General features: G+C 38.3%; 1 protein-coding gene across 1 annotated transcript; it reads left to right on the plus strand.

The window, feature by feature from the left end:
- The first annotated feature begins 11,919 nt into the window (after positions 1-11,919).
- Positions 11,920-51,084, plus strand: LOC150034294 (uncharacterized). The gene is made up of 3 exons (XM_090316388.1): positions 11,920-12,107; positions 50,248-50,746; positions 50,791-51,084. The coding sequence occupies exons 1-3, from the start codon at positions 11,920-11,922 to the stop codon at positions 51,082-51,084; spliced, it is 981 nt and encodes a 326-aa protein (XP_090172514.1).
- The last annotated feature ends 21,005 nt before the right edge of the window (positions 51,085-72,089 follow it).

A 72,089-nucleotide genomic window follows, 5' to 3' on the forward strand; every position in this document is an offset into this window, starting at 1 on the left:
AAAAAAATAATAATAAGCAAAATAAATAAAAAAAAAGAAGAGAAAATAAAATATGTAATAAGGGTGATGACTATATCAATTTTGACCACTCCATTTTAATAACATTGCCACTTTGAGCTTAGATAACCTCATTCCAGATCTTTTGAGCCAGAGTTGGGAAAAAAAAACTGAGGGTTCATAAGGCTATTCCAGGTTTGCTCATGTTCAAAATAGATAACTTTGTGCTTATACATGTATGACAAAACTTGAAACGAATTTCCAAATTTTTTCTGAAATGGTTGAATGCTTTTTTATTCCTAAGTCGATTGTATGTATGATTATAGTTTACTGTTGAAGCCTTAGTAGGGAACATTGTAACTTTTTGAACTGATTATTTTTGTATGATTGCTTGTTCTACCTTGCTCGAGGACGATCAGGAGCTATGTTGGGGGTATTTGATAGCACCGAAAATGGGTTATCTCCCCCTCCTTAATTCAGGATCGTTAGGCTATTTAATGTGTTTAATTGATATTTTTATAGGTCTCGAGTGTACAAGAGCTTGAATAAGGCATTTGGTGCAAAAAGACGATAAAACAGCTAAGTTCGGAGCTAAATTGCATAAAAAGGGAAAGGTTGAGAAATTACCATTATGCCCTTAGTTGGAGCATTACGACGCTCAAAGGAGCATTGTGCAATGCTAAAAGGCAGTAGCGTTAAATTTTCATGAAGATAGGGCAGCATTGCAATGCTACAAATATCAGACGAAGGCACGCACATTATCTATCGTAGGGTTGCAATGCTACGTGTAGCATTGCAACACTGCAACCCTACTTTTTATTGTGTTTCAATTTAAAACGTTAGGTTATCATGCCGTTCTTCAAATTTTTCCCTTGTTTTCTTCTCCTCTCTACTGAGAACACTAATTCCTTACCATTTTTATCATCTTGGAGCTTGATTATTGTCATTTTGAAGGATGATTAATGGCTAAGGTAAGTATTCTAGCTTGGGTTTGATTGCTTTCCCTCTTAGCTTAGTTGTGGGCTTTTTCTTGATAAAACATTGTTCAAACTCTTTTGTTTATGGGTTTTAATATTATTTTATTGAAATGATTGACTATTTCTTGCTATTTCTTGACAACCAATGCGTGAATGTTGCTTTTCCATGCTCTTAATTTATCATTGATTTAGGTAATAAATTAATTAGAGGCAAAGGGTTAGTTTAAGATGCTCGTTGTGAGTCGACCATTAGTGAGTAATGCTTTAATCAACCTTTAATTAAAACTGTAATGAATAAATTAATTAGATGATAGAAATTAGTTTATTCATCCAGCTTAATCCCCAAAATTTAATGCGATTAGATCATTTAAGTTAGTATGGATTCATCTAATTTAATTGAGTTAATTAGGACATTTAGTATGGATTCATCTAATTTAATTGAGCTAATTAGGACATTAGCATGATTGATTAGGCTTCTAATGAATTTAGCTAGCTTAAATAAGAGAATGGCAATCTAGAGTTCAATGATCGATTAAACTAACTGGGGAAGCACGACATCAAACCCAAGCTATATCTTTTCATCATTAATTTTCATAGATATTTCTTTCTTGCCATTGTTCCCATGTTTAATCCCGTTCATTTATTTTATGTTTTTTCTTTTAAATTTCAGAATTCCAAACCAAATCCCCCCCCCCCATTTCGGTTACATCCTATAAGTTTCAAAGTTAATAAATCTAAATCGACTCTGTGTGTGTTCGACTTCGTACTTCTCTTTGCTACCTGTTTAGTAGAGCAAAGCATGGAAAATTAATTTGGTGCGATACAACCTAGCACTTACCAAAAGCATGCTTTAATGAAGAAGGGAAACTAAGAGAGAATAATTTCTTACCTTTCAAGATTCCCAAGTTTCTAGAAAGATCCTCTCGGTTTTCTAATCAATGTCTGCTCAATCGATCTTAAACACGAATGTCTCTTGAATAGTTCTTTAACACTACCACAAGAATAACCTTGTTATTCTCTAAGATTTTAGTAGAAGAATAGGTGGTATCCAACTATTAGAAGATGAAGAGGTAGAGAGATATCTTTGAAGAGAGTAGAGGAGATTTTCTTTCGGCGGCTAGGTTAAAATTCATTAAATGAATTCTTGCCCTAAAAAGGGACATAAGGTAGAATTTATATGGATAAGGGTGAACCCCTTCTCAAAATTTTTCCTTATTTACCCTTATACTTAATTAATTAAATAACGTTTATTTAATTAATTAGTATATTAATTAAATAACCATCTATAAATTAAATCCAATTTAATGTATGTATTTAATTAACGTAAGTAAATACCGTATGTTTATGTGGGCTAGTACCTACTGACTATTCCCACTACATAACAAATGTTTGGCCTAGTGCAGAGCACATCATATATTAAGTTGCCCACAGCTGAGGCATAAGGAATACGTCTCATATCCTCAACTTCTTGAGGTGTCTTAGGACACTTTTTTTTAGACAAGTGAACCTCATGCCTGAAAGGTAACAAACCATTCTTAGAGTCTACATCGAATATGGAGTCAACATTTTATCGATATAAGTTGTTTGAGACAAAGCTAGCATTTTGTTCTTGCGATCCCTAATGATTTGGATCACATGTACATATTACACCTCTCCTAAATCTTTCATTTGGAATTCAACTGCCGATAATTCTTAATTTCAATAAGGTACCATACATCATTCCCAATGAGTAGGATATCCTCCATATAAGAAAGTTACTTAATCGTTGATGATTTTCTCGTAGATACAGGGTTTATCAACGTTTTGATCAAAACAAAAGGATGTGATCGTTATACCAAATCTAATGTTCAAGGATCCGGTTGCTTGTTTCAACCCATAAATGGATCGATTTATCTTGCAAAATTTTTGCTCCTGACCTTGGGCTATGAACCCCTCAGGCTGAGACATAAATATGTTCTCTTCAAATTATCCATTTAGAAAAGCAGTCTTGACATCCATTTTCCATATCTCATAATCATAATATGTGGCTATGGATAAGAGAATTCTTATAGACTTAAGTATAGCAACAGGGAAAAAGTTTCCTCATAGTCAACCCTTCTTTGGGTATAACTCTTTGCTACAAGTCTAGCTTTGAAGGTTTGTACCTTTCCAACTACATCTCTCTTTCTTTCATAGATCCATTTACACCCTATGGGTTTGACCCCTTCAGGAGGATCTATAAGCTCCCATATTTAATTGGAGTACATATACTCCATTTTAAGGTCCATGAATTTGACCCATTGGACATTGTCTACGTCATTCTATAGCCTCTTTATAAGACAATGGATCCTCAACACCATCATCTGATATGACAACCGGAGTTTCAGTTAAACCCAAGTAATAGTCAGGTTGTATCATAGCCCTTCCACTACTTCGAGGCACTTGATTGAGAAGGACTAGACTAACATGAAGTGATGGCTTCTTCATTAACTCTTGATGAAGGACCAGCTGCATCAACAACGCCTGTTGATTCTTCAGTAGCTTCACTTAATACTATTTTACAACGTGGTTTACGATCTCTCATGTGATCTTCCTCCAAAAATTTAGTGTTTGTCGATACAAACACCTTATTTTCTTGAGGATCATAAAACAAACCACCTTTCGTTTTCTTAGGGTAATCAACAAATTGGCATAACCTTGTATAAGGTTTCAACTGCTTAGGATTTGTCACTAACACATGTGTAGGATCCCCAGATAATGAAGTAACATAAACTCGGTTTATGCCCCTTCCATAACTTAAAAGTTGTTTCAGAAAAATTTGAAGGAACATTATTCAAGATGTGAACTGCCGTATCTATTACATATCCCTAAAATGAGTTAGGCAATTGAGCATAGCTCATTATAGAATGAACCATATCTAATAAGGTTCTATTTCTCGTTTCCAATACACCATTCTATTGAGATATACCAGATGCTGAAAGTTGGGATTAAATTCCATGTTCTATCATATAGTCCTGGAATTCTAAATTCATGCACTCTCTACCCCGATCAGATCGAAGTGTTTTGATCATTTTGCCTACTAGATTTTCAACTTCAGACTTATACTCTTTGAACTTTTTAAAGGCTTTGAACTCATGTTCCATTAGATATAAGTAACCATACCTTGAATAATCATCTATGAAAGAAATGAAGTGTTTGTACCCTTGTCTAGCATTTACATTCATTAGACCACAAAGATCCGAATGTATGAACTCTAAGGGCTCTTTAGGTCTATAACATTTTCCACTAAAAGGTCTTTTAGTCATTTTTCCTTCAAGACAGGATTCACACGAAGGTAATTATTCATCTTCTAACTTTCTTAGAAGCCCATTCTTTACCAATCTCCCAATCCTATCAAGATTTATGTGACCTAATCTGAAATGCCAAAGATACGTATCATTGTTACTTGGAGAAATTTTTCGCCTTTTTGTTTGAGTATTTGTAGTTTTAAACATCTCATGATTTAAAAGTGCTCTTGATTTAGTTGGTCTTACCACATATAAGTTGCCTTCTAGTTTAGCTAAACAGATAGTCACACCATTTTTCATAATAAACGCTTCATTAGAAGAAAAAGAAATGGAGTACGATTGTTCAATTAAATGAGAAATAGAAATAAGGTTCCTCATCATTTTATGAACAATGTATAAGTTTTCTAAAAACAAAAATCTATTTCTAAAAAAAAACTTAGTAGCTCCCACTGCACGAGCTGAAATAACGTCTCCTATTCCAATCTTGAGCGTCATTTCACTCTCTTCAAGCTGATGGAAGGAACTAATTCCCTGTAAAGAAGAACAAACATGATTAGTGGCTCCCAAATCAAGTATCCAGACATTATGGTCATTTTTCACTAAACAGGTTTCTAGAACTAGTAAATCATATTTACCTTCATTCTCTTTCTTCTTTTTGGCGAGGTACTTGGGGCAATTGCATTTCTATTTACCATCCACATTGCAATGAAAGCACTTGTACTTGTCGGCAACCTTGGCCTTGCCCTTGTGAAAATGGGTAGAAACGCACGTTATTACAATGCAAAGATGTAAAACAATGTAGGATTGCGACGGTAAAAATATGTAAAATCGTGTCCAAAAGCATTAAGTTGAGAACATTGCTATTGCATGCACCTACGCATTAAAGCAGCTAATTTACGTATTTTGTGTAGGAAAATGCATTGGCGCAAGGCAGAATTGCGATCCAAGGAATTTAGAGTCCGAGCACATTAGAAGATTGCAACCGCAAACCTATGCGATTGTATGTGTTCGCGAAGATTTGCTCAAGAAGTTGGCCGCATAGAGACGACGCATCAAGGTGAAAGCTTAATAAATCATAAAGCCGTTAACGACACACTGTAGCAAGTACACTCAACTTTTCGATGACAATTAATTGGCACATCAGATAGAGATTTAATGACATCCCATCATTGCAATCATTTGAGAGAAAAGCTCTTTGATAACGGGCCAAAATGCACGTTATTACAGTGCTAAGTTATTAAACAATGAAGGTTTGCGTTTGATAAAATATGTTAGATTGCGTCCAAAAAGCATTAAGCTCATAACATTGCGGTCGCATGCGTTCATCACATAAGAACTGTTAACTTTGATATTTTTATGCAGAATATGAACGCAGGGTAGAAAGCGTGATCACAAGAAATCAATGGTCGAGCGCAACATTACCGCAAGGCTTTGTGGTGATTTGTGCTCGCAAACATCTGCTCAAGAAGGATTGCCCCATAGAGACGGTGCAACTTGGTGGGCGCATCTGGGTGAAAAGCATAATTAATCACGATGGGATAGAAAGATGATGACGATCGAATCCGAATTAAGTTGACAAGCTGCTAACGATAACAAGTACACTCAGCTTTTCGGTGACAAATATACGGCGCATCAGTCAGAGAATTAAAGTCATCCCATCGTTGCAATCATAAGAGGGAAGTCGCTTTTCACCCCAAAGCTCTATAAATACTGAAGACATTCTTCAGAAAAGGGGTTCACCTGCTCACAAGTTCACAAGTCTTGTTCATAGTTTAGCTCTATTCTTAGATTTTCTTTTACCTTAACGCGGAAGCAAGAGAGGGAGGTTGTGCCGATAGATCATTCTGGTAAGCTTGGGAGAGCGTCGGAAGCTTCAAGATCAGAGAGAGGGCCAGCTCCTACGGAAGCAGGAATATCTTTTGAACTGAATAGAGATTGCCAGTGTAAAAGCCTCAGTCAGCAAGGGATTGCTACCAGGCTCTCTACCTTTATCTCCCATTGTTATTTTGTATTCAACCTCATTTATAAAAATGGAAATTACTTCTCTATATCTGTTCACTCTCTGTTATTTATGCATGAGTAGCTAAATCTGTTGAATGGGTTGAGAAGCACTTAGCTAGCTTAACTAGGGACATTCATTCTATGCGATTATCTTGTATTATGTATGCTTCATTCATCCATTAGAGATATTCAGGAGGGTAGTCTAAGGATAGAATCTAGGCTTGTAAAAGTCAGGTTAGAATCTAAGCTCGGGAGTGTCGGATTAGAATGCATAATTAAGAGATAGTAGATTAGGAATAAGCATTTTCGCTATTAACGCATCGCATGCATCCTAGAGATAGGATATGATTGTGTGCGGTCACCTTGCCTTTGTGTGCATCTTGCATCATCGCATAGGAAAAGAGTAGAGACTTAGGAATAAGCTCTATAGAGACTGTGGCATTCGACTCATGCATCATAGACTTAGGAGCACCCCATTTGTATTGGAAAATGACTTGCTATGCATGGGTGTAGCATGATCGCATAGTCTGACGCATTCTTATGTAACGCTAGCTAAAGATCTTCTCAACCCATTTATCCGCATACTCAGTGCATCTATCGTATAATCACACTTATCTCAAATCCGACGCATTTGTTTATTTTATTACCGCAAACAACATTCCCAACAACTACTTGATTTATTTGGTTACCGCAAAGTCTTCTAAGAAATTACCACCGCATATTGATTTTCCATGTCCCTGAGTTCGACCCTGGACTTACCAGGAAAGTCAGTAGGGGTTTACACTTGGATTCCACTGAGAAAATTTGAGTGCTCAATGCATTTTCATCATCGTATTTCATCCATAATTCCACCTCTTAAAATAATGCATCACTCTTCACCCTGAAGCTCTATAAATATGGAAGGCCACCTTTGTTAAAAGAGTTCGACTCTAGTTTAGCTGTTCAGAATTTGGGAGTTTTTCGCCATATACATAGATAGTCGTAGTCTGTACTTTTCATACATAGAAGGCGGAGGAGAGTGAAGAGAGAAGACATCGAAAGATCATCCTGATTAGCTCGGAAGAGTGCCGGGAAGCATTGAGAACAGAGAGAGTTCCGACTCTTGCGGAAGCAAGAACATTCTTTTAGGCAGAGTAGAGAAAAACACAGTGTAAAAGCCTAGGGAAGAAAGACATTGCCACCAGGCTCTCTATCTCTATTTTCCATTGTCATTCAGTATTCCGATCTTATTTATAAAATGGAATTTGCATCTCTACATCTGTTCGCTCTCTTTACATTATGCATGAGTAACTAAACTGTCGAATGGGTTGAGAAGCACTTAACTAGCATAACCTGAGGTCTTCACTTTATGCGATCATCTTGTTTTTTGTATGCATCATTCATCCTTTAGAGATGCTTGAGACGGTGGTCTAAGGATAGAATCTAGGCTTGGGAAAGTCAGATTAGAATCTAGACTCGGGAGAGTCAGATTAGAACCGCATAAGCAAGAGATAGAAACATAGAAATAAGTTATGTTTGCTATTAACACATCGCATGCACCCTGGATATAGGATATGATAGTATACGATCACCTGTATATGTGTGCATCATTCATCATCGCATAGAAAAGAATAGAGACTTAGGAATAAGTCCTATAGACATCATCGTGTACATTGCATGCGTCTTAGAATTAGGAGCTATGGCATTTGCATTGGAAGATGAATCACTGTTGTGTGTGTATAGCATGATCCCATAGCTTGAACGCAATCTCAGGAAGTGCTAGCTAAATCCCTTCTCAACTCGTTCCTCGCATACTCATTGTAACTTTCGCTGTATTAACTCTTTTCTCAATTCCGCTGCATGAGATATATATTTTAAACAAACATACCAACCAACTCATTATTTTATTTGTCACCGCAAAGGAATCAGAAATCACCGTCGTATACTATCTTCATAGTCCTTATGTTCTACCCTAGGCTTACCAAGCAACCTAGTAGGATTTATACATGGATTTTGTTATGAAAACTTGCATGCGCAACGTATACATCACCATCACAATATACACCAGTATTTCATCATATTCACAACTGATAACTTGAAGAAACAAAAGTTATTTATGTTGCTTTATTTAGATATTGAGGCCAAAAGAGAGAAAATATGCGTCGATTGTATGAAAATTAGCTAAGAAATACAATAATTATAAATTATTGCAAATACACCCACTAAGACCATTAAGATGGTAGAAAAGGATATTTCAAGTCTGTTTTGCAGGAAACCAAGTCACCGCTTGCGATCAAGGCTCAGAGATAAACTGAACAACGCATCTCCGTCGCATTACGCTCGTCAAATCAATACTGAAGAGACGATCAATGCAATGACTGCGCAATGCGACAATCGATCCAGAGTTGAACTTCAACCGCATGCAGTAATGAAAACAACATCGCATGCGGACACATGATCAAAAGATGAAAATGAGCAACGCAAATGCGGAGGATTGTGACATGTGTACATCTAACCATTGTGCATATTCGACGGACTGATTGCATAACAGAAGGAATATTTATTCCACCATTTTCAGACTTTCCATAACAATAAAGTGGGGACCACACAAGTCAGAGAGTCAAAGCCTTCAGCCTATTAATACTCTCAAAGAATTCACTGAAAGATATACTTGATACGAGGGTATAATTGATACGAGGCTATTGAGAGAGAGCTGATCTGAGTGCTGATCGGAGGAAATCTAGGAAGAGAAGAGACAAGGCCGAGAGGTGAGTCTCAGTGCAATTCTGCCAAATCCCCGCCGAGAAGTTCTGTACTTAGATCCCTTCTACCAGTTGAGAAAGCCGGAGAGGGAAGCTCATCCTTCCATTCACTCTATAGACGCCGACAAGCGATTCTCCATTCCAGATCTGTGCCAAGACATTGGCGCTTATTTGTATTTGTTTCTAACTCTCATTCATCAATCATGTTTCATCTTCTTAATCTCTTCATTCACAACCATGTATCAGACCCTAAATAGTATTATTGAATGTCTTGATCATTTCCATTTCCAGTTCTCTATCTATTTCTGTTCCTCCATAAATCATTTTCTCCATGATGTTTTCTTAATCACTTGGTCATTAATATGAATTAAACTAGTAACTTAATCTGTGCTAAAGAAATAAAGATGTTTAGCTAAAGCATGCTAGACGACATCTTCACCTGTGAGAGCAGAAGTGAAGATGCCATTTTGATCTGTCGAGAGAAGGTTAGAAGAATGCGTTAACTAAAGCAAGAAGTACTTCCAGAAATGGAAGCAACCTTGCATTCATTATGTTCGTCCCTGTTTCGCCACAGAGATGCGAGAACGCGGCCGATCACCGAGAGGTGTACGCCAAGGGAAAAGCAGAACCGTACTTATATCTTTAATGCAATTAAGAAACTTGCGCTGTTTATATTAATTATCCTTTCTCTTTTTGTTTCACACATAAGCCTTGCCACCGCATAACACGATCTTTGTATAATCTTCACAGTCAGTCTCAACCTCGGTATCTTGTATCATGAAACCTGTATCTTGTATCATCTTAGTTAGGTTTATTTTATCGCACTTTTTTTTTTTACTGCAATTTACTTTATTACCACATTTTTATCGCTTATCTTTACTTTATTGCACAATTTACTTTATTGCATGTACAAACAACACCTTTTTATAAATTGAAAAACCCCTGGTCGCATATATCACAAATATAACGCAATCAACCTAAAACAATCACTGTGTTCGACCTTGGATCACACCGAGAAACTTGCGGTGGAATTATACTTGGTTCCAACGCAAGGAAACTTGTGACAACGTATAGTATACTACAAGATTCTCATTTATAACGCATATCTAGAAGTAGTATCACATAAAAAAAATAAAGTCATCATTCATCCATGCGTTGTATGGCATAAGATTAGAATACATTGTATCTCGCATCCTTGCTTGCATCATTGTATTGTTTATGATGATAAAGACTTAAAATATGCCTTGTCAACAACGCATCAAGTTTTTGGCACCGTTGTCGGGGACTATGGCAGTACATATTGTGCTAAAAGTAACTTTTTGATTATCTTTGCAGACTTTCCATCTCTGTGCCCTGCCTCTCCTTTGGTAAAGGAAGAAGCGGGCGTCGTATGAGCGAAGGAAAAGTTCTGGAGCCCAACTATGACCCAGAGATTAAAAGAACTTTTCGAAGAAGAAGAAGAAACAGTCGCCAACAACAACAAGAGAGAAATCCCATCATGGCGGAGCAACCGGAAGACAGAGCACCCAATGCAAATAATATCATGGTGAACCCCATCCTTTTGGTGAACGATCGCGATAGGTCCATCCGGGACTATGTGTCACCCAACCTTTATGATTTCTGACCAGGAATCATGAGGCTAGCCTTGGACGGATCGAGGTTCGAGATGAAACCGATGATGCTACAGATGATTCAAACTATCGGACAGTTTGGTGGTAGGTGTGGCGAGTATCCGCACGCTCACCTCTGGAGTTTTATTGAAATCTGCAATACGTTTGTGTTCCCAAACATCTCCGCTGAGAAGGTTTGACTAACGTTGTTCCCATTTTCATTGTGTGACCAAGCACAGAAATGGGCTTATTCTCTCGAACCAGGGGAGATTACATCGTGGGAACAGGTAGTGGAAAAGTTCATGAAGAAGTACCTCCCCCCGACAGAGAATGCCAGAAGGAGGAAGTTGATTACTAATTTTGAACAAGATATCGACGAATCGCTCATTGACGTCCGGGCGACTTTTAAGACACTGGTGCGAGATTGTCCGTACAACGGCTTACCAGATTGTCTCCAGATGGAAATTTTCTACCACGGTTTAAACTCTGCATTGTACACGACTGCCAATGCGGCAGCAGCTGGAGGTCTACTCGACAAAACTTATGGCGAGGCTAAGAATATACTTGATCGCATTTCAAAGAATCATGAAGACTGGAGAGAAAGCAATCAACGACTGAGAATTAAAGACAGTGACGCAAGCAAGAGGACCATTAAATCCCTACAAAACCAAATGAATGTGATGATGAATTTAATACAAGGAATCACCATCAGCAGCCCAGGAATGCATAGGGGACAAGTCAATGCAATGGATCAAACGAGTGGAAGTTGTGCCACTTACGGAGAAGGCCATCTAATGGAAGAGTGTTTGAGGAACCCACAGTCTGTTTATTTCGTGAAGAATAATCCTTTTTCCAATACTTACAACCCTGGTGGAGAAACCACCGTAACTTTGCGTGGAAAAATCAACAACAAAATTTTCAACCAATGGCGCAAAAAAAAGGGCCACCAAGATTATTCCCACAAACAAACGGTCAAACAAAAAATCAAGCTAGTAGTTCGTAGGCGCTGCAATCTTCATCTCTGGAGAGCTTACTGAAGAAGTATATTGAAAAGAATGAAATAGTACACCAGAATCAAGCGACGTCTATCCGCAATCTTGAAGGACAGATTGCGAGCAAACTCAAAAGTAGACTGTAAGAGGCACTGCTGAGTTCAATAGAGCTCTCGCGCAACCCAGGAAGTACGGGAAAGGAGCAATGTCAAGTTGTGACCTTGCGAAGCGAAAAGACAGTGGCGGAGGAGAATAAGAAGCGAAGCCGGACTACTTCAGTTGTGATGGAACCACAGACCCCGTTGACTCAAGAGGAGCCAGAAGAATAGGAGGCGATGGAACCAGAAATTGCGTCCACTTCGAAGCCGATAGAACAGGGAACCATGAAAATACAGCTGCCACCATTCCTTCAGAGACTTAAGAAGAAGAAAAATGATGAAATGCAATATCATTTATTCATGAACATGCTGAAAGAATTACATATCAACATCCCTTTCACTGAAGCGATTGAACAAATGCCAAAGTATGCGAAGTTTTTGAAGGACTTGGTGACGAAGAAAACAAGCACAGGTAAGTTCGCAATGGTGGAATGGACGCAAAGTTCAAAAACCATAATTCCACCGAAAATGCGCGACCCTGAAAGTTTCACAATACCCTACTTGATCAGCGGGTTATACATTGGTCAAGCGCTTTGCGATCTCGAGTCCAGTCTCAATTTAATTCCACTTTCAATTTTTAAGTAGTTGAATGTGAGGCAGCGGGTGCCCACGATAGTGACTCTCCAGCTAGCTGACAGATCCCTTGTGCATCCAGAAGGAAAGGTGAAAGATGTCCTGGTCTCGATTGACAAATTTATATTATCGGCAGACTTCATCATCCTTGATTATGAAGCGAACAAGGATATACCCATCATCTTGGGATGACCATTTTTATCCACTGGTGATGCTTATTTTTATAAAGTGATATTATGGATGATATGCATTGATGAAATGGCATTGAGCACTCAAGTTTCCTCAGCGGAATCCAAGTGTAAATTCCACTAAGTTTCCTGGTAAGTCCAGGGTCGAACTCAGGGATTTGTGAAAGCAGGTTGCGTTGGTAATTTTTAGGAAAACTTTACGGTAACCGATAACTCAATTAATTGTTGATTTGTTGTTGATTATGTTAATGAAAAATAAACAAATGCGGCAAATTTGAGAAAATTCAGTTGTGTGATAGATACACTGAGTATGCGGATGAACGGGTTGAGAAGATCTTTAGCTAGCGTTACTTGGAAATGAGTCAGACTATGCGATCATGCTACAACCATGCACAACAAGTCATTTTCCAATGCAAATGTGATGCTCCTAAGTCTAGGACGCATGTGTTGAATGCAAAAGTGTCCATAGAGCTTATCCCTAAGTCTCTACTCTTGTCCTATGCGATGATGCAAAATGCATAAAGGCAAGGTGACCGCATACAATCATATCCTATCTCTACGATTCATGCGATGCGTTGATAACAAATAGTGCTTATTCCTAAGCTCCTATTTCTTGATTATGCATTCTAATCTGACTCTCTCAAGCCTAGATTCTAACCTGACTTTCCCAAGCCTAGATCCTGTCCTTAGACTACCCTCTCGAGTATCTCTAATGGACGAATGAAGCATACATAATACAAGATAATCGCATAGAGTGAAGATTCCTTAGTTGTGCTAGCTAAATGTTTCTCAACCCATTCAGCTGATTTAACTACTCATGCATAAATAACAGAAAGTGAACATAAATAAAGAAGTAGATTCCATTTCGATAAATGAGTGGAGTACAAAATAACAATGGAAGTTAAAGGTGGAGAGCTCGGTAGCAATTCCTTGTTGACCGAAGCTTTTACACTATAAATCTCTATTCGGTTCCAAAGATGATCCTGCTTCCACAGGCGTCGGCCCTTTCTCTGTCCTTGAAGCTTCCGATGCTCTCCCAAGCTTACCGGAACGATCTATCGACACAACCTCTTCTCTCGTGTCCGCCTTAAAATAAAAGAAAATCTAAGAACAAGGCTAAACTATGAACAGACTTCTAAACTAGTGAAATGGTGAACCCCTTTTCTGAAGATTGCCTTTGGTATTTATAGAACATCCAGGGTGAACGGTGGCTTCTCTCTCATGATTGCACAGATGGGACGACTTTAATTCCCCTGATTGATGCACCAAATATTTGTCATCGAAAAGCTGAATGTACTTGTATCGTTAGCGGCTATCAATTTAATTCGGATTCGACTGTCATCAGCTTTCTGTCCCATCGCGATTATTAGCCTTTCACCCAGATGCACCCACCATGTTGTGCTAACCAAGTCGCGGCAATCCTTCTCGGGTGAATATTTGTGAACACAATCACTGCAAAGCCTTGTGGTAATGCTGCGCTCGACCAATGATTTTCTATGATTGCAATTTTCGCCTTGTGTCAACGTATATTCTGCACAAAAATACAAAAATCAACTGCTCTAATGCGATGGATGCATGCGACCGCAATATTATGAATCCGATGCTTTTTGGACGCAATTTAACATGTTTTATCAACGCAATCCAACATTGTTTAAGAACTTAGCACTATGATAACAGGCATTTCTGCCCGTTATCATCTGGTCACATTCAGATTGATGTGCACAAGAGAGAGATCACACTGAGTATGAATGGACAGAAGATCAAGTTTGATATTATCAGAGCCATGAAATATCTAGAAGAAGAAGACCTCATTGAGCCCGATGACGAAGCTAGTTTGTATGAAGAAAAAGAGTCTGAAGAGGAAGATGAAAGAGAGGATGCGGCCACATCCATAGTAACCTACAATGTGATCGGAGAAACAACAACCAAAGAAGAAAAGCTGATGATGAATGACGAGAGAAAAACAAAAAACCCATCCTTGGAACAACCACCGATAGTAGAGTTGAAACCCTTTCCAAACCACTTGAAGTATGCTTTTTTGGGGCAAAATGAAATGCTACCAGTAATAATTTCCTCTGCACTTCAAGAAGATCAAGAAAATGTGTTGCCGAGCATCTTGAAAAAGTACATAAAAGTAACAGGATGGACGCTAGCGAACATTAAAGGAAGCAGCCTCGCATATTGCATGCACATGATGCGTCTCGAGGACAATAAAAAAGGATCGATCGAACATTAACGCAAACTCAACCCTGCAATGAAGAAGGTCATGAAGAAGAAGATAATCAAATGGTTGGATGCAGTGATTATCTATCCAATCGTCGACAGTACGTGGGTCAGCCCCGTCCAATGTGTGCCAAAGAAAGGAGGGATGACGGTAGTCCCAAATGCAAATAATGAACATATACCGATGAAGACCATCATTGGCTGGCGGATCTGCATGGACTACCGCAACTGAATGCGGCGACAAAGAAGGATCATTTCCCCTTGCATTTTATTGACCAGATTCTAGACCGCCTAGCAGAAAATCATTACTACTACTTCTTTGATGGATATGCCAGCTACAACCAAATCATGATTGCTTCTGAAGATCAAGAGAAAACCACATTCACCTGCTCCTATGGAACATTTGCATTTCGACGCATGCCGTTTGGCCTATGCAATGTGCCGAGCACATTCCAGAGGTGTATGGTGGCCATCTTTTATGAGTATCTTGAAGATTCTGTAGAAATTTTCATGGACGACTTCTCGGTGTTTGGGCAAACATACGAAGTCTGTCTCAATAATCTAGAGAAAATACTAAGGAGATCGAAAGAGACGGCTGAACTAGGAGAAATGCCACTTAATGGTGAAGGAAGGTATTGTGTTCAGGCACAAAGTTGCCAAGGACGGACTGGAGGTGGATAAGGCGAAGATTGAGGCGATTGAAAAGCTCCCACTTCCAGCGAACGTGAAGGCTGTCAAGAGCTTCTTAGGACATGTAGGCTTTTATGACATTTTGTGAAGGACTTTTCAAAGATTGCGCGACCATTGAGTGCATTGCTGGAGGCAGAAAGAACGTTTGACTTCGATGACCAATGCCTCAATGCATTCAAGATACTGAAGAACTCATTAATAACCGCACCCGTGTTGATCACATCGGACTGGACACAACCCTTTGAACTAATGTGCGACGCAAGTAGATATTCGATGGGGGCGGTGCTAGTACAAAAGAAGGAAACAATGCTACACCCCATTGCATATGCAAGTAGACCTTGAACCCTGCCCAAACAAATTACACTACCATAAAAAAAGAACTGCTTGCGGTGATCTTTGCACTGGAGAAATTCAGAGTTACTTGCTGGGATCCAAGGTGATCGTTCACACTGACCACTCGGCGATCAAATATTTGATGACAAAGAAAGATGGAAAGTTGAGATTGATTCGATGGGTTCTCCTCCTCCAAGAATTTAACATGGAAATCATTGATCGCAAGGGGACAGAGAACCAGGTTTCGAACCATTTATCAAGATTAGAAAATCTAGAAATTGACCGCAACCAGCCGGAGGTGAACACAACATTCCCAGATGAGTAACTGTTTAAAATTGAAGAGTTACCATGGTATGCAGACGTGGTCAATTTCCTGGGAACTACACAACCCACTAAAAGAGGCGGCTCAGACATGAATGTAAATCATATTATTGGGACGAGCCAAATCTTTACAAGAAGGTATCAGACCAGATTTTGTGCCTATGTGTACTAGATGCTGCTCACCAATGCATACTATCGCAATGCTATGACTTGCTGATAACTTGTAGAAATACAAGTTATTTATGCTGTTTTATTTAGATATTGCGGCAAAAAGAGAGGAAAGTTGCGTCGATGGTATAAGAATTAGCTGAGAAATATGAAAATTATGAAATGTTGTAAACACATACACTAACACAATTGCGATGGCGAAATAGAATGTTTCGGTCTTTGTTTTGCAGGAAATAGGTCACCGCATGCGTTAATGGCTCGAAGACAAAATGTACAACACATCTACATCGCATGCGCCCATCGATAAAAAACGAAGAGATGATCAAAGCAATGATGGCACATGTGACTATCAATCAAGAGCTTTAGAGATCAACGCATTTCAACTGCATGCGGTAATAAAAAAACAACACCGCATGCAGCAATCGATCGAAGATGTGAAGAGCAACACATTCACGGATGATTCTGACAAGTGTACAGCTTTTGGTTGTGCAATTCTGACGAATTGATCATGGAGCAGAAAGGAATTTTCCATTACGCCATTGCAGGAATTACCATAATTATACAGTGGGGACCACAAATTCAAAGAGCCAAGGTCTTGTCTATAAATAGCTTCCTCAAATTCGCTGAAAGATATATTGATACGGGGAGAGAGAGGCTGGTCTAAAGAGACTTTACAAAGTAAATGTGGGAGAACTACGACACAAGGCTGAAAAGTGAGTCTCTGAGCAAAGAATTCTTCCGATTCTCGAAGCTGAAGCTCTGTGCAAAAGGTCAATTCTACCAGGAAAGCAAGCCTAAGAGGGAAGCTTTCCTCTCCACCACATTCATACGCCGGCAAGCACAAGTCTCCGATCGGGATCTGTGTCAAGACATTAACACTCTTTCTGTATTTGTTTTTATTCTCTAATTCATCTTCTGTGTTCATCTTCTTTAATCCCTCATTCACAAACATGTATAAAACGCTTAATTTTAGAATTAAATGTTATCATCGTCATCATTATCATCTCTCTGTCTCTCTCCATACATTTATCATCCATTTTTTCCATGATGTGTTCTTAATCCCCGGGGTAAAAAGTGAGAATTAAGCGAGTGAATCAATTCATGTCAAGGAATCAATTAAGTTTAGCTAAAGCATGCACGATGGCATCTTCACCTGTGAGAGCAGAAGTGAAGATGTTATTCCGCCTATCGAGAGAAGGTTGGAAGAATGCGTTAACTAAAGCGAGAAGTATTTCCAGAGATAGAAACAACCTTGATTTCATCATGTTCATCTCTGTTTCAATATAGACGTATGGGAACGCGGCCGATCACTGAAAGGTGTACGCCAAGGGAAAGCAGAACCTTAGTTGTGTCTTTAACACGATTGACGAACTTGCGATGTTTTTACTCTTTACTCTTTCTCTTTCTGCCTCATTCATAAGACTTGCCAACGAATCCATCGATTCTTTTGTACAACTTCACAACCAGTCCTCGACCCCAGTATCATGTATCATAGTAGTTTAGGAATTTACTTTATCAACGCATTTTTACGTCAACGCAATTTATATTTCTATACAAACAAAAATTCTTTATTCATTATTATAACCGATCGCATGTATCACATTTAACAACAACAATCCCCATGTTCGACCTTGGATCATTCTGAGAAACTTGCGTTGGAATTATACTTGGTTTCATCACAAGGAAACTTGTGACACGCACTACTTCATTGTATACTACGAGCATATCACTATCAATCCATACACTTAGAACGTAGTATCGTATAAAATATCTTTATCGCAAAGCACTTGAGCACATATAGAGCATCATTCATTCATTCATTAGCGCAATAGATAAAGATAGATTCAAATCTTTAGTCAATAAGTTTATGGCAACATGAGCTTGTATTACATTCATCCATCAATAGTGTGTATAAGCGATACAAAACATAACACAGCATAACATCATATACATTCGTATCCTTACAAGTTTATGGCGTCGTTGTCGGGGATTGTAACGGTTAGTATTGAATACTTTTGTGATATTTTGTAGGACAGATCTCTGTTGTACTGTCTGTTTATCGTGAAGAGCAGGCTGACGGTTTATGAGTATTGGAATTGATCCAGAATTCGAAGCTGACCCAGAGATCGAGCGTACTTTTCGCGCGAGGGCATACCAGAACAGAATTTGGCGAAGAAGAGTAAACATGGCAAACAACAATGAGAGGCCCGAAGGAAATCAAGGGGCGAATCGGCCAGCGCAAGACTTGCCATATGGAGGACATTTTGGAGGCCAACGCACAGCAGCAAAGGTGTTACAAAGTGGATATTTTTGGCCAACTTTATTCAAGGACGCAAGAGACTATGCAATGAAATGCGACCAGTGCCAACGCACGGGAAACATTTCATGGAAGAATGTGATACCCATGAGTATCATATTAGAATTGAAACTATTCGACATCTCGGGCATAGACATCATGGGACCATTTCCACATCAAATGGTTAAAAATACATTCTATTAGCTGTTGACTATGTTTCCAAATGGGTAGAAGCGGTATCGTGCGTCGCAAGCGATGAGATGGTAGTCTCCAAGTTCTTGAGGAAGAATATTTTCACTCGTTTTGGCACTCCACGTGCCATAATAAGTGATAAAGGCTCTCACTTTGTTAATCACATCATCAACAAATTGCTACTCAAGTATAATATCCTTCATAAGGTGGCCACCGCATACCATCCACAAACAAATGGTCAAGTTGAAGTGTCCAATAGGGAAATCAAGCTAATATTAGAGAAGGTGGTGAAGCCTTCATGCAAAGATTAGGCAATGAAGCTGGACGATGCCTTGTGGGCATACAGGACTGCCTATAAGACACCTATAGGCATGTCCCCATATGCATTGGTGTTGGAAAGCCATGACACTTACCGCTCGAGTTGGAGCATAAAGCGATGTGGGCAGTGAAAAAGCTCAATTTTGATCTAAAGGCCGCAAGGGAGGCAAGAAAACTTCAGTTGGTTGAGCTTGATGAATAGAGGATTCAAGCATATGAGAATGCCAAAATTTACAAGGAGCGCACAAAACGTTGGCACGACAAACAATTATGCAAGAAAAATCTCCAAGTTAGACAAAAGGTCTTGTTATTCAATTCGCGACTACGACTCTTTCCCGGTAAATTAAAGTCACACTGGTCCAGACCCTTTATAATCAAAGAAGTATTCCCGCATGGTGTAGTCGAATTGACTAATGAAGAAGGGACCCGCGCATTCAAGGTCAAAGGGCAAAGAGTCAAGATATATCACAGAGGTGACTTTCATTGGCCTTCATAGACCTGAGGAATCCTGAATGAAGAAAAATTGAGCGATCCCTGCGTTGTTATGCAACAGAAATTCATCAAGGACGCAATTCTTTTGGAGTATCCTTTTCCTATCTTTGATTATAAACTCACTCTACCTTTTTCTATCCATTATCATTTCTATATCCTTTTTACTCCTTGCATAAAAAAAAAAAAAAAATTGTTAACTCTATCTTTTATTTGACCCTCTCAATATTTTTTTTTGCAATGATCGTGGTGAACTATTGCGGGGGAGCTACACGATAACCGAAAGACGCGACTAGTTCGAACAGCCACCCCAATCGAAGAAATCGACTCGCCGCAAAGAAAGATGTGATCACAAATGATGCGAACAATAGAGCAAATTTGGGGGTTGTATCTATCCTTGACTTTGTTTATTCCAAATTTTACACTTTCGTATCTCATTTTTAACTTTTATAATTTTATCATCGCATCTTCTTTAGTGGGTGTAATCATGAAATAATGATTACTTTAGTAAGTCACCGCATTGTTTTTCTATGCCAATTATGATTTAAATGATGAAATGCATGCCTATATTTCTCATCGCATGTACTAGAATCAACTTAATTTTAGGACAGTCAATTCATGAAATATTTCTAGAAGTGGTCCATTAGCTTTCTTTCAAACTTACTTTTACGAAACCTCCTAAGAGCATCACATGAATTCTTTCAATCTTTTAGCAATGAGGACATTGCTGCATTTAAATTTTGGGGTGAGGTACTTATTTTCAACCTTGCTATTTTTAGGCATTCCAAAAAAAAATCATAACGTTGTAATTGGATCCTACTCATAGTTGGATGTTCGCATGACACCCGTGGGGGCAAGCCAAAACGAAGGTAGGAATCGTGATCAACGCATAAATAAAATGATCGCAACACCGCTGCCAAATGGGCATGAGTTTAGTCTGAGGAAGAGCGCCTTGTTCGTAGTTGGATGTCCGCATGATACCCATGGGGGCAAGCCAAAACGAAGGCTAGGCACTTGGATCAGCGCAAGGTCATAGAAAGAATATCTAAACTACGCAAGGATAAAAAAATCATTTGAAAACACCCTAGTTGAAAAAAGTTTTATTGAAATAAATCATGCGATGCCCTGGAAACAAGTAAAGTTTTTTTTAAGGTTAAACTTGTGGTCCCTAAATTTTAGAAATATTTTAAGAAAAGACCAGGATATGAATTAAGGAGATTTTGGTTCATAAGATATGAATAAGACACTTCAAGAAATCTAGGAAAGAAAAAGGCGGCTGACTCTCTAGAGGAAATCTTTAGTTTATACTTGAGGACAAGCATTGTTTTAAATTTGGGGGTATGATAACGGGCAGAAATGCATGTTATTACAATGCAAAGATGTAAAACAATGTAGGATTGCGATGGTAAAAATATGTAAAATCGTGTCCAAAAGCATTAAGTTGAGAACATTGCGATCGCATGCGCCCATCACATTAAAGCAGCTAATTTATGTATTTTGTACAGTAAAATGTGTTGGCGCAAGGCAGAATTGCAATCCAAGGAATTCAGAGTCTGAGTGCATTAGAAGATTGCAAACACAAAGCTATGCGATCGTATGTGTTCGCAAAGATTTGCTCAAGAAGGTGGCCGCATAGAGACGGAACATCAAAGTGAAAGCTTAATAAATCATAATGGGACAGAAAACTTATGATGGTTGAATCCGAATTTATTTGACAAGCCGTTAACGACACACTATAGCAAGTACACTCAACTTTTTGGTGACAATTAATCGGCGCATCCGACAGAGATTTAATGACATTCCATCATTGCAATCATTTGAGAGAAAAGCTATTCACCCTGAAGCTCTATAAATACCGAAGGCCACCTTCGTTAAAGGAGTTCGGCTCTTGTTCAGCTGTTCAGAATTTGGGAGTTCTTCTTTGACATATACATAAATAGTCGTAGTCTGTACTTTTCATACTTAGAAGGCGGAGGCGAGTGAAGAGAGAAGACGCCAAAATATTGTCCTGATTAGCTTGGAAGAGTGCCGGGAAGCGTTGAGAACAGAGAGAGGGCCGACTCTTGCGGAAGCAAGAACATTCTTTTGGGCAGAGTAGAGAAAAACATAGTGTAAAAGCCTTGGGAAGCAAGGCATTGCCACCAGGCTCTCTATCCCTATTTTTCCATTGTCATTCTGTATTCTAATCTTATTTATAAAATGGAGTTTGCATCTCTACATCTGTCCGCTCTCTTTACATTACACATGAGTAACTAAACTGTTGAATGGGTTGAGAAGCACTTAGCTATCATAACTTGAGGTATTCACGTTATGCGATCATCTTGTTTTATGTATGCGTTCGTCCTTTAGAGATGCTCGGGAGGGTGGTCTAAGAATAGAATCTAGGCTTGGGAAAGTTAGATTAGAATATAGGCTCGGGAGAGTCAGATTAGAACCGTATAAGTAAGAGATAGAAACTTAGAAATAAGTTATGTTTTCTATTAACGCATCGCATGCACCATTGAGATAGGATATGATAGTATGTGGTCACCTTGTATATGTGTGCATCATTCATCATTGCATAGACAAGAATAGAGACTTAGGAATAAGTCCTATCGACATCATATTGTACATTGCATGCGTCCTAGAAATAGGAGCTATGGCATTTGCATTGGAAAATGAATTGATGTTGTGTGTGTATAGCATTATCACATAGCTTGAACGCAATCTCAAGAAGTGCTAGCTAAATCCCTTCTCAACCCGTTCCCCACATACTCACTGTAACTTTCGCTGTATTAACTCTTTTCTCAATTCTGCTGCATAAGATTTATATTTTAAACAAACATACTAACCAACTCATTGTTTTATTTGTCACCGCAAAGGAATCAGAAATCATCGTCGCATACTGTCTCTATAGTCTCTGTGTTCAACCCTGGACTTACTAGGAAACCTAGTAGGATTTATACTTGGATTTTGCTAGGAAAACTTGCATGCACAATGCATACATCACCATCGCAATATACACCATTATTTTATCATATTCACAATGCATCACCTTGCCTTTCCTAGCAGCGGGAACCTTCTCCTTTCCTTATTTCTTTTGCTAGATCTTCTTAAAACCATAAGATGAGTGGGTATACTTAGTTCTCAAGGATGAACCCTTGTGGAACTTTTTGGAATGGGCAACATTTGCCTCTCCTTCTATTGGTCCCTTACCTTTCATAATAGACTGATAAGTTTGTAACTCATTCAAGAAGGTACCTATGGTGTACTATATTTTATTCATAACTGCATTGCTATAAAATTGAAGAAAACTCTTTTGAAGAGATTCTAAAATAAAGGACACCTGACACTGCTCGTTGATGACCGCTCCGTTCATTTTTGCGACATTGAACTGGACTATCAGGTTGAGAACATGTTCTCTCATTGACTAGCCTTCCTTTATGCGTGCAGTGTCAATGTACTTGAGGGCCTCATGCATGATCTAAATGGATGGTTGTCCAAACATCTCCTGGAAGGACTTCATGATTTGACGCATAGACATCATGGCCTCGTGCTTCTTGGTAAGAATGTCAGACAAACTTGCGAAGATATAGACTTGGGCCTTGTCATTGGCCTTCGTCCAATGATCATAAGCATCTTTCAACGCTTAGGATACATTATGAGAGGGGATTGGAGGACATTCCTCCGTCAAGATGAACCACATACCATCAATAACCAGAACCGTAGTAAGGTTAGATTTCCATGTCACATTGTTCTCTCCAGTTAATTTATGATTTTTAAGCAAAGAAATAATTGAGGAATTCATGCTGAAACAAAAAATGACCGTATTAGTTATATTTCTTAAACCATTACACTATCTAATCAATTTAGGAAAAAAACACATTTAATCATAGAACCCTAATTAAACTATTGATTCGTTTTTTGCAATGATACTTCAAAGGTTTAGAGAGATAGCCACCGAAGGTGATCAACTACTCCTCCCCTGAATTGAGACAATCTTAGATAATCACTAATACGAGAATCACTTTTATTCCTATAGTTTTTAGCTACCATTTTTTAGACAAGGATTCATTAACTAGCTTAATTAATCCAGTAACTGTGAGCCTCTAATTTTCGGTTCCTAGAGGTACGCTTCAACAGACTACTGAAAGGAAATACAACTATTAAAGATTAACTTAAGAGACCTTATCCATTATTAGAGTTTGCATTGTTCTGACTCCTATGATCAAGCCCTACAAAGGGATGGTCACTCCAGGACGACAGGCAGGCGGAGCATAGAAATCTCACAGTGAAACTTAATGGAGGAGATTGTAGAATACATTGACACATGTCCCTCTCCCACTTACTATGATCACTTTCCCTATTAACCTTGCTATTGACTCATGCAAACACTTTTCGAAGGAAGGCCGTGCCCAGGGTGACATGAAGTCGAGTATGGATCTCACGGTGTGAACTCTTGGGAAGTGATAGCTAAATATTGATATATCCCATATACCAAATTCTCCCACTAAAGTATTCTAATATTTTTAGGGTTTTATTATACTTAGTTAAAAATTTGGTAATGAATTTATCTATGTCCTTTTAATTTTCTCAATATAACATTTATATTCAATGATTTAACAATACTTTCCTTGTGGAGGTGTTCCATTTCTATCAACTTAAATACCTCTACATAGACAGAACGTTCCTTAAAGGTCCCTTATTGTAAACCCCGAACCATATTTTCCCTACTTAATTATGTTAAGTAGCAATGATAGCTTGTAGAAATATAAGCTATTGTAGCTTTTTACTTAGAATTATGAGGTATAATGAGCAGAACATGCGTTAATTTTGCTAAGGATTCATATGTAATAATGAGCTTGCGTTAATCAACATTAAAAATCCCCGCTAACCCTATATCATGCGTTATTTTGCATCAAAATGTCTATTTTGTAGTTGTCGTAGGAATCGATTGCATGTGTTGATCTTCATGAAGACAAGTTAGTGGCATGAAATGTTACAATTATAGAGCGATGGCCATAATAGGAGGATGATCACAAAGTGGGTGGAATGCATTGATACTTTAGAAGAAACAATCATGAACACTTACCTTTGGAGTATCAAAGAGATAAGATCGTGATGAAATTTCACCTATCGCGACAGGAATGGAAGTGATTCAGAGTGGGATTGTGAAAGCTGTCGACGTTTGAGCTCTATAAATAGAGTCTTGAAACCCACATTCAAAGCAACTGGAAACTTCTTCCTTGGGTAGATTCCTGTGATCACGGACAAGAGCATGAGCAAGAATTTCTTTGAGAGTTCTTCATTTCCACAACTTCCTCCAATTAATGACTGGAGCTTCGTCGGCATAGAGCTCGAGAGAGATTACTCCACCGCCATCCATTGCACCACCGACAGCCTTAACACACATCTGATGGAAGTAAAAGATTGCTTACATCTAGCCTTCCATCTCTCTTCTCACCTCTGTATTGTATTACATTTTGGCTTAAGACATTAACACACTTTGTAATCATTGCATCTCTTTAATTCCTTCAATATCATTTTCATCATCTCATTCTACTCCATCATCTTTTACTTTCACCGCCAAAAGTAAAGTCCAATTTGCAAGAGTTGTCGCATACTCAATCATGCGGCATGGAGATATGATGCATGTAGCAAACCACCGAGAGGTGTGCGTTGCACGAGTATAGTCAGTCAATCCTATTTGCTTAGTGCGAGGCTATCACAATGCTTGTCTTTGAGTGGAATAGCTATAACCGACTGCCCGAGAGGGTAAGTAGTGAAACTCACTAAGCAAAGTAAGCAGTGTTCCTAGAGATAAGAATAACCTTATGCTCAACGCAACCATGTGTTATAGAGATATAATAATGTGGCTGACCACTAAAAGATGTGTGATGCGTTAGTGTGGCGAGCTGGGATTACCTTTGCGACCAAACTTAAGGACTTGATGATATCTCCTCCACGACTCTATTTATCAATGCATCTCATTACGGGTTAACAATTGCCGCATCTCTACCGATTCTCATAGTCAAACTTTAATTGTTCAGTCTGTTTAGCTAGGAGTAGGAGTAGCGCATAGTAATCAGCTTATTTCTTTTTATTTTTATTCTTTGCCTCAAATGCATTACTTTACAATCATCTTTTAGTTTCAAGTCTTCGTGTTTGACCTCGAGTCATCCCGAGAAACTTGTGATCTCGTTATACTTGGCAAGAGGGCAAGAAAACTTGTGATAGGAACGCATGATCATCGTATACATTATTAACGTATACTGCATATTCATCAGACTAACGCATGATCAGCGCATCAAAATTTACACATATCAACAGAACAATTTATCTCCTCACCAATTTTTTGGCACCGTTGCTTGAGACTTGACATCTAATATTTTGTTTAAGTTTTGTGTTTTTGCAGGCCCCCTTTTGGTCTTAGGTGTATTGTGGCTTGTGCGACCAAGTTCCAAACGATATTTGAGTGAAATTGTTGCACCCGAATTCAAAATTGACCCTGAGATTGAAAGGCTATTTGTCGCCTGAGCTGGAAGCTCTGGTGGTCGGGACAATTTCTCTAAGGACGTCTTCTAGACTATCTTTACTTTTCTTTCCTAGTTAACTTATTTAGTTGATTTATTTGATTATTGTCGTTTTGGATTTGCGGCTACTTTTCTTGGATGTGGTGGTGCACTCGCTCCTTTTTGGTGTGATATTAATTTCCTCTCGATGTGTTGTTTTGAAAGAATAATTTTCTCCCTTATTCCATGTATAATGATTTCTTCTGCATGAATTCTAAGTATTGATGTAATCGACACTCTACCTGCATATGTTTTTTCTTGTTATCTTTCATGCGTTATCCTTTTGAAATTCTCTTTTGCCTTCTTACCTTCTTTTGCGTTGATAAATTAGCATCCATGATGATACTTATGTGAATTCACTAAATCCACTAAAAGTCATATGGCTCACCTCGCTTTAGTAGCTTCTTCAAAAGTTTGACAGTCTTAAGTTTTATTGCATGGAAACCTCTGCTCAAACCCGTTTTACCGCATCTCAGAACAATTTTGCCTTCAGCTTTTCGGCAAGGACCCTGCCACTCTCTAAATTTGGGGGTGGGATCGGTCTGAGCAAATGCGTTCAATATAAACGTTATGATAACACTTCAAAAAATGATCATAATAAAAAAATCTTTGCTGTCAGCACAAAAGGGGAAACCCAAGCTGATAAGAGTTAAGTTGTGAAAGGCACCTACCTAGTTAGATACTTCGCATGACATCCAGCAGATAAGCCAAAACGAAAGTAGGTGACCAGAATCAACTATAATAACAACTTCTTTATCTGGCACAAACTAAATTTAGCTAAGATAAGAGTAGAGTTGAATATGACATGAAACCGAAATTGGATGCCCGCCAAAACGAAGAGCATAACAAGGTTCAATGCCTGAATATAATAATGAGTCGCAGAGCTTTGAATCGTTTTGAACGATCGTATTGTAAAAAGCTAAAAGCAAAGTTGTCTGTGATGAGTAAAAACTTTCGAGCGAAGGCTTTCCATAATTAAAACAGAGAAAATATTTCTTAGAAAAAATGACTAAGTTTGAGGAGAGTGTTGCTACCCAGGCTAGAATTGCAAGTGAATTATATTCTGAGAAGCTGGTCAATGCAAAGGAAGAGTCAGAAGGCAAGTTTCCTTAGTATAAGGCATGCTTGAGGAAAAACATGATTCTAAATTTGGGGGTATGATAGCTTATAGAAATACAAGCTATTCCAGACTTTTACTTAGAATTATGAGGGTTAATGAGCAGAACATGCGTTAATTTTGGTAAGAATTCATGTGGAATAATGAGCTTGCGTTGATCAGCATTAAAAACCCCCACTAATCCTATATCATGCGTTATTTTGTGTCAATATGTCCTTTTTGTAGTTGTCACAGGAATAGATCACATGCGTTGATCTTAATGAAGAAAAGTAGTTGCAAGAAATGTCGCAACTATGAAGCGATAGCCATGATAGGAGGATGATCGCAAAGTGGGTGGAATGCATTGATACTTTAGAAGAAACAATCATGAACGTTTACCTTGGTAGTATCAAAGAGATAAGATCATGATGACATTTCATCTACCGCGACATGAATGGCAGTGATTCAGAGTGGGATTACCAAAGTTGTCGGCATTTCAGCTCTATAAATAGAGCCTTGAAGCCCACATTCAAAGCATCCGGGAACTTCTGCCTTGGGAAAATTCCTATGAACACAAAAACGAGCATGAGCAAAAATTTCTTTGAGAGTTTTTCATTTCCACAACTTCCTCTGATTGACGACCGGAGCTTCGCTGGAGATAGAGCTCGAGAGAGACTACTCCATTGCACCACCGGCAAACTTGACACCCATCCATTGAACCACCGGTAGCCTTGACACACTACCCATCCATTGCATCACTGACAGCCTTGACACACACCTGATGGAAGTAAGAGATTGTCTACATCTAGCCTTCCATCTCTCTTCTCACCTCTATATTGTATTACATTTTGGTTTAAGACATTAATACACTTTGTAATTAATGCATATCTTTTGTTCCTTCAATATCATTTTCATCATCTCCTTCTACTCCATCATCTTTTACTTTCACCGCCATGAGTTAGGTCTAGTTTGCAAGAGTTATCACATAGAAATCATGTGGCATAGAGATATGACGCTTGTAGCAAACCATCAAGAGGTGCGCATTACACAAGTATAGTGAGTCTATCCAGTTTGCTTAGTGCGAGGCTATCGCAATGCTAGTCTATGAGTAGAATAGCTATAATCGACTGCTCGAGAGGGTAAGTAGTGAAACTCACTAAGCAAAGTAAGCAGTGTTCCTAGAGATAGAAATAACCTTATGCTCAACACAACCATGTGTTATAGAGATATAAGAATGTGGCTGACCACTAAGAGATATGTGATGCGTTAGTGTGGCGAGCTGGGATTACCTTTGCGACCAAACTTAAGGACTTGATGATATCTCCTCCACGACTCTACCTGTCCATGCCTCTCATTACGCGTTAACAGTTGTCGTATCTCTACTGATTCTCATAGTCAAACTTCAATTGTTCAATCTATTTAGCTAGGAGTAAGAGTAGCGCATAGCAATCAACTTCTTTCTTTTTATTTTTATTCTCCACCTTAAATACATTACTTTACAATCATCTTTTAGTTGCAAGTCCTCGTGTTCGACCTCGGATCATCCTGAGAAACTTTTGATCTCATTATACTTGGCGAGAGAGCAAGAAAACTTGTGACAGGAATGCATGATCATCGCATATTCGATTAATGCATACTACATATTCATCAGATTAATGCATGATCAGCGCATGATAATTAACGCATATCAATAAAACAATTTATCTCCTCAACAAGCATGTTATTTAAGATTAAGCTTATGAAAGTGTTATGATTGTTGGGAAGAAGCTTAAGAATGAATGAAGAAGGAAGAAATATTCCAAATGTTAAGGTGGAAGCTCTTGGATAGCAAGGTATGTAGGCAATTAGTAGGAATTTTGGCTAACTGTGGAAGCTAGGGGTGTTTGGCCTTATGCGTTTAAGGGTGATGCCTAGTATGTGGCAGCTATGTACCATTGAGGTTAATTTGAGAGCATGATGGGCATTGAAGTAAGGAGTAGGAGCTAAGTGTTGGCCAAAGGAGATGTCATGCATTGGGCATGAGCTATGTTGACGCATGCGATCGGGGCAAGGATGCCTTAGGCGCTGTTGCCGTGCATGCGTGCAATGGCCAGAAGAGGTATGCGTTAAGTGAGGCCCTAGTGTTGGGCATTGGCCTATGCATTGGTTGAAAAGGCGATGACGCACACGATTGAGATTAGTTGCCTGTGAAAATACAAGGTGAGGCCATGTAATAGCCACAATGCTATGCGATGGTGTAAGGAGATGTTGAGGCATACGTGGGCTGAGAAAGATGCATGAGTCCAAATGTGCTATGCGATTATAAGAACTAAATGAGCCATGCATTGGATTAGAGGAAGATTGCAGTTTAATCACCGTCTTGAGTGGGCCAGCTGTCAAGATTATGAGAGTTAAACCCTCTTAGTGGGCTAGCTGGCACTTTGGTCTTAAGTTAAAGCATGCAAATTTTAGTATAAAAGGAAGTCCTCAGTTTAAAAGCTTAGTTTAAGCAATCTACTCGTGGAAAAGAGGTGATTTCAGAGCCATCTGAATAGTTGATGAGTGTAGTTGAAGCCTCTAGGTGCCAAAAGAAATCTTCTAAGGAATTAAGTTAAAATTCGAAGATTGTCTCAAGAAGGTCCAGTTCTGGGATGAATTGGGACCAAAGGTGATGATTGAAGAATTCCAGCTAGACTGTGAAAAAATGGAAGCTCAAATTCGAAGGCAAGAAAGATAGGACATTTCTACACAAGATCATAGAAGGAAAATTCCTGAATTAATGTCTGCAAAAATAAGTAATTTAAGCTTAAAGTTGAATCTGGATTCTTTCGATGAACAAGTAGGAAATTTCTTGGGATGAGTAAGCAAGCAGCTTGAAGGCCAGACAGAGATGCTGGTAAACGCACGCATGAGGACAAGGCTGGGCACTAGATATTGCATCAAGCATGCATACAAGGGTTGCATTAAGGGGCACGAGGTGTTGTGCTAGCTATGCTGGGAAGTGAGCGCTGATGCATGGGTGAGGCGCACGATGCATGGGCGTGAGCGTGGTTGGTGCAAGAAATGAGCGCTTGAATGCATAGCCTAGCAACTTGATCCAAGGTACTTTACTAAGTGTTGTATGCATTGGTGGGCATGCATTGGTTGGTGTTCTAGGTGTAATTTTAAGCTTGTTCACATGAGTTGACCTCACAAGGGGACTAATAGCATTGACCAAACATTTTATAATTTCCACAGGGTTAACGCTAATAGGGAAGGTTTATCAACCCTAGGAAAGACGCCTAAGGCTGTGAGTGACAAAACTAAGTGTTTTTCCAATGCTTTAGTAAAGTCATGTTTTACTTAAAATTTCATACTCATGCTAGCTTTATTTATGAAGATGTTTTCTAAGAAAACTAATTTTCAGGTGCCTATTAACGCTTGACTTAGTTTAAAGAAAATATGAAAGCATGTTCAAGTATTTATATACTGTATATTACAATCATGCATTAGAAGTTCTTGATTTTATGTTAAGGATGTTAAAGCATATGTTTCATGTTACTATGCATTTATGTAAACATGTTTTAATGTGTAAGTTTTTATAATGATTATGATGAATTGATACTGAAGGACAATGACATTGAGAAGGTATCTGGGCCATAGTACCTAGGGTATAATGGTACTTAGTTATTACCATGTGCACATAGGTAGAGTTGATGTTGGTTGTGTTGAGATTACTCTACACCAACTAATGATAAAGGTTGAGGGATTGAGCAAAAGGGTTCTCTCTAAACCAAGTTTCAAGAAGTTATGATCTTTTAATGTTTCTGGAGATTCTATGATTTAAAGATTTAAGTATGAGTTTGCTAGTAGTTTTCAATTTAAAGCATGATGATTAAGTTTTATTAATCGCTCACTGGACTAGTAGCTCATTCATTCAAATATTTTCCTTTTCCCCAAGTAATGGTCATCACCTCAGAGGTTAGCTTATTTTCGAAGGTAATTAACATAAGATTAAGAGACCTCATCCATTCTTTTTTAGTGTCTAAGACCTTCACATCCTCCACCCATTGTTAATGTACAACACAGTAGGAATTTTCAATTGATTAAAACGTATACTCCTTCGCATCAAAATTGTCACAACACTCACTTTCTTGACTTTTGCACAATTGGATGTGCACATTGACTGACAAGAACTTTGACATCTTCTTCAAACTCATTTCTTTCTACAAATTCTTCATCAAATAGGGTTAATCATAGCTCTTATAATGATCATATCGTTCACATTCCTAAAAAGGAAAAAATTTGTCTGTGTGCTCAATCGTGTTTTGTTAATGCAATAATAACTTTCTAATAATTCACACAAGTTTTACTCCAAAAAGCCCAAGTATAATCTAATTATGAGGTAGTCTCGATGAGGACCGAGGTCGAGCACGGGGATTTCGATTAAAGTAAGAACAAATTCAGCTGATGAATCTCTATTGTTGATTGTTAGCTCTTAAAAAGGGCTCGTTAGTGGATTTTATGTGTTTATTTCTCTATTTTTAAGGTATCGAGCAATCAAATGGTAGACTTAATTTTTTTGGTGAAGAACGGGGTTAATTTGAAGCAATTTGGAGTTAATTTGAACATCCGAGCTTCAAAGGAGTTGAAAAGACCAAAATGCCATCGAGTTCCACCAGTTTGAGGCAACCATTCCAAGTGAACGAGGATTGAGTATCGAGTTCCTCCTGGTTGTCGAGTAATCAAGGAAATGCTATCGGGTGAAGGAGGACCAAGTATTGAATCGTTGAGAAATGAATAGTGAGTTTCTGGTAGTGGATGTAGCATTGCAACGCTATTTGCTGCGACGCTCCGAGTTGCATCATCTCTAGCGTCCCAACGCATCCTGATGCTTCACTCCAATGCTTGAAGGTAGAAGCATCAACGTTGCAACGCTGCAAAGAATGATGGACATGGAGTTGAGCATGCGCATAAGTGAGGGTTAGGCTGGTTGGACTGCTTGTCTGTGTTGGGAATGTCCTAGAACTCGTAGTTCGTAAATTTTATGTTAAACATTCTATTTATCAATAAAATATTATTGAGTGTCTTATTCAATAAAGTAGTTTATTTTGCATTCTATTATATAAATCCAATAAACATATCCATGGCTATAGTATGAATACTTTAACTTTAATAGTATATAGCCTAAATGGTCTATAAGTATATGGATGAAATTGGGTATCTCATCTTGATAACACTATTGGATGTGGCCCATTTTGTATAGGCAATACAAATGATGTGATCCACAAATCATTCATGTAGAGACATGTGAGTGGAGGCATCCTATGCAATGAGTTTGCATATAGATTGGACCACGAAATAGTCACTTTTCTTTATAACGACTATTTACTGTTAAAACTGACAATTTCATATTTAAAGTAACCTAGGATAACTTGATCTTAATCCTTAGCTAGTAATGAACTCTTGTTTATTCGGGATTATCCTTTGATCTGCATGGGTGAGAGTAGTCCAACAGTACTGCTCAATAAGCCTTCCATTTTGGGGATAAGACTGGATAGATAGCTAAGGACATAGCTCTACGAGATGGATTTCACTCCTAACAATTTTAGGGTTAGCAGATAGGTTGTTCTCTTAAGTGTTAATTCCAGGTCTTGAACAATCAGGGCCCCGCCTTCTCATGATAGAGAAGGACATGATTCATAAGTAGTATTATGAATCGAATTATTCATTAGAGGGTCAGTGGGAATTTAAGGAACGAGATGTATTTACAGGGGTAAAACGGTAATTTTGACCTAGCTGTAATTATGAACGACCTATGAAGGTTCGACTTATTGATTATGGTTTATATGGATATAAATATATCTACAGTGAGGAGAGTGCAACTATCAAGCTATAAAGCTATAATGGTGTGTCTTGATAGTAAATGAATAGTAATTAATTCGATTAAAGAGTTTTAATGAATTAATTACAGATCGTTGGAGCTCATGATTTGTAGGTCCATTAGGTCCCTCTACTATCTCATTAATTGAAATAACAAATTGAGTATTTATGTATGAAAATAGGGTTATGAATTTGAAATGTTCAAATTCAATTTTAGGGTTTACGATTAATTGTATGTGATACAATTATAAACGTTTAATTTAATTCAAATTAAATGAAATTGGAAAATCAATTAATTTTAAATTACGATTTAAATATAAAATTGATTTATTGGTGATATCGATATTTTATTAAATTAAGATTTAGATAATAAATTATATTATTTTAATTAAATAAGTTTAATTAAAAAAATCAATAATAGAGCTGGTAATTCTCTGGCGGTGCCTGGTAATTCTCCTTCTATAAAAGAATCTTGATTCTCTCTCATAGAAAGAATAATGATTCTTTGAAACAAGAATAATATGAAATTCTTTGAGCGGTGGTATTTATAGAGCTATATGCAAGGACCACTTCTCTATACGGAACAATGGCAGGTGCGTCGGTAACTTTTGCATGTTTGTTGTTGCAGTTGTTATTGGTACCCCTCAGATGCTTTTGTCTCTCATTTTTGTTCCTAAGTAGCTTCGCCGCATGGTTTGATTTGACATTTTTCTTTGTGAACCTTTTGACCGTGTGGCTTTACTTTAAATTCGACGAATGGCTCTTTTCCTTTGCTTTTGCCTATATTCCTGCATATAAAATGCATTAGTGGCATGATTTTTACTTAAGCTCTCTTTTGAACTTAATGAATGTATAGAAAGTATTTTTGCTCTATCTTCCTAAGAATCTAATGCTTTTCTCATCAAATACTCCTAAATATTCTAACTTTAAGATACAATAACTTGTAGAAAATCCATGTTATCACCTACCATGAAATGATTTTCCTTCATTCTAACCAATTCCACCTGATTCATCAACATCTTTCTTTTCATTTTGAGATTTATATTGTTTTGAATATACATTTCCATTTTCTTTCACATGTTAAGGCACATAAATCCGAGGTCTCTTTTCAAAACGCTTTAAAATTTAGTTAAACTGTTTGGATAGTAACGATATTGAGTCTATAAGGGATTCTTCCAACTCTCTGGTTTTACCTTTAGGCCAATCATTTATAGAAGCTTGTATAGCTTTGCCTTTGTTTCTTGTATTAGACTTGCCATCAAAAGTCATTTCAAAAGTAAGCAAGGACATAAAAAGCTCATCAACTTTCATTGCTACAATATCCCGTGCTTCTTCAATAGATGCCATCTCATATCAAACCTCTTTGGCAAAGATGTGAGAACTTTTCAAACAAACTTCTCTTCTGAGATCTTCTCCCCCAAGGATAACGATTCATTTGCAACATCAAATAAATGAACATTAACTTCGACAATTATGAAATCTTTAAGCATTTTCAAAATTTTAAACTTGGTAGTCAATAACTAAAGTCTGAATATTTTGACTTTAGACATTTCGTTAGAGCAACAACCAAATTGTCCCAATCTTCCTTAACTAAGATACATATGTTTATCAAATGAAATATATTTTTGTCAACACCATTAAAAATAGCATTGGGAGCGTGAGAATTCCCTGAAGGTATTTCATCCTCTGCTTCAGTCTATTCAAATTCAGGTTTGAAAGCATTCAAAACATTGGGAACAACAATTTGAGGAGGAGTTTATCCAATTATATTGACTTTCCAAGTGATTTTATCAAAAGAATTTAACAGAAACTATCATTTTAGCCTTTCAATAAAAGTAGTTTTTTTCATCAAGTACCGAGGGATGTCTAATAGATCCACCTCCTTTGATTCCATCGAAGTGAATCGAAGTATCACGTATCGAAACACCAGAAATAATGGAACATGCTTTTATACTAATTCAAATAAGGGTTACCTAATACACGATGTAACACGTTACACACAATGTTACAACAATCACATGGACATATAATAAAGCACAGATAAAAATTCTAAAAGACAGTACACAAGGTTTGGTAACCTAATTCGGTGTAATACCTTCTACATTTAGAGGGCGGTATGCACAGGAAAGATAATTTCACTAATATAAAGTAAAGAGGTTGGATTGTTATACTTATCTATAAATAACTGAAATTAATATGACACATGAACAACCTAACTTAGTGAATGATCACCTAGACTCCCCCTAAATTTGACACTCTCTCTCAATGATACTTAGGCTCCCTCTAAATGTGAGACTTCCTCTCTACAATAACTTCTATCTTTCCACCTTCAAATAAAGACCACTTAAATTGCAATACCTAAGCTCCCTCTAAGTAAGAGAATCATTTCTTATGTTGTAGTAGACAATTCACTAAGATCTAGAGAATCACACAAGCTCCATACTAGCAAAAGCTTAATTTGCAATCGCAAGCATCGACACAATATAAAATATTTTTCTTGAACACAAACAACTCAAAGATATCTTTTAATTCTCGACCCTATATCACATCGAACAATGCCATAAATACGAACGACAAGAAAGGATAAACAACCCAATGATAGCTAACTGAGCTCCAAGTAAGGAAATAATCCTTTAGGAATAATCATTCAGAATTTTTCAAATAAGGAAAAAGTAATTAGACAAAAGCAACATTTTGTGAGACATTCTGGAGGACATATCAAAAAACAAAATATCAAACATCTTGTGGAACAAGGAAAAGCACGACGTTTCCAACAACCACAACACACTTAAAAAATTTAGCCAACACTAAATGTCTAACAATGTATATGTACTCATTAAATTGATTGATGAGAGAAAATGGATCAAAAGATTAAGAATGTCTAAAATTATAGCTGAAATCTAGATATGAAAATTTTCAAAATCTTAGGACATTTATGAAGTTGTGATTAGGCTAATAGCCTAAAATTTTTATCTAATCTTAATTAGATAGATGAACTACTTCTCTTATGAGCAATTTAATTTTGAAAAGAATCCCCATCTTATCTAATATTCCAAATTTTCAATGCAACTCATCACAAAACTGGCAAGTCATGTTGTTTGAAAGTTAGGTTTGGATGGAAGACGCCCCCTTAGGCTACCTCGATAATTTGTAGGTATTCTCTATACCTTTAGGGGCTATTTGGCACAAGTTGGTGTAAACGGCAAACCTTACCAACTTCTTATGTTTAAGTTCTCTTAATTAGTAATTAAGCTCTTCTAATATATATTTATGATGTTTTACTAGTAACAATATATGGAAGCCTTATTATGTATGTATGTAAATATTAAATGAGGAAAAATATGCTAAGTGCTAGAAGGCAAGACTCTCGGGTACTTGGAAGATAGAGGATGGATTCACGGGTGAGATGGAGAGGAACTACGACTTAGGAGACAAACAAAAGCTCGATGCAACGAAGTCGTGTCAAGCTATGTGGTCAGAAGCCTAAGAAGGGGACATTATGACTAAAGAAAGGTTCGTGAGGTCCGAAGGTGGCTATAAAAGAAGTAAGTTGGTTCTCATGTGAGGAATAATGGGTCGAGGCTGGTAACAAGGTTTATGCGACCAATCTTGTATGAGGTTAGTAAAAATCAAAGTAGGTTTGAGTTAGAAGGGCCACGAAGTAAGTACCAGTTGAGGGTCGCAGAAGTTTGCCAGTGAGGCGGTCGTGGATCAATGTAACGAAGATGTCGTTCAGAGGATGCGACGAGAATGGAAGTGTGCAATGACCAGGAAAGGGTTTTGGTGGTCGCAAGTCCATACGATGGAGTTAAGTTGGAGAGTTCAACTTAATCAACCAATAAGTGGGCTAGATGCCTGTCTTAGGAACACTAATGGAGGATTAGGATGCCAGATGTTATTTGATTAAGTTAGCTGATTCATGCAAGCCCACATATAAACAGAAATTAAAAAGAAGGGAAATGTTTTGCCAAAATTTTCCTATACCTAAGAGAAAGTGTTGCTGCCAAATGAAGTTCAATAGGTGTTGAAGAACCCTCGGGCAAGCTTGAGAGATTTGAGGATTGCCCATCGATCTAAAAGGATTTGATGTTCAAATTTTAAGGTATGTGAGATTTAAGATGTTTATGAGAAAATTGATTTAAGGAAATTTAGCTAGTTAATGGCTGGAATTAGAACTATGGAATCTAAAATATTGAAATCTAAAATGATATTATGGATGAATAAGCAGACAGCTACACAAGGAGAACAAGAAAGCAACTGACCAATCGATGATATATGTTGATACTGATGGAATACACAAGAATGCAACAGAAGCAAATATAATCAATAAGCACTCTAATTACATTTAATTTGAGTTATAAAGCATGCATATTCAAGTAGGTTTCAAGTTACAAACCTTTTGATGAATACTTCCAATTCCAAGTTGCTCTTCACGTTAATTCAACTCCATATCGACAGTGAACCACCAAGATATCTTCTCTACTATTCTCAGCCTTGAATTTGAGTGAATTTGGTAAGTTAATGTTATGGATTTTGGGAGGAAGAAGATGAAGTCTGCAGAAAACCAATTTTCAGCATCAATCCTCTCCCCATTCCTTCAAATTAGAGTGTTTTTATCCTCCAACACCATGCAAGCACTTTAGCATTTGGACAAGCCAACAGTTGCTTAAACTATATGGTGGGATTTGTGTGTGATTCATGTGGAAACACCTCCTCCTTCAATGAAGTGGGGTGTTTCAACTTTTGAAACCCAAGTTCAATATTTTTCATATTTTTCAAAACCCTAATTTCCATTTTAATTAATTTTAAATTAATTAAAATCTATTTGATTAATTCATAATTAATCAAATTCAAAAATTCAAAATCCAATTTCTCAAATTGAATTTTAAAATTGGAAATTAATTTGATTTTTAACTAATTAAAAATATTTAATTAATTAACTAATTTAATATCAAATATCAAATTAATCACATATTTAATTTAAAACACGAAGCTAATTCATGTAATTAATACTTAAATCAACATTTAAATATTATATACTCTCCAATTTTGTTTAATTTCAACAAATTAAACGTTAATTATATCGAATATGATTTTGCAAACCCTAATTTGATTTTGAACTAATTCAAACTCAAAATCCTTAATTTCAATTTGAACATTTTCAAATTGAAATTCAATTAGAAAAATTCAAATTGAAATTCAATTAGAACAATTCAAATTGATGTCATTCGAAATTCACTCAATTTATTAATTTAAGGTGTTCATGTTTTACGAGATAGTAGAGGGACCTTATGGACCTACAGATCATGAGCTCCAACGATTAAGATTAATTTCCTAAATTCTTTAGACCGAATTAATCAATATTCATTAACTATCAAGTCACACCACTATAGCTCGATAGTTGCACTCTCCTCACTGTATATATATTTGTATCCGCACGATATAACCATAACTAGTAAGTCAACCTTTCATAGGTTATTCGTAATATCGATTGGGTCAATATGTTGTTTTACCCTCGATATTACGTCTTGTTGCTTAAGTTCCTACATATCCTCTAATGAACAATTGGTTTATGATCCAATCACTAAACTGGATCCCTATCAAGCCAGTGAGAGGGTGGGGCATCTTGTTCAAGACCTGGATTCAATACTTAAGAGAACAACCTTTCTCCTATCCCTAAATCGGGTAGCCGAGAATTCCATCTTGCACCCTATGTCCTTAGCTATCTTCCCGATCTTACCCCTCACCTATGCAAATCTAAAGATAATCCCGAATAAACAGGAGTCTATAGTTAGCTCAAGACTAAGATCAAGTTACCTAGATCATCCAAGTGAAATAGTCAGTCTTAAACAGTAAACAACATTATAAAGTAAGAGTGACTTATTTCTTGGTCCGATCTTATGCAAACTCATTGCATAGGATGCCCCCACTTCTCATGTCATTATATGAATGAATCTGGGTCACTTCGTTTGTAGTATCTTTAAGACAACTTGTAACAGCTATAGAGTAGGCCGCATCCAATAGTGTTACCAGAATAAGGTATCCAACCTTAATCATATACTATAGACCATTTTGTCTATTTACTCGAACTTGATCCATCTCTATATCTCTACATAAAATTCAAGTATTCATATAATAACCATGGATCTTAGTTTATTGGATTTAGACTTTACGTATGTAGTTTATAGTTTCAATACCTTTATTGAAGAATGTTAAATAACATTTTTTATTGATAATAGAATATATTTTAACTTTTACAAACTGCGAGTTTTAGAACATAAAACCGAACAATACTCCTACTTGGACTAAAACTTCAGTGGACCAATATATATACCAATATATACAATGTTCAGTTATACTGAGAGAACAAAAACTATAAATACAATAAATGAGGGCATTTGCATTAAATACCCATATATTCTCCCACTTGCCCTAGTGATATATATCTCGTAGACCTAGTCCTACTAGGTGACCCTCGAACACTTTAGCCGATAGGGCCTTCGTAAACGGATCAATTAAATTGTCTTGTGAGGCTATCTACGTGACGATCATGTCCTCTCTATGTACAATCTCCCTGATGACATGGTACTCCCGCTCGATGTGCTTTCCTCGTTTATGGTTTCAAGGTTCCTTTGAATTTGCAACTGCTTCACTATAGGAACTACTTCCAGGTTAGTTAGGAACTTTTTGAGCCATACTGCTTCTTTTGCTGCTTCACTTGCAGCTACATGCTCAGCTTCCATTATAGTCAGCAATACAACTTTTCTTGATGCTTCTCCACACAATAGCTCCTCCATTCAGAGTAAATACTAGCCCCGGAATTGATTTCATTGAATCTTTATCAGTTTGGAAGTTAGAATCAGTGTATCCAGTAAGGATCACATCCTTAGCACCATTCACGAGCATATAATTTCTTGTTCTCCAAAGATACTTGAGAATGTTCTTAACGGCAGTCCAATGATCATATCCAGAATTGGACTGAAATCTGCTGACTATTCCAACAGCATAGCATATCAGGACAAGTACACAACATTGCATACATTAAACTTCTTACTGCTGATACATATGGAATTCATTTCATATCCCTAACCTCTTAAAGTTTCTTAGGACTTTGTTCCTTAGACAAGTGAACTTTATGTCTGAAAGGCAACGTTCCTTTCTTGAAATTTTTCATTTTGTACCTAGACAAAATCTTGTCTATATAAGATGCCTGAGACAGTGCCAATGTTCTATTCTTGCAATTCCGAACTATTTTGATCCCAAGAACATACTGTGCTTCTCCCAAATCTTTCATTTGGAATTGCATAGCCAACCATCTTTTAACGTCAGCTAGAAATTCTATTTCATTCTCAATAAGTAGAATATCATCAACATACAATATGAAAAAAGCGACAGTCTTGTTAACGATTTTCTTGTAAACACAAGGTTCGTCAATGTTTTGTTCAAAGCCATAAGTTTACAAACGCATAAATGGATCGATTAGGTTTGTAAACTTTTGCTTTGACCCTGTTCAATAAACACTTCTGGTTGAGACATATAGATACTCTCTTCAAGATAGCCATTCAGAAAGTCTGTCTTGACATCGTTTTTCCATATTTCATAATCATAAAATGTAGCTATGGACAAGAGTACTCTTATTGACTTTATCATGGCAACCGGAGAGAGGTTTCTTCATAATCTATCCTCTCTCTTTGGGTAAACCCTTTTGCCACATATCTTGCTTTGTAGGTCAGTACCATACCAACTCGGTCTCATTTTCTCTTGTAGATCAATTTGCAACCAATGGGTTTTACCCCTTCAGGTTGATCTACAAGATGCCAAACAGAATTGAAATACATAGATTCTATTTCAAGGTCCATGGCTTTAATCCATTGGTTTTTATCCACATCATTCATTGCTTGTTTGAAAGACAATGGATCCTCTAAGCCATCATCTGGAATGATGACTTGAGTTTCAGTTAAACTCATGTATCGGTCAAGCTGTTGCACAACCCTCCCACTACGACGAGTCATTCTCAACTCTTGAGAATGATGTGAAATACCAGTATCATCAACAACTCTTTTTGATGGACCTGCTCTATTAACAACTCTTGTTGATGTATTTGTCGTTTCTCTGGACATTCCTTCTATTACTAGCTTACTGTGAGGTTGATAATTCATCATGTAGTCTTCCTCCAGGAAGGTTGCATTTGTCCATACAAATACCTTGTTTTCCTGAGGATCATAAAAGAAACCACCTTCTAAAGTGACATACTTTTGAACGACGTTCCAACTTTTTAGGATTTTGCACTAACACATGTGTCGGGAAACCCAAATTTTAAAGTGACATAAATTTCCTTTACGTCCTCTCCAGAGCTCATAAGGTGTTTCATAAACACTTTTTGAGGAAATCATGTTCAAAATATATACTACAGTTTGATTTGCATAACCCCGAAAAGAACTTGGTAACTGGGCATAACTCGTCATGGAACGAATCATGTCCAACAAGGTTCTGTTTCTCCTTTCAGCCACACCATTTTGCTGAGGTGTGTCAAGGGCTATGAGTTGAGAATGGACTCCACATTCAATCAAATAGTTTTGGAATTCCAAGTCTATATACTCACCACCTCGATCTGGTCGAAGCATTTTAAGCTTTTTACCTCATTGGTTCTCAACCTCAGCCTTATACTCTTTGAACTTTTCAAATGATTCAGACTTTTAGTGCATTAGGTAAATATGCCCATATCTTGAATAATCGTCAATGAAGTTGATGAAATATTCATACCCCCTCTATTTCTAACATTCATCGGACCAAAAAGGTCTGAATGTACGAGTTATAAAGGTTCTTTGGCTCTAAGACCTTTTCTAGAAAAAGATATTTTAGTCATTTTACCCTCAAGACAAGATTCACAAGGCGATAATGAACTGTCTTCTAACTTAATTAGATGACCGCTCTTAACCAGTCTCTCAATCATGTTGAGATTTATGTGACCTAGTCTCAGGTGCCAAAGATAGGCATTTGGAGAAACTTTCCTTTTCTTATTATGAGTATCAGCTGTTTTAAACATCTCTATGTTCAAAACGGCCTTTACCTTAGTTGATTTTAACAAATATAAGTTATTTTCTAATTTTGTATAACAAATATTGTTATTTCTTGAATTGATGAACACTTCATCATGTTTTAAAGAAACTCTATAATTTTGTTCCAGTAAACAAGAGACAGATATCATATTCCTTTTCATAGAATGAATGTAATAAACATTTTTAAAATAAATATATCTATCTCCTACAAATAACTTCAAATCTCCCACTATTTTAGCTGAAACAACCTCCTTGGTCCCTACTTTAAAAATTATTTCACCTTCTGTCAGCTGTCTCCAGGAACTTGTTACCTGCGAGAAAGTATAGACATGATTAGCGGCACCTGAATCAATTATCCAGGTTTTATCGTTTTCCACTAAACATGCTTCAATAACAAGTAAATCATATTCATCTTGTTTTTCGAATTTTTCATTCTCATCTATATAATTCAAAACTTTAGATGAATTGAAAGATTGAGGACACTTCTCTGTTAACACCTTTTTAGAACCATTAATCGCTAGTAATTTGTATGTCGATTTGATTTTACTATTAACTAATTCAGAAGTGAGTATTCTAGAAGAATTCGACATGTTGAAAATTTCAAACAAATTCTTATTAGCAAATTTGCAACGATACTTATTTGCAACATCACATTTTTAGCAAAACAAGTAATAATGTACCCATAACCATTATTTATTTGCAACGATACTATAGTGAGTTAGAAAATGTGCTACTGAGGAGCAGTCAGATACTCCTTCACTAAAGCAAACAATTTTGACCAAATACTATCTCCAGAATAACTATTATTCTTATAGTCGTTTAGTTACCATTTTTGGTTAAAAATTACTAACATTTTAGTAATTTTGTAAGTGTAACCCTCTATTTTTAGACGTTAGAGGTCGGCCCCAACGATGCTACTGTAATGGACAGTTAAGGTTGGGAATGGACCTTTGTGTTGTTTCGAATCCTATGTTACAACCCTCCGAGGGGATAGTCGTCGTTAAACAACTAGCAAGGGCTGCCTAAAGCAAATCAGCAGGAGCAATATAGGAATCTCATAGTCCAAACTAACGGAAGAGACCGCAGGATATGTTGACACATATCCTTCACCTAATTACTATGACCTACTTCCCTTATTCACCTTGCTCTTGATCCATACAAACACTTTCCTAATGGAGCAATTGAGGTATAATTGACACGAAGCGTTGTATGGATCTCACAATGTGAATTTTGTGGGGACATGAATGTTGAATTCAAATGTATCATATACTTGATTTTTATATTTGAATGACTTCCCCTTATTTACCAGAATCTACATTTATGCAAAGCGAATGGAGCAAGCGAGGTATAATTGACACGAAGTACTGCTTAAATCTAGATTGTAAACTTTTAGGGACATGAGAGCTAAAAATAACGTTTCGTATATGTTACTAATCTCCCACTGAAGTGTTTTAATAACTTTATCATATAAGTTATTAAACTCTCATTAAATGTTCTATTATTTTGGATAAAATTATGCTTAGGTTCTTTTTGGCTAATTTAAAACAACCCTAAGTCTAAGTTGTTGATCCAAATATAACGCTTATAATTGGATATTAACCTACAATGTCTAGGTGATAAATTGTTTTATTATCTAATACCGCTCATGTAGCTTATAAATCCAGTTAACTATACTCAATAATTCAGCCATAATCCCCAGGTAGGAGTGTTTCGTAGACCGTCAACTTAAATACCTCCAGCCTTAGATAGGATTGTATACTGGTTGAGTTTGTAACCACGTTTTACAAGATGTCGACCTATTTTAGCTTATTTAAAATGGGTGATTAACATACTGAGCATGTAGCTTATCTTTGTTATGGATTTTAATGTCCAATTCAATTTTATAACAACTTATAAAACATAGACATGCTTATACATCCACAACATGCATCGAAGGCATGCAAATTCAATATAACAATTATATTAAAAACAGAAACCATAAACATGTATTCTATACATTATAACAATTTATAACATATACTCAATGCATGTAACATGCTTCCTATGGTAGGATTTTAAATCTAAATGGCATTCTATATGTACAAACATGTTTAAATTTAAATAGAACATATATCATATGCATAATTATTTAAATAAACATTGATATAGTTCAACTTTGGCATCCTAAGCAAGCATAAAAACTAAATTATTACAAAAATAGGTTCAAAATGGCTTTAATTTAGTGTAGAACTGCCCGAACTGACCCGAACCAGACCTGAACCGCTCGAACCAGGCCTCCAATGCATCAAAACGAGTTGAACTGATCCAAATAGGGTTGAACAAGACCGAAACCAAGCTTAATCAGAACAAAGGAAGGGTGAATCAATCGAGCAGGAACCATCTCGCACGAACCGATCTGAAGGGCATGCGCGTTTCTGGGCTGGGATGAATAGCGTTACGATGTTTCATCCTAGTGTTGCAACACTGCGTGAAGAACACCATGAATCTCAGTGGCATGAAGAACAGCGTTGCAACGCTTAAGGGCAGCATTGCAATGCTGCCTAGACGAAGCCATTCTGCAGATTTTTCTCCTCGACCTTGCTTGCTTCAAACTCCAAATTACAGATTAATTTGGACTCTAATGACTCTAAATAAACTACAGACTCTAGAGCACACATATAAGCTCATCTATCAAGAGCCAGTTACAAATTTAACTTGAAAATCAAAGGAGAATCTAATGCCAAAGCTGAAAAAACCATCCATATCAGTCCAAACATACATTTTTTAGAAATTCACTCACCAAAACTCAAATTAACGTTAATTGAATGCTTAAATCACGCTCTGATACCAATTGATGGAATACACAAGCATGCAACGGAAGTAAACAGAATCAATAAGCACTATAATTACATTTAATTTGAGTTCTAAAGCATGCATGTTCAAGTGGGTTTCGAGTTACATAACTTTTGATGAATACTTCCAATTCCAAGCTACTTTTCATGTTAATTCAAATCTAAATTGATAATGAACCACTAAGAGATCTTCTCTACTATTCTTAAACTTGAATTACATTTAATTTGAGTTCTAAACCAATTTTTAGCATCAATCCTCTCCCCATTCCTTCAAATTTGATTGTTTCTATCCACCACCACCATGCAAGCACTTCAACATTTTGACAAGGCCAATAGTTGCTTGAACTATATGGTGGGATTTGTGTGTGGTTCATGTGGAAACACCTCCTCCTTCAATGAAATAGGGTGTTTCCACTTCTAAAACCCAAAATTCAATTTTTTTACATATTTCTCATGTTGGGAATGTCCTAGAACTCGCAGTTCATAAATTTTGTGTTAAACATTCTTTTTATTAATAAAATATTATTGAGTATGCTATTCAATAAAGTTGTTGATTCTGTATTCTATTATGAAAAACCAATAAACATATCCATGGCTATAGTATGAATACTTTAACTTTATATGGTGACATAAACGGGATAAAGTTAATTGTATATAGCCTAAATGGTCTATAAATATATGGATGAAATTGGGTATCTCATCCTGGTAACACTATTGGATGCAGCCCATTTTGTATAGGTAATAAAAATTATGTGATCCACAGATAATTCATGTAGAGACATGTGAGTGGGGGCATCCTATGCAATGTGTTTGCATATAGACTGGACCACGAAATAGTCACGTTTCTTTATAACGACCGTTTACTGTTAAAACTGATTATTTCATACTAAAAGTAACCTAGGATAACTGAACTTAATCCTGAGCTAGCTATGAACTCTTGTTTATTCGGGATTATCCTTTGAACTGCATGGTCGAGAGTAGTCCAACTGCATTGCTCAATAAGCCTTCCATTTTGGGGATAAGACTGGATGGATAGTTGGGGACATAGCTCTGCAAGATGGAATTCACTCCTACCCATTTAAGGCTTAGCAGATAGGTTGTTCTCTAAAGTACTAATTCCAAGTCTTGGACAATCGAGGCCCCGCCTTCTCATGATATAAAAGTACATGATTCATAAATAGTATTATGAATCAAATTGTTCATTGGACGGTCAGTGGAAACTTAAGAAACAAAATGTATTTATAGGGGTAAAACGGTAATTTTGACCAAGCTCTAATTACGAACGACCTGTGAAGGATCGGCTTATTGATTATGGTTTATATGGACAGAAATATATCTACAATGAGGAGAGTGCAACTATCAAGCTATAGTAGTTGATAACTTGTAGAAATACAAGTTATTTATGCCGTTTTATTTAGATTATGTGGCAAAAAGAAGGAAAAGTTGCATCGACACTATAGAAATTGGCTTAGAAATATGAAAATTGTAAAGTATTGTAAGCACATCCGCTAACCCCATTGTGATGGCAAAATAGAATGTCCAAGTCTTTGTTTTGCAGGAAATAGGTCACCGCATGCAATAATCGCTCAAGGAAAAAAATGAACAACGCATCTACACAGCATGCGACAATCATTCAAGAAAAAAGAAAGAGCAATGCAATTGCAGCGCATGCAACGATTGATCATGGACTCAAACGATCAATGCATTTCCACCGCATGTAGTAATCGATAAAAGATCAAAATAATTACACCGTATGCGGCGATCGATCGAAGATGTGAAGAGCAACGCATTCGCAACAAATTCTGACAGTGTACAACATTTCTGTTGTACGATTCTGAAAAATCAATCGTGGAGCAGAGTGAACGTTTCCACCAAGCCATGGTAGGAATTATCAGATTTTCAAAGTGGGACCACTAATACAGGAGCCAAGCTCTATAAATAGCTTCCTCAAATTCAATGAAAAAGAGGCTGGTCTGAAGAGACAATCTAGAGAAAATCCGGGAGAACGACGAGACAAGACTGAGAGGTAAGTCTCTGAGCAAGCAATTCTTTCCATTGCCGAAGAAGAAGCTCTGTGTAAGAGGTCACTTCTACTGGGAAAGCAAGCCTGAGAGGGAAGCTTTCCACTACATTTCTTCCACACACCGGTAAGCACATTGTCTCCGATCGAGATATGTGTCAAGACATTGACACTCTTTCTGTATTTGTTCTTATTTTCCATTCATCTACTGTGTTCATCTATCTTTAACCCTTCATTCACTATCTGTAACAAATGTTGATCTCTACATTTTAATATCATTATCGTAATCATTGTCATTTCTTTGTTCTTTCCCATACATTCATCATCCATTATCTCCATCATGTGTCACTAATCCCCTGGGTAAAGGGGAAGGATTAAGGGAGTGAATTAAACCTTATTAAGGGAATCGGCTAAGTTTAGCTAAAGCTCGACGGCATCTTCACCTCTGAGAGCAGAAGTGAAGATGTTATTCCGCCTTTCGAAAGAAGGTTGAAAGAATGTGTTAACTAAAGCAAGAAGTATTTTCAGAGATGGAAACAACCTTGTGTTCATCACGTTCATCCTTGTTTCACCATAGACATATGGGAACGTGGTCGATCACTAAAAGGTGTAAGCCAAGGGAAAGCAAAACCTTAGTTGCGTCCTCAACAAGATTGATGAACTTGCGATGTCCTTTCCCTCAACCCATTCTCTTTCTGACTCATTCACAAGACTTGCCACCACATTCATTAGTTTCTTTTGCAAACCTTCACAGCCAGTCCTCAACTTGTATCATTAATAGTTTATTCATTTATTTTATCACCACAATTTACTTTACAGCAATTTATTTTACAACACATTATTTTATTATCGCAATTTACTTTATCATATTTTATTTACCATCGCATTTTATTCTTTATCGCAATTTACTTTTCACCCAATTTTATGTTTCTACAACCCAATTCATTATTCTTTATTGTAACTGGTCGCATATACCACATTAGTATCGTATTAATCACAACAATCCTCGTCTTCGACCTCAGATCACTCTAAGAAACTTGCGTTGGAATTATACTTGGTTCCAGTACAAGAAAACTTGTGACACACACTACATGAACGCATAATACGTAAGCATTTAGGCATCACCGCATACATCTTTTAGAACGTAGTATTGAATATTTTTATTATCACAAGGTAACTTGAATCATAGCGCATCACTCATTCATTTTAAATCATTTCAAATTTTGGTGATATAATATAGATCTATAAATTCTGTCTATCAAGTTTTTGGCGTGGTTGCCAGGGACAATAACTTGAATCATAAGCATAAGCATTAGATTTTGTCTAACAAGTTTTTGGCGCCGTTGCCGGGAATTGGTAACGTTTAGTGTTGAATATTTTTGTGGTATTTTGCAAGACAGATCTCTGTTGTACTGTTTGTTTAACGTGGAGAGCAGGCTGACAGTTTATGAGTACTGGGACTGAACCAGAATTCGAAGTCGAACCAGAGATCGAGCATACTTTTCGTGCACGAGCACGCCAAAACCGTATAAGGCGAAGGAGAAACATGGCTAACAATGATAGGCACGAAGGGAATCAAGGGGTAAATCGACCGGCGCAAGATCCAGTTTTCTGGCTGCCGACTGCAATATCCAATGAGGAACTATGCAGCGCAAACTTATACGACTTCTTGCCCGGAATTGCAAGACCCACGGTGGAGAAGAATGCATGATTTGAGATAAAGCCGGTCATGCTTCAAATGATCCAAAATGCGGGGCAATTCGGAGGTCTGCAAGGTGAAGACCCACATACTCACTTGACCAGCTTCGTAGAAATGTACAATACATTCTCTATTCCTGGCATGACTCTGGAAGGAATTAGATTGTATCTCTTCCCGTATACACTTCAGGATGAAGCAAAGAGGTGGGCTCATTCATTAGAGCCTAATGAAATCAATTCATAGGACCAGTTGGTTGAGAGGTTTATGAAGAAATTTTTCCTGCCCACCATCAACACAAGAAGACGAAGGGACGTGTTAAATTTTGAACAGATGGAAAATGAAACTCTGAGCACCGCCTAGGTGCGATTCAAAAGGTTGGTGAAAAACTGTTCGCACATCGGGATTCCCAATTGTGTTCTGAGGAAGACCTTCTATAATGGCTTGGATAGGTCAACGCATGCAGTTGCTGATGCCTCCGCGGTAGGATGGTTCATGGACAAGATGTATACGGAAGCGAAGGTCATCTTAGATTGCATTTTGTGAAATACAGATGATTGGATGGATGATGGGTATGAGGGAAGAGGTCCGGAGTGAAGAAAAGTAGAAAGTGCAATTGTACCAATTGATACAATGACCACCTTGGCCGCCTAGATGGCCACAGTTACCTCACTCCTCCAGACTATGGCTATTAATCAAGGAAATCTCTCTCAAAGTGCAATGCAAGCCAATGCGTTGACGCAAGTGGCAGCAGTAAGCTGTATCCAATGCGGAGAAGGGCACTTGGTAGAAGTCTGTTCATCAAATCCATAATCCGTATACTCTATTCACAATAACCCTTTCAGCAACACCTACAACCCTGGTTGGCAGAATCACCCCAACTTCAGTTGGGGAAGGAATCACGACCAGGGGGGCCAAAGGAATCAATAGAACAGTCATCCCGGGAATCGAGGTAATCCTCCGATTTTCCATCATCAGAATCAAAGCCAGGGTAATTTTTAGAGTAGACAGCCACATAACCAACCGTCCTCTTCTAACACCTCTTCTAGAACCTCGTCTTTGGAAGCACAACTGAAACAATATATCGAAAAGAATGAGGCAATTATGCAGTCGCAAGCTTCCTCTATTAGAAATTTGGAGGTGCAGGTTGGGTAGCTTGCAATGAGCTTAAGAATAGAGCGCTTGGTACACTGCCCAGCAGCTTGGAAGCACTGGGACCAAGCGGTAAGGAACAATGTCAAGCAGTGACATTGAGAAGCGGTAGGAAGACGGTCCCCGTGCCACCAGTACCAAAATCAGTAGAACGGCCAGAAGACTCAATCACCAACAATGAGCACTCAATCACAAATAACAGATCTACCAGTTTAGAAGCAACTACCTCTATAAAGAATGAATCTTAACAAAACCAAGAATCAAAGTCATCACAACCTCCAACCCCAAGAACGTAGGAAGCAAGGGACCTCAAGGAACAACCAATTGATCAGGAAGTATGGCGGGATCCTCCACCTTTCCCGTCTAGGCTGAAAAAGAAAGATGATAGTAAAAATTCAAGAGGTTCCTGAATGTTCTCCGACAGCTATATATCATTCCCATAGTAGAAGTGCTGGAACAGATGCCTAGCTACGTGAAGTTCCTCAAGGACATACTCGCCAACAAGAGGAAGATCGGGGAAAATGAAACTGTCGCACTAACATATGAATGTAGTGCACTCTTCCAAAACAACATCCCCAAGAAAATGAAAGATCCAGGGAGCTTCACATTGCCATGCTCAATAGGGGGTAAGGAAGTCGGAAATGCGCTCTGTGACTTAGGGGAAAGTATAAACTTGATGCCCTTATCTATTTTCAAGAAGTTAAACATCGGCAACGCAAGACCCACAACAGTTACGTTGCAGTTGGCTGACAGATTGATAACGCATCCAGAGGGCAAGATAGAAGACGTACTTATGCAAGTGGATAAATTCATCTTTCCTGCTGACTTTATTATATTGGGTTACAAAGCCGACACTGAGGTGCCGATCATCTTGGGTCGCCCGTTCCTCGCAACAGGGCAAGCATTGATCGACGTACAAAAAGGAAAACTCACCATAAGAGTCGACAATCAGCAAGCAAAGTTCAACGTACTCAATGCGTTGAAATCCCAGATGATATGGAAAACTGCCAGTATATTGAAGAACTGCAGAAAGAACAATGGCATGAGTTTCGAGAAGAATCGGAGGAAAAAGACTTTGAGGTTGGCGCAATGTTGGAGAAGAATTGCACTGCAATACAGACTGACCCAGATTTTGAAACAATAAAGTTATCTGAACGAGCAACACAGCGAACTAAGCCATCTTTGGAAGAACCACCCATGTTAGAGTTGAAGGCGCTTCCAATGCACCTCAAATATGTTTATTTAGGAGGCAACAACAGTTTACCAGTTATAATCTCTGCCTCACTGAGCAAAGAAAAGAAGTAAGCATTTATTTAGATCCTCAAGAAATACGCGAAAGCCATGGGATGGACCTTAGCGGACATTCGAGGAATCTGTCCCTCGTATTGCATGCACAAGATCCGTCTTGAAGAGGGGAAAATAGGATCTGTAGAGAGGCAGCGCCGTCTGAACCCTACGATGAGGGAGGTTGTCAAGAAATAGATTTTGAAGTGGCTTGATGCAAGCATCATTTACCCCATATCTGATAGCAGCTGGGTAAGCCCAGTGTAGTGTGTTCCAAAGAAAGGGGGCATGACAGTCGTCACCAATAGCAAAAATGAATTAATTCCTACCAGAACAACCACGGGTGGAGAATATGCATGGATTACTGCAAGCTAAATTTGGCCACAAAGAAGGACCATTTTCCACTCCTGTTTATTGATCAAATGTTGGATTAGCTATCAGGGAATGAATTCTTTTGCTTTTTTTACGGCTATTCAAGGTATAACTAGATCGCGATTGTGCCAGAAGACCAGGACAAAACAACTTTTAGTGCCCATTCGGCACATTTGCATTCCGTCGCATGCCATTTGGACTCTATAACACACCAGGCACCTTCCAAAGGTGTATGATGGCCATATTTTCAGATTTCCTGGAGGAGTCAGTCGAGGTGTTCATGGATGACTTTTTAGTTTTTGGCAACACCTATGACTCTTGTTTATCAAATCTGGAAAAAGTTTTGAAGAGATGCGTTGAAACAAATTTGGTTCTAAACTGGGAGAAATGCCATTTCATGGTAGAAGAAGGAATAGTGCTAGGTCACAAGATATCAAAGGCCTGGTTGGAAGTTAATCAAGCAAAAATTGACGCAATATCCAAATTACCACCACCAGTCAATGTGAAAACACTTAGGAGTTTTCTGGGACATGCAGAGTTCTATCGAAGATTCATCCGTAACTTTTCTCAGATTGCAAGACCCCTAAGTGCGCTCCTCAAGATTGATCGTGAATATGATTTTAATGATGCATGCACTGAAGCGTTCCACATGCTGAAAAATGCATTCATCATCGCACATATTCTGGTTACGCCCGATTGGACGCAACCATTTGTGTTGATGTGTGACGCAAGTGGATATGCAGTAGGCACAATCTTGAGCTAGCGAAAAGACAAGATTTTACATCCTATCTATTATGCCAGTAAGACGCTGAATGATTCACAAGAAAATTATACAACCACAGAAAAAGAAATGCTCGCAGTGGTGTTTGCCCTGGAGAAATTTTGGCAGTACCTTATTGGATCAAATGTAGTGGTGTATACTAATCATTCTGTGATCAAATACCTCATGATGAAAAAGGATGCAAAACCAAGACTGATAAGGTGAGTATTACTCCTGAAAGAATTTGACCTAAAAATCAAAGACCGGAAGGGCACTGAGAACCAAGTCACAGATCATTTATAACGATTAGAGAATTGTGAGGTTTAGAAGAAAGAGAAAGAGATTGAAGAGAGATTCCCTGATTAGCAACTTATGACGATATGCGTTAATGTCCCATGGTATGCAGATATTGTAAACTTCATAGTTTGCGGCCAAGTACCAGAAGACTATTCATACCAGTAGAAGAAGAAGTTGAGACACGAAGTCAAGTTTTATTTCTGGGATGACCCATTCTTGTATCGACTCAGACCTGATCATATTCTGCGTCGATGCATTCCTGAGCACGAAACCAAGCACATTTTAGAACTTTGTCATGAGTCCCCTTATGGAGGACATTTTGAATGTATTTCCTTTCCAGCCTTAGTTTGCGTTGATTCTAAATTCTATGAATGAATGTTAAAAAAAATGAACACCACAACGTCTTATCAATTTGGTTTTGGGATAAGCATTGCAATGTTGGTGAGACCATAAATAACATCCAGTATGCATTGCGATGACGGGTGTATCTTGCGATAATAGATACACTTTGTGCCCATCTTCCGAAAATGCATTGCGTTGACGGATGAGTTGCGCGCATGTGTACACTGCGCCCGTCCTCAACAAAAACGCACTATGTCGATGGTTGTGTTGTTCTAGTAGAAATACCGTACACCCGTCCTCCAAAAATGCGTTGCGTTGAGGGGTGTGTTGCGCTAATGCATACGTTGTGCCCGTCCTCCGCAAATATGCATTTGCAGTAACGGATGCATTGCGTTGATCACTTAACATTGCGCCCATCCAAATAAAAAAATGATAAAATATTTGCAGAGAGAGTAGTCGAATCGCTTCAGCTTCTGAGGGAATTATGACTTAGCAGACAAAAGGACGTCCTTTCTGCTAAATCATAATGGGAGGGGCGCGGCGGCAGGCTTTTTGGGAATACCAAGGCCTACCACGTAGCGATTGCGTTGGGCCCATCAAGGCCCAACCTATAAATCGCACCTCCTTCAACCGAGGTGCTCATTTGCATCTCTCACGAAAGAAAAACCCTAAAGAATTCTCTCTACATACCATCCCCTTCCGAACTTCTTCCTAAGACAAAAAATTTTCCAACTTCTTTCACTTCACTAACAAAAATGGCTGGACAACCTTCACATTCTTCTTCCAAACCATCGTCCCCTTCCCAAGCCCCCGTCACCGCGTGGGAGGCGGCTTTCCTTGCTGCCAGCCGTTGCCTCGCTGCCCAACCTAAGCCTTCCCCGAGAATCGCCGGAAAACCCAAGTGAAAGACCTCTGTTGCCGAAAAACCACCCACCAACCGAGATGGGTCGAGCACGGAGAGTTCCCCTACCACCAGACCTGAGGTGGTACTTCTAGTACCTTCGACTGAAAGCAAATTGAAGCGAAGGGACAACAAGGAGGTATTTAGGAGCATTTTGAGCAATTTAGAAAGAGAGGGGGGCGTTACTGGAGGAAGGAGTGGTGAACCAGCCCCTATAGTCAGAGGAGGAGATGGCAGTGGCTTCGTGGAGAATGGCCCTAGTTGTTTCGGATCCTAATAAGACTATCCCAACAGACTCCAATGAGGAACCCATCAGGGTCGTTTGGGAGGTTGTAGAGGCGAAGAAGCAACCGAGGACGGCCAAAGAGAAGAAGAAGAGAAAAAGTAAAGAAAAACGGGCGGAGGGAGATGAAGTAGTCCGGTTGAAAAAGGAGAAGAAAGAAAAGAAGAAAAGTGAAAGAAAACAACGCATGCGAGAAGAGAAGCGTTTGAAGGAGGAGGAGGAAAGAAGGAAGAGGGAAAAAAGCCTAGATTTTGACGGAGAATCAACCACCGCAAGGGTGGAAGAGGGGATGTCAGCGCAAGCTCAAGCATCAGTGCAACCACAAGTTTTATCGCCACATACCAGATTTTTTGCATCTAAAGACAGAGAAGACCTTGACATCACCTTTCTTATACGACGTCGCAAGGAGAATACGCCACAAGGGTCCACAACGCATAGCAGAGGAGGAGAAGAAAAGAAAAAGAGAATTAGAGGAAAAGCAAGAAAAAATATCACGTGCGCGCCAAATCATCACAGTAGGCGATTTGGCCAGAAAACTTCACGATGAGGTGGTTCATTGTGACAACGCAAGAGCGGAAGAAGAAGAAAGAAGAAGTCTCGAGGAAGAGCAACGCATTGTTCTTGCCTTGGAGCAATTTGAAAGAAAAATTAGAGAGGAAAAAGAAGAAGAAAAGAAGGAGAAGGAGGAGAAGGAAAGACGCCGCAAAGCAAATGTGCAGCGCGTCAGAGAATGCAAGAGAAAAGAAGTGGAGGAATGGAAAAGGGAAAAAGAAGAGCAACGCAAGGCAAGGGAACACAAACAAAGACAAAAATCCCGCCTTGCGTTTGCTCAAGACGAGGGCAAAGTGAAAGTAGAGAGCAGCAAGCTCGCATCGACCAGGATGTGCCCAGCAACCAAGAAAGAAAATGATGATATGTGGATGGAGATGAGCTTCTTCCCTGCATCGGCGCCACTACCGGATCTTATCACTAGTGTTGTAGTGGAAAATGGGTGGGAAACTTTCTACCAATGTCCATCCATTGTCATTCCTGCGGTAGTGAGGGCCTTCTATCACGACCATCTCCTTGACACCAAAGATGCAGTGATCATAGAAGGGAGGGTAGTGTCGTTCAGCGCAAAGGACATCAATGAACTCTATAAGTTGAATGACCTCCCGGAAGCACCGGGTAACAAGTTGATTGATAATCTTGAAGAAGAGCACATGGAGGATGCGCTGAATGTATTAACGCAACCAGGCGCCAAGTGGTCGATGTCACTAAAAGGCAAAAGAACCCTCGCCTCCGACAGGCTACTCCCAGAAGCGAGACTTTGGATTTATTTGGTGAAACGGTGACTCATCCCAACAACGTATGACAAAATAATTTGAAGGGATCGAGTTATGGCCGCATACTGCATAGTGCACGACATTCCGATCAATGTGGGCCAGCTCATTGCGAAGCAGATTCGAGGTTTTATTCGCCATGTGAGAGGTCAATACTTCTTCCCATGGACAATTTCGAGCCTGTGCCTCTCTATGGGTGAAGGCATTGATGAAGAGCCCATGCCAGAAGTTCATGGCATCATCCACACGAAGATCCTGATAATGCTTTTCAAGGATTCACCGCATTGCCCCGAGCTTCCAATAAAAAGACCCCTCATTGATTTTAATGCGCCACAACAACCAAAACCAAAGAAGTAGCGCTGCAATGATAAAGGAAAGGAAATCGTCCAAGACAGTTCACTGCAGAAACAAACCAGTTTACCGTTGGACCCTTTGCCTTTAATCATTCCCGAACAGTTCACAAACCTCCTCTTTGCCCCTGATTCCAACCCTGCATCTCCAGACGTGTCCCCCCCGCCATCCATCTCTACCTCACTTTTCACCACCATCGTCGCATGTTGATGACCCACACGGTTTGAGAGCAAGCCCTTCCATTCAACCTCAAACCGATGCTGGTGAAACATCGATGGTGTAACCCACCACCGCATCTCTTGCTGCTGCCTTAGCCGATATGTGAGTTTTCTTATCTTAACAGCTCACCTTCTTCTGCCATGCATTAACGGAGTTGCAGGAGAGCAACGCAAAGTTTTGAGATAGAAACACAATGTTGCGGCAGGCGATGGTCAATATTCAACGCAACGTCTTTACCATTCACCTGAACCAAAGATAGATGGCTGAGCGCAACCATGAGTACTTCAATTTCTTAACGACATATCTACATGGTCCTATGGTGCCTCCACATCTACAGCAACCTCTACAATTTCAAGAAGCTCCTCAAAGAGCTCCTCTGCAACATCCTCCTCATCAAGAGCCCCCGCCGCAAATCTAAATTTGTGGGTGTACTACCTTCTCCACAATTTTGCAATCTTTCTTTGCGGCCATTCAATTTTTTATAGAAAGCTATACCTTATATTCTTTTGTACATACTTACAATTTTGTGTTGCGATATTTATGATTCTTTGTGTACTTAGACAAATTTTATAGAACTTAGTAATCATTCTTTTCTTATGTGTTGGCCTCTTTACTTTTATCATCCTTTGTCAATTATTGTGGTAATTCTTGTCTTTTCTTTTGCATTGTTTATTTGCGCTGCCATGACGAGTCTTATGCGTAACCTTAGCGTAATTTCTTTATACATTGTATTTTCTGCCTAACACTTAGACAATTCATCGCAATAGCTCTACTTTACCTTCTCTATTTCAAGACTCTACTCAAACCTTCTTTCCAAAATTTTGACTGTGTGTTTTGTCTTTTCTGTCCAAAACAACAAAATTAGAACCTTGCGCATCTTTAAATTTGGGGGTGGGGAAGGTCTGAGCAGATGCGATCAAGCGGATGCGTTAATATCAGGCAAATGCATTCATCATCACAAAAAAAAAAACTTCGCTGTCAGCATAAGGGAAAATCCCAACTTGATAAGAGTTAAGCCATGAAAGGAACCTGCTCGTAGTTTGATGTCCACATGACACCCGTGGGAGCAAACCAAAATGAAGGTAAGTTTCCAGGATCGACGCAATATGAAAAAAAAGAGAGAGAGAAAATAAGGATAAAAGAGACAACTCCTCTTACCAGCAAAAGTAAAACTTGGCTGAGAATCAAGAGTTGAAGTTGAGATTGGTACACAACCAAAGTTGGATGCTCGCATGACACCCGTTGGAGCAAGCCAAAACGAAGGGTGTAACCATGATCAACGTTCTCTATAAGATGATGCAAACCAGGCCACCGCATAAAAGACACACTTTGTTGTTTTCACAAGAATAGCTAAAACATTATTCTCAAAATTAGAAGGGAACTTTGGGTAGAAGTTTGTTTTAGATAAGAATAAAGTAGAGCATGTGAAGAAATGTTAAAGGATAGAAGGAACTTGTAGGTGTTGAGAAATTATGTAGAGGTGGAGCATTCGGAGTAGCCAATCGACGCAAAGTTAGGATAGAAGTTGAGCTGAATTGCCTTAGTCGAAGATATGCTTGAGGACAAGCATATAACTAAATTTGGGGGTGTGATAACTTGTAGAAATATAAGTTATTTATGCCATTTTATTTAGATTATGCGACAAAAAGAAGGAAAAGTTGCGTCGATAGTATAGAAATTGGCTTAGAAATACGAAAATTGTAAAGTGTCGTAAGCACACCCGCTAACCCCATTGCGATGGCAAAATGGAATGTCCAAGTCTTTGTTTTTCATGAAATAGGTCACCGCATGCGATAATCGCTCGAGTACAAAAATGAACAACGCATCTACAGAGCATGCGATGATCATTCAAGAACAAAGAAAGAACAATGCAATTGCAGCGTATGCGATGATCGATCATGGACTCAAACGATCAACGGATTTCCACCACATGTGGCAATCGATAAAAGATCAAAATAATTACACCACATGCGGCGATCGATCAAAGATATGAAGAGCAACACATTCGCAAGGAATTCTGACAATGTACAGCTTTTCTGTTGTTTGATTCTGACAAATCAATTGTGGAGCAGAGCGGACGTTTCCACCAAGCCAAGGCGGGAATTATCAGATTTTCAAAGTGGGACCACTAATACATGAGCTAAGCTCTATAAATAGCTTCCTCAAATTCAATGAAAAAGAGGCTGGTCTGAAGAGACAATCCAGAGAAAATCCGGGAGAACGACGAGACAAGACCGAGAGGTAAGTCTCTGAGCAAGCAATTATTTCCATTCCCAAAGAAGAAGCTATGTGCAAGAGGTCACTTCTATCGGGAAAGCAAGCCTGAGAGGGAAGCTTTCCACTCCATTTCTTCCACATGTCGGCAAGCACATTGTCTCCAATCGGGATCTGTGTCAAGACATTGACACTCTTTCTGTATTTTTTCTTATTTTCCATTCATCTACTGTGTTCATCTATCTTTAACCCTTCATTCACTATCTGTAACAAACGTTGATCTCTAATTTTAATATCATTATCGTAATCATTGTCATTTCTCTATTCTTTCCCATACATTCATCATCCATTATCTCCATCATGTGTCACTAATCCCCTGGGTAAAGGGGAAGGATTAAGGGTGTGAATTAAACCTTGTTAAAGGAATCGGCTAAGTTTAGCTAAAGCATGCTCGACGGCATCTTCACCCGTGAGAGCAGAAGTGAAGATGTTATTCCGCCTATCGAAAGAAGGTTGGAAGAATGTGTTAACTAAAGCGAGAAGTATTTCCAGAGATGGAAACAACCTTGCGTTCATCACGTTCACCCTTGTTTCACCATAGACATATGGGAACACAGCCGATCATTTAAAGGTGTAAGCCAAGGGAAAGTGGAACTTTAGTTGCATCCTCAACAATATTGACAAACTTGCGATGTCCTTTCCCTCAACCCATTCTCTTTCTGACTCATTCACAAGACTTGCCACCGTATTCATTAGATTCTTTTGCACCGAGATTTACTTTATAGCAATTTATTTTACAGCCAGTCCTCAACTTGTATCATTAATAGTTTATTCATTTATTTTATCACTGAAATTTACTTTATAGCAATTTATTTTACAACACTTTATTTTATCATCGCAATTTACTTTATTGCATTTTATTTACCATCGCATTTTATTCTTTATCGCAATTTACTTTTCACCGCAATTTTACGTTTCTGCAACCCAATTCATTATTCTTTATTGTAATCATTTGCATATACAACATTAGTATCGCATTAATCACAACAATCCCCGTGTTCGACCTCAGATCACTCTAAGAAACTTGCGTTGGAATTATACTTGGTTCCAGCGCAAAAAATTTGTGATATGCACTACACGAACACATACTACGTAAGCATTTAAGCATCACCGCATATATCTTTTAGAACGTAGTATCGAATATTTTTATTATCGCAAGGTAACTTGAATCATAGCGCATCACTCATTCATTTTAAATCATTACAAGTTTTTGGCGATATAATATAGATCTATAAATTCTGTCTATCAAGTTTTTGGCGCCATTGCTAGGGACAAGAACTTGAACCATCATACATCATAAATTTTATCCTCTATAGTAGTTTGTCTTGATAGTTAACGAATAGTAATTAATTCAATTAAAGAGTTTTAACGAATTAATTACAAATCGTTGGAGCTCATGATCTATAGGTCCATTAGGTCCCTCTACTAGCTCATTAAATTGGAATAACAAATTTAGTATTGATGTATGAATTAAGGTTATGAATTTGAAATGTTCAAAATCATTTTTAGGGTTTTCGATTGATTGTATATGATACAATTAAAAACTTTTAATTTAATTGAAATTAAACAAAATTGGAAAATAAATCAATATTAAATTATCATTTAAATATAAAATTGATTTATTGGTGAAATTGATATTTTATTAATTTAATATTTTAATATTAAATTAATATTATTTTATTGAAAAGTTTAATTCAAAATTAATTAAAATTAGTTTTATTTAAATTAATTATTTTTTTGAATTAATTTTGTAAAACTAATTTAAATAACAAAAATGAAATTATTTTTTGAAATCATTTTAAGTTAATAGCTTTTTCCATTTTTTGGAAAAAACCCACTGACATATGTTGATGGATTATCACCAAAATCCAATGTTATCTTGTAATGATCTTCAAGTTGGAGCTGCCCACCATACAACCCTGTATATTTGCATGAATTCTACCTATATATAGAAGCTCCATGCATGTAGATCAGGGAGCAATCTGAGTTTTACTTGCTAAAGTGAAAATTTGAAAACCTTACACATCCCTCACTTGTTCATCATCAATTCAACTTGATTTAAGTGTTTCCACCACACGTTCCAGCTTGAGCATAGTGGAGAAGATCTCGGTGGTAGTCCTCTTAAAGATTCAACCTCCATTTCGATGGATTTCAACTAAATTCGTGGAGGAAATCTTCAAATGTAATATGTGTTTCAAATCATCTTATGAGTATCATATGAACAACATGCTTAAAACTCAAATTAAATGTAGTTTAAGTGCTTATTGATTCTGAAGTCTTCTGTTGCATGATATCCTATTCCTTCAATTGGTATCAGAGCATGATTTAAGCTCTTAACTATTGTTAATTTGATTTTGGTGGGTGTTTTTTTCATGAACTGCATGAAATAGTATACTGATATGGTTTTTCCAGTGTTTTGGCATTTGAATCCTTTCAATTATGTTGTTTCTTTTGTAATTGGCTCTTGTTTGATAGGCCTTAATGTGTGTTTAGGAGACTGTAATTCATATGGAGTCATTAGAAGTTGAAATTAGGATGTAATTGAAGAAAGAAGTGAAAAAGGTCGAGCTGCAGATTTCTAGTTCTTCAGCTACTGTTTGAATTTCTAGCAATATTCAACCAAGTTCGAGCGAGATTTTGAATCAAGTTTGAATGAGATATCTAGTTTGAACGAGATTTTGTTGGAATTTTGAGCGAGATTTTGAGTTTAAGCGACATTTTGAATCGAGTTTGAACGAGATTTCTAGTTCGAGCGAGATTCTGATGGAATTCCCAACGAGATTTCAAGCAAGGAGCGAGATTATGATGGTTTGAGCGAGATTTCAATGAGCCAGTGATAACTTGTAGAAATACAAGTTATTTATACCATCTTATTTAGATTATGCGGCAAAAAGAAGGAAAACGTTGCGCCGAATGTATAGAAATTGGCTTAGAAACGCAAGAGCTATAAAGTGTCAGAAGCACACCCGCTAACCCCATTGCGATGGCAAAATGGAATGTCCAAGTCTTTGTTTTGCAGGAAACAGGTCACCACATGCGATGATCGCTCGAGGACAAAAAGAGAAACACGTTTGCACTGCATGCGACGGTAAATCGAGATCCAAAAGAAGCAACGCAATTGCAGCGCATGCGACGATCGAAAAGGAGCAACACATTTGCACCACAGCGCATACCTTGATCGTCGTCCACACTTTCTTCCGAGAAAAGAAAATTTTCCAATTTCTTTCTCTTAATGGAACTCATGGTCGGACAATCATCCCATTCTTCTTCCCAACCATCATCTGCTTCCCACACCTCTTTCACTGTGCGGGAGGTGGCCTTCCTCGCCATCGCCTTGCCGCCCAGCCTAAGCCAACTCCTAGACTCACCAGAAAACCCAGGCGAAAACCCTCTGTGACAGCAACACCGTCCACCCACCGTGAAAGGCCGAGCACAAAGAGTGCCTCTGCTACCAGACTTGAGGTGGCGCTCCCAATACCTTCAACCGAAAGTGACCTGAAAAGAAAAGACGACAAGGAGGTGTTCGGGAGTATCTTGAGCCATTTGGAGAAAGGGGGGTTGCCGGAGGCCGGAGTAGTAAACCAACCCCTTCCGACGGAGGAGGAGTTAACTTTAGCTTCGCGGAGGATGGCCCTTACCATCTCGGATCCTAAGGAGACTACCCCAACAGACTCCAATGAGGGACCCATAAGGGCTGTTCTGGAAGTTATGGAGGCGAAGAAGCAGACGGAGAAGTCTGAAGAAAATAAAGAGGAGAGAAAAGTTGAAAGGAAACGGGCAGAGGAGGATAAAGTTGCCCGGCTAGGAAAAGAGAAGAAGGAAAAACGGAGAAGCGAAAGAAAGCATCGCAGGCGAGAAGAGAAGCGCTTGAGAAAAGAGGAAGAAATGAGGAAAAGGGCGAAAAGTATGGAGTTCAACAGAGAATCACCACCAAGGGTGGAAGTGGGGGTGTCAGCGCAAGTTAAACCATCAATTCAACAACAAGCTTCATGGTCACAATCTAGACTAATTGTGTCAGAGGCATAACTCCGGGGTTCGGACAACAAGGAAGACCCTGACATCTCCCCTTTAATGTGGCGTCACAAGGAGAATGCGCCGCAAGGGTCCACAAGCGACCCAACAATTTTTGAACACATAGAGAAGGAGAAGGAAGAAAGAAGAAGAAAATCAGAGGAGAAAGAAGAGAAAATGGCACGGGCGTGCCAAATCATCGCCTCAACCAATTTGGCCAGACGGCTTCATGAGGAAGAGGTTCGTCGTGACAATGCAAGGGTAGAAGAAGAGGAGAAAAGAAGGCTCGAGGATGACAGCACATTGCGCTCGCCTCTGAGTAGTTTGAAAAAGAAATGAGAGAAAAAGAGGAGGCAGAGAAGAAAGCAAAGGAGGAAAAAGAGTTGCGCCGCAAAGCAAACATTTAGCGCACCAGAGAGCGAAAAAGAAAAGAACGGGAAGAATGGGAAAAGGAAAAGAAAGAGAAACGCAAGGCGCAGGAATGCATTCAAAGACAAAAATCCAACCTTGTGTCCGCTCAAGACAAAGGCAAAGAAAAGGTGGAAAGCAGTGAGCTTGCGTCGGCCAGGAGGCACCCAAAAACCAAGAAGGAAAATGACAATTTGTTGATGGAAATGGGCTTCTTTCCTACACCGGTGCCACTATCGGATCTTATCATCAGCGTTATGGTAGAGCATGGGTGGGAAGCTTTCTGCCAATGCCCATCCATTGTCATCCCATCGGCAGTGAAGGCCTTCTACCATGGCCAGCTCCACGACACTGAAGATGCGGTGATCATCGACGGAAGGGTAATGCCATTCAGTGTAGAGGACATCAATTAGCTCTACCAGTTGAAGAATTTCTCAAAAGCACCGGGAAACAAATTGATTAATGATCCTGTCAAAGAGCATATGGAGGATGTGCTGAGAGTACTAACACAATCGGGCACCAAGTGGACGGTGTCCTTAACCGGCATCAAAACCCTCGCCTCTAACCGTCTGCTGCCTAAAGTACGCCTTTGGGTCTACTTGGTGAAGAGACGACTCATCCCGACATCACATGATAAAACCATTTCAAGGGATAGAGTCATGGTCGCATACTGCATTGTGTGTGGCATTCCAAATGATGTGAGCCAGCTTCTTGCGAAACAAATTCGAGGTTATGTTGGCCACGTGAGAGGCCAGTACTTCTTTCCATGGACGGTTTCTAGCCTATGCCTATCTATGGGCGCGAGCATTGAAGAAGAACCTATGCCAGAAGTTCACGGCATCATCAGCACAAAAATATTGAGAATCCTTTTCAAGGATTCATCGCATTGCCCCGAGCCTCCATCGAAGCAGCCCCTCATTGATTTGAATGCGTCGCAACCACTGAGACCCAAGAAACGGCGCCGCAATGACAAAGGCAAGGAAATCATCCAAGGAAGTTCATCACATCAGCAAACCAATTTACCCTTGGACCCCTTACCCTTAGTCATCCGTCCACCCAACCCAACAAATGAACCCCTTTCCCCTCTTCCCGAACAATTTACTAATCTCGTCCGTGCGCCCGACTCCAACCCCGCATCACCAGCAGCTTCCATCCGTCATCCATCTCCACCCCACTTTTTCCCACAAACATTGCCGCATGTTGATGACTCACATGGTTTGGGAGCAGGCCCTTCCACTCGGCCCCAAACCGATGTTGGTGAGACATCGACGACAGCACCTCCCACTGCATCCCTAGTTGCTGCCCTATAAGACATGTGGGGCTTTTTCTCTCAAGAATTATCCTTCTTCCGCTATACACTGATGGAGTTATGAGAGAGCAATGTAGAGCTACATCAGGCGATGATAAATATTCAACGCAACATTTTTACCCTTCGCCTGAATCAAAGACAGATGGCCGAACGCAACCACGAGTACTTCAATTTCTTAACCTCATATTTGCATGGTCCTATGATGCCTCAACATTTGCAGCAACCTCTGTTCTTTCAAGAACAGCCGTAAGGAGCTCCTCCACAATGCCCTCCTCACCGAGAGCCCCCGCCGCAAAGTTAAATTTGGGGGTGTACCATCTTCTCCTTCACAATTTTGAATTCTTTTTGCGATCATTCAAATTTTTTATAGATAGCTATACCTTTGTATTCTTCTGTACATGTTTACAATTTTGTGTTTGCGATCATTATAATTCCTTGTGTACTTTGACAATTTTCATATAACTGAGTGATTATTCTTTCCTTATGCGTTGGCCTCTTTATTTATATCATCCTTTGTCAATTTATTGCGGTAATTCCTTTCTTTTCATTTGCGTTGTTTAGTTGCATTGCCATGACGAGTATTATGCGTAACCTTAGCGTAATTTCTTTATACATTGCGTTTTCTGCCTAACACTTAGACAATTCATCGAAATATCTCTACTTTACCTTCTCTATTATAAGACTCTACTCAAACCTTCTTTTCAAAATTTTGACTAAGTGTTTTGTCTTTTCTGTCTAAAACAACGCAATGAGGACCTTGCGACTCTCTAAATTTGGGGGTGGGAAAGGTCTGAGCAGATGTGATCAAGCGAATGCGTTCATAGCAGGCAAATGCGTTCATAAAAAAAAGAAAAAAAAAAAAAGAAAACTTCGTTGTCAGTGCAAGAGAAAATCCCAACCTGATAAGAGTTAAGTCATGAAAGGAACCTGCTCATAGTTGGATGTTCACATGACACCTGTGGGAGCAAGCCAAAACGAAGGTAGGTTACCAGGATCGACGCAATACAAAAATAAAAAAAATAAAAATAAAAGAGACAACTCCACTGACCAGCTAAAGTGAAAACTTGGCTAAGGATCAAGAGTTGAAGTTGAGCTTGGTACACAAACGAAGTTGGATGCTCACATGACACTCGTGGGAGCAAGCCAAAACGAAGGGTGTAACCATGATCAACGCTCTCTATAGGAAGATGCAAACCAGGCCACCACATAAAAGGCACACTTCGTTATTTTTACAAAAATAGGAAAAACATTCTTTTCAAAACAAGAAGAGAACTTTGAGCAGAGGTTTGTCTTAGGTAACAATAAAGTAGAGCATGCTAAAGAAATGTTCAAAGCATAGAAGAAATTTGGAATTTTTGAGAAATTATGTAGAGGTGGAGCATTCAGAGTAGCCAATCGATGCAAAGTTAGGATAGGATTTCTAGTTCGAGCGAGATTCTGATGGAATTCCCAACGAGATTTCAAGTTCAAGCGAGATTTCAAGAAAGGAGCGAGATTATCATGGTTTGATCGAGATTTCAATGAGCCAGTGATAACTTGTAGAAATACAAGTTATTTATACCATCTTATTTAGATTATGCGGCAAAAAGAAGGAAAAAGTTGCTTCAAACGTATAGAAATTGGTTTAGAAACGCAAAAGCTGTAAAGTGTCAGAAGCACACCCGCTAACCCCATTGCGATGGAAAAATGGAATGTCCAAGTCTTTGTTTTGCAGAAAACAGGTCACCACATGCAACGATCGCTCGAGGACAAAAAAAGCAACACATTCGCACTGCATGCAACAGCCAATCGAGAACGAAAAGGAGCAATGCAATTGCAGCGTATGCGACAATCGATCATGGATGGAAAGATCAACGCATTTTCACTGCATGTGGGATCGATCCTGGACAAAAAGATCAACACATTTGCATTGCATGCGGTGATCGATCCTAGACAAAAAGATAAACACATTTGCACTGCATGCGGCGATCGATCGTAGACGAAAAGAGCGACGCATTCGCGGGGATTTATGAAATTGTACAGCTTTTCTGTTGTACGATCTAGCAACTTAAATGTGGAGCAGAGTGGACGTTTCTACCGAGCCTTGGCAGAAAAAAAACAGCTTTTCAGAGCGAGACCACTGACGAAGGAGGTGCTAAGGTCTATAAATAGCTATATCAATTCCAAAGAAAGGAGGCTGGTATGATGAGACAACTTAGAGAAAATTTGGGGAGTAAGACGAGACAAGACCGAAAGGGAAGTCTCGGGAGCAATAAATTCATTCATATTTCCTGAAGAGAAGCTCTGTTCAGAGATCACTTCTACCTGGAAAACAAGCCCGAGAAGGAAGTTCTCCACCACATTCCTCCTACACGGCGGCAAGCAAATTGTCTTCGATCGGGATTCGTGTCAAGACATTGACACACTTTCCTTATTTGTTCTCACTTTCTATTCATCAACTGTGTTCATTTCTAATCTTTCATTCATTATCTGTACAAATGCCGATCTTTAAATTTTATATCATTATCATATTCATCGTCATTTCTCTGTTCTCCGCCATACATTCATCATCCATTTCTCTCATCATGTGTAGCTAATCCCCAGGGTAAGGGAGATGGATTAAGCGAGTAAGTTAATCCTTGTTGAAGAAATCAACTAAGTTTAACTAATGCGTGCTCAACGGCATCTTCACCCGTGAGAGCAGAAGTGAAGATGTTAGTCCACCTCTCGGAAGAAGGTTGGAAAAATGTGTTAACTAAAGCAAGAAGTATTTCCAGAGATGGAAACAACCTTGTGTTCACAACGTTCATCCCTGATTCACCATAGAAATATGGGAACGCGACCGATCACTAAGAGGTGTAAGCCAAAGGAAAGCAAAACCTTAGTTGTGTCCTCAATAGGATTGACGAACTTGCGATGTCCTTTCCCTCAACCCATTCTCTTTCTGACTCATTTCACAAGACTTGCCATCGCATTCCATCAGATACTTGCACATCTTCACATACAGTCCTCTATATGTTTATTTATTTATTTATTTACTTATCATCGCATTCTATTTTATCACCGAATTTTATTTGTCACCGCATTTTATTTTATCATCGCATTTTATTTTATCATCACATTTTATTTCACCGCATTTTACTTTTCCCAATACAATTCATTATTATTTTGTTTTCGGTCGCATATATCACATTAGTATTGCATTGATCATCACAATCCCCGTGTTCGACCTCAGATCACTCTGAGAAACTTGCATTGGAATTATACTTGGTTCCAGCGTAAGAAAACTTGTGACACGCGCGTACTACAGGAACGCATACTACGAACGCATATCAGCATCATCGCATATATTATTTTAGAACGTAGTATCGCATTTATTAGCGAGAGCGCATGCACATCATCTACACGTCATCATCCACGTCACCACTCCACCATCAATCCATTTCTCCATCCTTTGCGGTGGCATTACATTGCATCGCATTATGTACATTCGTTCTGTCCGCCGCAATTAAAATTCATTCAACAAGTTTATGCACAATTAAATTTCAACCGAATAGCCAGCGAGAGATCAAATTTTGAGCGAGATTTGAAACAGTGGTGAGAGATCAAGTTTGAGCAAGATTTCAACATAGAACGAGATCCTGTTCAAACCAAGCGAGATCTTGGTCCATCAGCGAGATTCGGTTTATCCAAGTGAGATTCTTGAACCGGTTTGTCGAGGATTGACTGGTTTGACTGGTTTTACTCAAACTTGATCCGGTTCACTTTCAAAAGAGTTTTGAGTGGTCCGGTTCAAGTGGTTCACATCCGACTCAAGTCTTTTTAGGCCCGGTTTAGAGTTGTTTGAGCGATCTGGAAGCTGTTTGGAGCTATTACCTAATTTTTGTAATACACAGGCTTTTGTTTACTTAAAAATGCCAAAACTAAAAATCGTATCAGTATGTGTTTAATTGTTGATGCATGTGATGTATGTTATAATTAAATAAATGTTGTATATGCATACAGTATGTCATGTAGATTTAAAATCCCACCGTCGGAAGCATGTTACATACATTGAAAATATGTTATAAATGTTTTAATATATAGTATTCATGTATAGGGTTTCTTTTAATATAAATGTTATATTGAATGCCTTTGATGAATGTTGTGGATGTTTAGCCTGTCTAATTTTTGTATGTTATAAAAAGAAGACTCTAAAAATCTATAACAAAGATACACAACATGTTAACTTAGGTTAACAACTAGTTTTAACTGTTAAAATAAATTGTTACCTCATAAAAGTTGGTTACAAACTCAAATCGGTTCATAAACCTATCTAAGGTTGGGGGTACTTAAGTTGACGGTTTACGTAACACCTCCTACCTGGGGATTATGACCGATATATTAAGCGTTGTTAACTCATTTTATGAGTATGCGTGAGCGATGTGAGGTTTAAAACTAGTTTAAACACCTAGATATCGTAGGGTTATATCCAAATATAAATGTTATACTTGGATAAAAATGATATAGACTTAGGTTGTTTAAATGTTAGCTGTTTTTAACCTAAATATATAGATACCCAAACATTTATAACACTTTAGTGGGAGATTAACAATATATTCGATATATAGTTATTAGCTCTCATATCCTCAAGAGTTTACACCGTGAGATCCATGCTCGGTTTCATGTCGCTTTTACGGCGACTACTCCATTCAGAAAGTGTTTGCATGGGTCAATAACAACGTGAATGGCAGAAGTAGTTGATAGGAAGTGGGTGAAGGAAATGTGTCAACATTGTCCTATGGTCTCCTCCATTAGGTTCAACCGTGAGATTCTTATGTTGCGCCTACTGTCGTTTTTAGGCGACACTACCTAGTCGTTAACCACGACGATCCCCACGGAGGGTTGTAACATAGAATTCGGAACAACCTAAGTTTCAGTAATGAATAGGATCATATAGTTCCGTCTTGGGTATTGTCTTTCACCTTGGGAGCATATTCATACCGTTCTATAAACTCTGAAAATGGTGGGTTACACTTACAAGAATTATAATTGTTAGTAAAAATCTTGACCGAAAACGATAACCAAAAGAACTATAGGAGTAAATAATTATTCTGATATAGTATTTGGTCAAGAATTGTCTTGCTTCAGTGAAGGAATTGTTGACTGCCCCACAGTAGCAACTGTTCTAAATCACTAAAGTATCGTTGCAAATAAATAAAGATTTTTCGGCACTTTATTATTTTTGCTAAATTTGGATTTAGATGCATAAAGTTTAATAGATTTTTTTTTCAGCAATGTCGAATCCAATAATAAAACTGCTAGCTTCCGATAAGTTTAACGGTGAAGGATATTCAAACTGGAAATCCAATATCAATACGATATTAGTTGTGGATGATTTGAGGTTTTTGTTGACGAACGAATGTCCTCCGATTCCCAGTACAACAGGGAACTGAGATGTTCGAGACATCTATGATCAATGGGTTAAGGCTAACGAAAAGGCCTGGGCTTATATCTTAGCAAGTATATCCGATTTATTTAAAAAGAAACATGAGGAAATGCCCACCGCCCATGAGATAATGGCATCACTTCAGAAGATGTTCGAGCAACCCTCATCCTCTGTTCGACATGAAGCCATTAAGTATGTCTACAGTACTCGCATGAAAGATGGTTCCAACATTAGAGAAGATGTTCTCGATATGATGGTCTATTTTAATATTGTTAAGGCTCATGGGGTGGTGATAGACAAGATAAGTCAAGTGAGTATGATATTAGAATCTCTCCTGGGGAGTTATCTACCTTTCATAACCAATGCTATTATAAACAAAATCACTTATAATTTGACTACATTGTTGAACGAGTTATAGACATATCAGTTTAAGAGGAAACTCAAGGAAAAATAAGTAAGTGTTATTTCTTGATCTAAGAAGTTTTTTAAGTGGTTGACATCTGAAACAAGACCCATTGATAACAAGAAATCTACTCCTTCTTCTTCAAAAGATAAATCTGTACAAATGAAGAAGAAAGGTAAAGGGAATGAGAAAACCATTACTAAGAAAAACAAAAACAAAACCAAGACTCCTAAAGGAAAGTGTTTCCATTGCGGAGAGGATGGACACTGGAAGCGTAACTGCCCAAATTATTTGGTGGAAAAGGCGAAAGAAGGTAAATCCGATTTACTAGTAGTTGAAACATGTCTAATGGAGAATACTCACCTAACTTGGATATTAGATTCAGGCGCCATTAATCATGTTTGCACTTTTTTACAGGAAACTAGTTCTTGGAGAGAACTTTCTTAATAGGAAATGACTTTCAAGGTGGAACAAGTGAAGTCATTTTAGCTCATGCAGTGGGAGATGTCAAGCTAATTTTTGGAGAGCCTTTCATCTTACTTAGGAATGTGTATTATGTACCTAAGATGAAAAGAAACTTAATTTCCATTTCCTATCTGCTAGAAAATATGTACAAAATATCTTTTGAATCTAATGAAGTGTTTGTTTTTTCAAAAGGTGTTCATATTTGTTCCGCAAGACTCGAAAATAACTTGTACATACCAACTGAAGAAAAGGTCATTCTAAATATAGAGATGTTTAAAACGACTGAGACTCAAAATAAAAAACGAAAAAATTTCTCCTAATGCCTATCTTTGGCACCTCAAACTTGGTCGCATTAATCTCAACAGGATCGAGAGATTAGTAAAAGAACGGTCATCTAAGTCAGTTAGAAGATAGTTCTTTACCTCCATGTGAATCATGTCTTGAGAGAAAAATGATTTCTGACAAAGGTCTTCGTGCAAAAGAGCCTATCGAACTTATACATTCAGACCTATGTGGTCCGATGAGCGTAAAAGCATGAGGAGACTATCAATATTTTGTCAGTTTTATTGATGATTACTCGAGATATGGCTACGTTTATTTAATCAGTCACAAGTCTGAAACTCTTGAAAAGTTCAAAGAATTTAAGACCGAGACAGAAAATTTGTTAAGTAAAAGAATTAAAACACTTCGATCTGATCGAGGTGAAGAATATATGGGCTTACAATTCCAGAACTATCTAGTAGATCATGAAATTCAATCCCAGCTCACAGCACCTGGAACACCACAACAAAACGGTGTTGCAGAAAGGAGAAATCGAACCTTGTTAGACATGGTCTGATCAATGATGAGTTGCTCAGTTACCTCAATCCTTTGGGGGGTTTGCAGTACAAACTGCAGTATATATTCTAAACGCTGTTCCTTTAAAAGGTGTTTCAGAAACACCGTATAAATTATGGAAAGGACGCAAAACTAGTTTACGTCATTTTCGTATCGAGGGTTGTCCAGCACATATGTTGGTACAAAATCCTAAGAAACTGGAAACACGTTCAAAGTTATGCTTCTTTGTAGGATACCCTAAAGAAACAAAATGAGAATTGTTCTATGATTCCAAGAAGGCAAAGTATTTGCATAGACAAATGCTACATTCTTGGAAGAAGATCATATAAAAAATCATAGTAAACTAATAATGCAAGAAATGACCAATGATACTACAGAAACATCAATAAGAGTTGTTGATCAAGCTGGTCCATCAACAACTGTTGTTGTCCCATCACATCCATCTCAAGAGTTGAGTATGCTTCGATGCAATGGGGTTATTCAACAACCTGAATGCTATATGGGTTTAACAAAAACTTAAAACATCATACATGATGATGGATTAGAGGATCCATTAACCTTTAAAAAGGAAATGGAGGATGTTGACAGGGAATAGTGGATAAAAGCCATGGACGTTGAAATGAAGTCTATGTACTTTAACTCTGTATGGGAACTTATAGATCAACCACATAGGGTTAAACCCATACGTTGCAAATGGATCTACAAAAGAAAACGAGACCAAACTGGTAAGGTGCAAACCTATAAAGCCAAACTTGGGCAAAAGGTTTTACCCAAAGAGAATGGGTTGATTATGAAGAAACCTTTTCTTCTATTGCCATGATAAAATCGATTAGAATACTTCTATCAATTGCCACATATTATGACTATGAAATATGGCAAATGGATGTTAAGATAGCTTTTCTGAACGACCATCTTGATGAAAGTATTTTTATGTCTCAACCAGAAGGGTTCATCGAACAAGGAAAGGAATAGAAAACATGTAAGCTTAAACGATCAATTTATGGGTTAAAACAAGTTTCAAGATCCTAGAATATAAGATTTGATACTACGATTAAATCTTATGGC

This window comes from Benincasa hispida, chromosome 8, assembly GCF_027475165.1.
Source record: "Benincasa hispida cultivar pf3 chromosome 8, pf3_genome.v1.1, whole genome shotgun sequence".
NCBI lineage: Eukaryota > Viridiplantae > Streptophyta > Magnoliopsida > Cucurbitales > Cucurbitaceae > Benincasa > Benincasa hispida.

What these genes read in the sequence shown, in the direction of transcription:
- LOC150034294 (XM_090316388.1), top strand. Translation starts at nt 11,920, where the DNA reads ATGGAACCAGAAATTGCGTCCACTTCGAAGCCGATAGAACAGGGAACC. An exon ending in GCGATTGAACAAATGCCAAA is followed by an intron (nt 12,108 to 50,247) that starts GTATGCGAAGTT and finishes ACAGATGCCTAG; the next exon opens with CTACGTGAAGTTCCTCAAGG. An exon ending in ATCAGCAAGCAAAGTTCAAC is followed by an intron (nt 50,747 to 50,790) that starts GTACTCAATGCG and finishes GAAAACTGCCAG; the next exon opens with TATATTGAAGAACTGCAGAA.